The sequence below is a fragment of the Mytilus trossulus genome, chromosome 6, assembly GCF_036588685.1.
Source record: "Mytilus trossulus isolate FHL-02 chromosome 6, PNRI_Mtr1.1.1.hap1, whole genome shotgun sequence".
In the NCBI taxonomy this organism is placed as follows: Eukaryota; Metazoa; Mollusca; class Bivalvia; order Mytilida; family Mytilidae; genus Mytilus; species Mytilus trossulus.
Genome location: NC_086378.1, coordinates 32,032,419 through 32,093,367, shown reverse-complemented (window position 1 = coordinate 32,093,367; position 60,949 = coordinate 32,032,419). Strand labels below are relative to the sequence as shown.

General features: G+C 32.8%; 5 protein-coding genes and 1 pseudogene across 5 annotated transcripts; 2 read left to right on the top strand and 4 right to left on the bottom strand.

The window, feature by feature from the left end:
• Positions 1 to 3,839: 3,839 nt before the first annotated feature.
• LOC134721126 (deoxyribodipyrimidine photo-lyase-like) lies at positions 3,840 to 21,928 on the bottom strand. Its single transcript, XM_063583884.1, has 6 exons — positions 20,636 to 21,928; positions 18,713 to 18,797; positions 9,480 to 9,706; positions 6,728 to 6,922; positions 5,160 to 5,397; positions 3,840 to 4,318 (listed from the first exon to the last, which is right to left on the bottom strand). The coding sequence occupies exons 1-6, from the start codon at positions 21,848 to 21,850 to the stop codon at positions 3,951 to 3,953; spliced, it is 2,328 nt and encodes a 775-aa protein (XP_063439954.1). The 5' UTR covers positions 21,851 to 21,928; the 3' UTR covers positions 3,840 to 3,950.
• Positions 21,929 to 24,131: 2,203 nt separating this feature from the next.
• On the bottom strand, positions 24,132 to 27,539 carry LOC134722494 (uncharacterized). The gene has a single exon (XM_063586114.1). The coding sequence runs from the start codon at positions 27,537 to 27,539 to the stop codon at positions 24,132 to 24,134; it is 3,408 nt and encodes a 1,135-aa protein (XP_063442184.1).
• A 339-nt stretch (positions 27,540 to 27,878) lies between these two features.
• On the bottom strand, positions 27,879 to 29,985 carry LOC134722493 (uncharacterized). Its single transcript, XM_063586113.1, has 2 exons — positions 29,973 to 29,985; positions 27,879 to 29,044 (listed from the first exon to the last, which is right to left on the bottom strand). Exons 1-2 carry the CDS (start codon positions 29,983 to 29,985, stop codon positions 27,879 to 27,881), a joined length of 1,179 nt encoding a protein of 392 aa, XP_063442183.1.
• A 3,345-nt stretch (positions 29,986 to 33,330) lies between these two features.
• Positions 33,331 to 46,417, top strand: LOC134721125 (homocysteine-responsive endoplasmic reticulum-resident ubiquitin-like domain member 2 protein). The gene is made up of 8 exons (XM_063583883.1): positions 33,331 to 33,730; positions 35,413 to 35,490; positions 36,749 to 36,808; positions 37,922 to 38,034; positions 38,604 to 38,732; positions 39,796 to 40,107; positions 40,859 to 40,961; positions 42,896 to 46,417. Exons 1-8 carry the CDS (start codon positions 33,590 to 33,592, stop codon positions 43,043 to 43,045), a joined length of 1,086 nt encoding a protein of 361 aa, XP_063439953.1. The 5' UTR covers positions 33,331 to 33,589; the 3' UTR covers positions 43,046 to 46,417.
• Positions 46,418 to 50,462: 4,045 nt separating this feature from the next.
• LOC134721124 (testis-specific serine/threonine-protein kinase 4-like) lies at positions 50,463 to 54,190 on the bottom strand. Its single transcript, XM_063583882.1, has 2 exons — positions 53,347 to 54,190; positions 50,463 to 50,794 (listed from the first exon to the last, which is right to left on the bottom strand). The coding sequence occupies exons 1-2, from the start codon at positions 54,043 to 54,045 to the stop codon at positions 50,513 to 50,515; spliced, it is 981 nt and encodes a 326-aa protein (XP_063439952.1). The 5' UTR covers positions 54,046 to 54,190; the 3' UTR covers positions 50,463 to 50,512.
• A 2,935-nt stretch (positions 54,191 to 57,125) lies between these two features.
• LOC134723325 (uncharacterized) overlaps positions 57,126 to 60,949 on the top strand; it is an 8,506-nt pseudogene continuing 4,682 nt past the window's right edge.

Below are 60,949 nucleotides of genomic sequence, written 5' to 3'. Positions count from 1 at the left end.
AGATTACAAAAATTTCCGAAAATTTGTTAAAAATTTACTATATAGGACAAATACTTAAGGGGTCAATTGACTATTTTGGTTTATGTCCACTTATTTGAAGATCTTACTTTGTTGACCATTATTGATGTTTACAGTTTATCTCTATTTATAATAATATTCAAGATTATACCCAAAAACTGCAAAATTTCAGTCTAAAAATTACTAATTCAGGGACAGCAACCCAACAACTGATTCTTAGATTTGTCTGAAAAATTCAGGGCAGAAAAAAAACAGACTCAGACAAAAAGCCATACCCCTCCTCGTTTGTAGTTAAATATTTTTTAACCAGTAATTCTATAGTTATCAACATCATAAGGCAGCTGTGACATTCCATATGTGCAGTTAGGTCACGGTCTCTAACATTTACTACGCATCTTTTGTTAAGGCATAACATATATCTGGGTCAGTGTGAACCAAATGTTACTGAATTGTAGTTATTTGAATCAGATGGAAAATACAGGTGTCGGATCATTATCATTCAACTGTCATTTCTGGAAACGTATCTTTAAACGGACAAAACAGAACAGTCAGCGAAATAAAATTAAAACCATAATGACTAAAAATTCTTATACCTTAGAAATGAATTACACATTGACCTCCTAGACTTTTGATTTCTAACATATTAAATGGAGTTTATTCCAGAGAGTGAATGATCTTTGGTAAACAAAAATGTAAATCACACATTTGTATAATAGCATTCATGGTTAATATATCCTTCAATCAATATTACAATTTGGGAAGTAGGGTGAAGTGGGAATCAGAATCCTCCTCCAATTTGGCTCAAATAATTTTCGCATAATCAGCTTATTGCAGATGATTTGAGACCACATCTTTATTTGGTGAGGACATCAGTGTGGACTACTACACAACAGTGGCTGATCCAGAATTTTTCAGAAGTGGTCCCAATGACTGGCCAAAGAAGGGGCCCGCTCCAGTCACACTTCAGTGATTCCCTATATAAGCAACCAAAATGTTTCCCAAAAAGGGGGGCCCGGGACCCCTGCCCCCCTCTAAATCTGCCTCTGCACAATGTGATATCTTGTAACCTCCATATATAATTCTATAAGACGAGTTCATCATATCTAAAATAAACAGAAAACGTTTTTTAGAAAGAAAGAAATTGTGCTTACAGACATGAGGGTCTAGATAGTGGGTCTGACATTTCTGTATTCTTTAAATGTTAAGGCAATATTCTCTTTTCTTTTTGCTAACTTTTGCCCTTTTCTTTATAGTTTAGCACCTCTTCATTATATATGTAAACTCATTTTTTTTTTGGACCACTTTTCTCAATTCTTTCCTTTGCCTATTAATATCTATTCTGTAAACTCCCATCCGCACCCTCACATATAGATGCAAAGTATAATGTGCTTTCAAACTAGAGGCTCTAAAGAGCCTGTGTCGCTCACCTTGGTATATGTGAATTAAACAAAGGAAGCAGACAGTTCATGACAAAATTGTGTTTAGGTGATTGTGATGTGTTTGTTCATCTTGCTTTACTGAACATTCTTGCTGCTTACAATTATCTCTATCTACAATGAACTTGTCCGTGTAGTTTCAGTGGAAAATGTTAGTAAAAGTTTACAAATTTTATGAAAATTGTTAAAATTTGATTTTATAGGACAATAACTTCTTACAATTGACCATTTTGGTCATTTTGACTTATTTTTGAGTCTTAAATTGCTGTACAATATTGCTGTTTACAGTTTATCTCTATCTATAATAATATTCAAGATAATAACCCAAAACAGCAAAATTTCCTTAAAATTACCAATTTAAGGGCAGCAACCTAACAACGAGTTGTCCGATTCATCTAAAAATTTCAGGGCAAAAAGATCTTGACCAGATGAAAAATTTTACCCCTGATTTGCTCTAAATGCTTTGGAATTTGAGTTATAAGCCAAAAACTGCATTTGACCCCTATGTTCTATTTTTAGCCGTAGCAGCCATCTTGGTTGGTTTGCCTGTTCACAAAACACAATTTTTCAACTAGATAGCCTAATAATGATTCTGGCTATATTTGGTAAAATTTGGCACAGTAGTTTCAGAGGAAAAGATTTTTGTAAAAGTTAACTAAGATTTTACGAAAAATGGTTAAAAATTGACTATAAAGGGCAATAACTCCTAAAGGAGTCAACTGACCATTTTGGTCATGTAGACTTATTTGTAAATCTTACTTTGCTGAACATTATTGCTGTTTACAGTTTATCTTCATCTATAATAATATTCAAGATAATAACCAAAAACAGTAAAATTTCCTTAAAATTACCAATTTAGGGGCAGCAACCCAACAATGGGTTGTCTGATTCATCTGAAAATTTCAGGGCAGATAGATCTTGACCTGATAAACACTTTTACCCCATGTCAGATTTGCTTTATATGCTTTGGTTTTTGAGTTATAAGCCAAAAACTGCATTTTAACCCTATGTTCTATTTCTAGCCATGGCGGCCATTTTGGTTGGTTGGATTGGTCAAAAAACACAATTTTTAAACTAGATACATCAATGATGATTGTGGCCAAGTTTGGTTTAATTTGGCCCAGTAGTTTCAGAGAAGAAGATTTTTGTAAAAGTTAACGCCGGACGACAGACGACGGACGCCAAGTGATGAGAATAGCTCACTTGGCCCTTCGGGCCTGGTGAGCTAAATAAACATGTAAATCATTGTGAGATGCAAGTGTGTGTGCTTGTTTAAATATTCTTACAGTGTATACTAATGCAATCTGAATATATTCTAATTCCCACTACTTCTTCATCCAAACACCCTCGACAAATTATAAATTAATATCATATAAAACAAGACAGTTTTTAGAACTGACGCTTTAATAAATATTATAGAATAACATACATACATAATTTGATAAAAAATTATTTTAACTCTTCGGGTTTTTTTTTGCATAGATCTTTTTCAATTTTCATTTCATAAATAATGTAAAGATATGAGGTAGATATTGAGAATGAAAATTCAAATTGACCTAAAATTAATTTGACTCGTTTAATTTTCATAAAATTTTGAAAAATATGTATACAAAAATATAACAATTTCAAAAACTTTAACCACACATTTTATCTGAAAAACTTCATTTGAAATACAGTAGTTTGACAAACACTATTTATTTTATCATTGATAAGAAGCTTTATATTTCCTTACAAAGAGAACTTTATTAAACATTTGGGTGATTTTTACAGAGTTATCTCCCTGTAGTTTTATATTCCACCTAAAAATAAACCACTCGCATTTGGGTTTCAATGATGAGTGTGAAGTCAGATCTTACAGAAGGACTCAATAAAATAATTTAAAAAGTTTATTTCGATGATGTTTTTTTCAAGAATACAAAAAAATATATGTACGTTTCTTTTAAATCCAAAATAGTTTTACAATAAACGCCCTAAGTGACAGCTATTTTATTTCTTGAAAACTGTGACATATTTTAGAAAACGTAAATTTTTCAAAACTAAAACTTAAAAGAATAACTGAAAACCTTGCACTTATATTAGATATATGAAGCTTGTATACAAACTGTGAGAATTTTACCTAACTTGCTTCTCCATGATTCATTACTAAAAGCTGTGCTTAAATTTACTAATAGTTTACTCAAAACGAAAATATCTAAAAGGAAGAGCAATTCTTTGCAAAAATTTACCATTTTTAAATTTTATTCATTTTTTTAAATATCAACTACATGTACAATAGTTGTATCATTTCTGTAATGGTCAAATACTCCAATTGAAAACAAATAAATCAAATACTACTAAATTTTGAAAATCCACCAGAAAGAGAAAGAAATTAAATCCATACCTATATTTTGGGGGGGAGAACAAAATCTAATTGTGCAAATTAGCTTAATGAGTATAGGTTTAAAACTAAGCTTTACTTATGACATAACTCAATAGTAAGAGGTATTACATATGTTGTTAAAAATTTCCTTGTTTTAAAGCTTTCTGATGTCTTTCTTGTCTCTGAACACATTCATTCATTGTACTGGCCAGAAAGTCTCTCTCATTAGCAAATGCTATAGCTTCATCCCTTTTTCTGCTTCGATAACCTCGTAAAACAGCTGTGTGTGGATTATCCTTAGACTCTGGATTAGTTGTCTTATATTTAAATTCCATTCTTGTAATAACAGGTATAAGAAGTCGTCCATTGTCTACAGGTACAAGGTCATTTCCTGACCGACGATCGACAAAATCAGGAAACTTCTTACGGACTTCTACCACATCCTGCAATGACTGTTCTCTGGCCACTTCTAAATCGATTATGATACGATTAGGATACTGATTGCCTGAAAGATACAAAAGAAACTAATGAAATGGACATTTAATTTCTTTTTCAGAATTTTAGGGGGGAGTGTATTTCACCTATATACCTGGTGCTGTCGATTTATAAAATGCAAAAATAACTTTATATAGATTTACACATCTTTATGAACAAGCATTGAATGTGATGGTGTTATTTTTTCTTTTAACTGTCATCTTGGATTTTGTTTTGAAAAAAATACCATTACCTACCTGAGGGTTACCTGTGTTTTGTGTCAATTTTCAATGAAGGTTTGCTGTCTCAATTCAGCTGATATTAAATTTAATTTTCATAAACTTTGGATTTATATTTATTTATAATTATATATGGGGTACCCATTTAACCATCAATATTAATATTCAATGAAATGCATATTTTCTATAACTTAAACAAGTATGCAGAATTTTTCAAATTTCACGAAAAATATTATCATCACATGAATCAACAGTTACTAATTAACTGCTTAAAACCTAGTCCAAATTATTATGAAGTCTAGCTGTAAGGCCTCAATGCAAATAAGTATAATAGCCTTTCAAGACGTCAAACTCATTTGGACTACTTCAAACCTATTATTGATAATTCATTCCTTTTAAAATTGAAATTGCTTTCATGATTTTTACAATTTCTGCAACATATAACATTGGTTTTTGTTAAAATCTTTTAAGAATTCATAGTTCACTTGTATCAACGAAATGTATGTACTCCACGAATAATAAAGAATCCACTATACTAAACAAACAATATACAATGTTGTCTTCTCTTTGGTCGGTTTGTTGTCTCTTTGACACATTCCCTATTTCCATTCTCATTTTTAAACAAAAACATACCAAGTTCTACTTTACATCTCTTCATAATGGATGGTGGACATTTCCATGGCTGATGTATAAATTCTTTTGGAACACTGGCTAATTCTGGACACCACTGACGTACATATGTTCCATCTGGGTCACAGGTCATGGCAGCATCTATTGGGTGCATGACAAAATTCCACTGATCAAGGCCACTCATGCCACCATTCTGCCACATCATAGCATTAATAGCCACATCTGCATCTAGAAGTGTGTCCTAAAATTAAATTAAATTGGTTTGATGAAATAATATATACTGATTTGCATGCATGAAGAAAAAGACAGATAGATGAGAAAAAAGGGAAAGAAAAGAAAGAATAGACGAATGAATGAAAAAAATAAGAAAGAAAGAAAGAAAGTGAGATAAAAACGTTGCAATCAGATAATGGTTATAATAAAATATGAGATAATGATTTTAATGCATGACACACATTGATTTTAAATAAAAAAAGAAAAAAGAAAAGAGAATCAAAGAAAAAAAATGAGGAAGTAAAAAAAATTTTAAACAAATATCAGATAATGATTTTAATACATGATATTCATATTTTCTAAATGAAAAATAAATAGAAATAGAAATTGAGAAAAAAAAGAACCAGAAGAAAAAAAAGTAAGAAGAATGAAAAAAAAAGAAGATAAAAGAAAAATGTTTATTACAATACAGTGTAACATGAATCATGTACATTAATATCAATTTAACATGATAAAACATATTGAATAGACAGCTCTATTGGCTAATGAATAAATAAACATAAATTACCATTCATACAGATATGTTGCACTTATGGTTGCAGATGTAATTAATTACTATAGAATCACTTTGTAAATATTTACATTTTCTTACATTAAATTTTTCAATAAAAACATCTCATAAATTAGAAAGATAGCTTAGTTGTCAAGTTGGTAGAGGAATGATATAGGATGAATGCTTCATGAAAATCTCCTTACATTTTTTATAATTTGATAAAGATGTAGTTGAAACATAAAAAATCTAGAATTGATTCTAAAAATAATATTGATAGGTTATGAAGCACCTTTTCAAGATATTTAAGGGGCTAAATATTTTACCCTGTATTGTAGGATTAAATAAGTTTCATAACATTTGGTTGGTTAACTAAGGTAAACTAAAATAAAGGGCTGCGCTTTAGCGCATGATACACCCGTTGCTCTTTTAACTTGTCTTTTATGCTTAAAATGAATTTATATGATCAACTAGAAATAGTGTGAGCCCTGTCAAATACCCCCCCCCCCTAATAATAAATAAAAAAATACGAAAGGGAGCTTATGTCAATAGATATAAACAATACACTTAAGTTTCATGAAAATTGGTCAAAGTGTGTTTGAGTTATTGTCCAAAGTGTGGACGACAGACGGACGGATGGACAGACGGAATGACGGACAACGGTATACCATAATACGTCCTGTCTAAAAGACGGGTGTATAATTAGAGAACAGAAACCTATTTTGGGACGTATGTATGATCCAATGAACATTCGTAGACAGTAAAACCAAATGCCCCCTCCGCTACTAAATGAAATACAGATACACACCTGAAACCATCTGTACCCCTCGATCCAATGAAGATGGAGATAAGAGATGAGGAATGAAGCTACCACATGTCTCATATAGTTGTTCATCCATCCGGTCAACCATAACTGCCTCATAGCAGCATCCACCAATGGAAATCCTGTGTTCCCTCTCTGCCAGGCTTTTAAGTGGGCTTTGTTCTTACTCCATCTCTGATGCTGAAAAATAATTAAAATTGGTCACATATTAATAATTTAAAAATTTGAAGTGTAACATCAGATTAAAGAATAATTTTCCTAATCTACAGAAAATAATTTTTCTTTTTAGAGAAACTGGGGAAAAAATTAATAGAAGAGAATAATGGGGTACTAAAATATACAGAATTAAAAAAAATAGGGCAAAAAAAATAAAAACCAGATGCTCCGCAGGGCGTAGCTTTATACGACCGCAGAGGTTGAACCCTGAACGGTTGGGGCAAGTATGGACACAACATTCAAGCTGGATTCCGCTCTAAATTTGGATTGTGATTAAATAGTTGACACAGCATAGGTTTCTGACACAGAATGAATGTATTCAAATGAACTTAAAATTTTTGTTTTCTCTTAGAGCAATTCACTATGCTGTTGAATATTAATCCTCTCAAAAAAATGTTTGAAGAAATTTTCTTTTTATTTATGAAATTTCAAATGAGAAAAATTGAACCCAATTTTTTAATCACATCCCCCTTTCCCTTATTCCAAAACTAATTTCAATTAAAATATTCTAATGGAGTTTGCAACAATTACTACTCATTTAAATACATCATAAAATATTAAGATGTAAAAAAACTGCTTGTTATCACTGAATGGTAAAGATTATTTAAATTTATCAGTTGGTAGTAAAAAGTGAATATACATTGTATATTGTATATAACAAAGATTTAAGTTGATTCTGGACAAAGAAAGATAACTCCAATTAAAAAAAATCTTGCAGATATTTCTTGCTTACTATACTGGACAAAGAAAGATAACTCTTAATTAAAAAAAAATTTGCTATTTCACAATATTGTGAAATTAGATATTTCTTGCCATTGCACAATACTGTGCAATTGAAAAGACTTGCTATTGCACAATACTTAATATAATAATTTTAGATCCTGATTTGGACCAACTTGAAAACTGGGCCCATAATCAAAAATCTAAGTACATGTTTAGATTCAGCATATCATTGAGGCCCAAGAATTTAATTTTTGTTAAAAATCAAACTAAGTTTAATTTTGGACCCTTTGCACTTTAATTTAGACCAATTTTAAAACTGGACCAAAAATTAAGAATCTACATACACAGTTAGATTTGGCATATCAAAGAACCCCAATTATTCAATTTTTGATGAAATCAAACAATGTTTAATTTTGGACCTCGATTTGGGCCAACTTGAAAACTGGGCCAATAATCAAAAATCTAAGTACATTTTTAGATTCAGCATATCAAAGAACCCAAAGGTTTCAATTTTTGTTAAAATCAAACTAAGTTTAATTTTGGACCCTTTGGACCTTAATGTAGACCAATTTGAAAACGGGACCAAAAATTAAGAATCTACATACACAGTTAGATTCGGCATATTAAAGAACCCCAATTATTCAATTTTGATGAAATCAAACAAAATTTAATTTTGGACCCTTTGGGCCCCTTTTTCCTTAACTGTTTGGACCAAAACTCCAAAAATCAATACCAACCTTCCTTTAATAGTCATAAACCTTGTGTTAAAATTTCATAGATTTCTATTTACTTATACTAACGCTATGGTGCGAAAACCAAGAAAAATGCTTATTTGGGTCCCTTTTTGGCCCCTAATTCCTAAACTGTTGGGACGGAAACTCCCAAAATCAATACCAACCTTCCTTTTGTGGTCATAAACATTGTGTTTAAATTTCATTGATTTCTATTTACTTTAACTAAAGTTTTTGTGCGAAAACCAAGAATAATGCTTATTTGGGCCCTTTTTTGGCCCCTAATTCCTAAACTGTTGAAACCAAAACTCCCAAAATCAATCCCAACCTTTCTTTTGTGGTCATAAACCTTGTGTCAAAATTTCATAGATTTCTATTAACTTAAACTAAAGTTATAGTGCGAAAACCAAGAAAATGCTTATTTGGGCCCTTTTTGGCCCCTTATTCCTAAAATGTTGGGACCAAAACTCCCAAAATCAATACCAGCCTTCCTTTTATGGTCATAAACCTTGTGTTAAAATTTCATAGATTTCTATTCACTTTTACTAAAGTTAGAGTGCGAAAACTAAAAGTATTCGGACGACGACGACGCCAACGTGATAGCAATATACGACGAAAATTTTTTCAAAATTTGCGGTCGTATAAAAAACGGGGAAAATTCCACATAATAAACTGTTGCATAGATATGTCTTGTGTTTTCAACTGGTGTGGGTAAAATATGAGGGCTGAGCATTCATACAACACATTATTACAAATATTCTGAAAGTTCAAAATCAAGCTTTCTAAGGGAGCAACTATTTATCTTCAAAGAAGGGGTATGGCTTTTTGTTTGAGTCTGATTCTGATTTTTTTCATGCAAATGTAGAACATAATTTTTTTTACTTTTCGACACTATTTTACACTATATAGGGGAAAATTTTGATTCAGAATATAGGTTTTTTGTCATCTGCTGAACTACAAAAAATTTTAGGGATCAGAATATTTTTTTCAATGACCCCCCTCCCCTTTTAAAAAAAATTTTAATGGTCGTTTCTTAATGAATACTGCCGAATAGATAGCTATATTACCCTATACTGAGGTCTTGTAGGTTGACTAGGTAGATCAGGCCACAATGACAATAACCAGTATGATAAATCTCTCCATGCCAGCTTCCTCAGGAACTTTGGTGATTTCATGTGTTTGGCCTCTGTTAGTATCGCCCTCGGACTGATTTGTCCAAAATGTAGATATGGAGATATTCGACAAGTGTTTACATGATCAGCTCGACATGATTCTTTTTCATACTTTTTAATACCTGAAATAAGAATATATAAAGATATGTATGAGTTTTAACTTCTTCTCAAAATTTTTTAGAATAACATGCCTTGAAAAGTAAGAAAATAATTTGCTTAGTCCAATGGCATAATTATCTTGCATTAGACCACTGAAACTTTTAAAATGTATGAGGGTATTATTGGGTTTAGAGAAAAGAGGATAGTAGGCAAAAATTAGTGAAAAATGGGTAAAAAGAAAACAGAATTAAGAAAAATGCAGGTTCTAGAAAAAAAATGGAAAATAATTTGGTACTCAAATCATGAAAGAAATACTGAGAAACCAATCAATTTTAAGATTTAAAGAATAGAGAAAAATTTGGTACCAAAAATGTATAATTACCTTAAGAAATCTAGAATACAGAAATGAAAGACCTCCCATTCAGACCCCTGTATTAGGCCTCCTGTATGTGCACTATACAGTCTAATTATTTCAAGGTAATTTCCCCTTATAGGTATATGATTTGGGAATACATTTTCATGATTTTGTGTATTGCTCTTTAAAAATGAAAAAAACTTTCCCATCAAAGAAATTTTAGTTTCCATCACTAGTGATAGTTTATATACTGATATAGTCTCAAATAAACAATAATATGCTCCATATATAATTATTTTATTAATACAATATACTTATCATAATAAAAAATAATATAAGCACAAAATATATGTGTAGACAATTAATTAAAGTGATTTCCAATCAATAGACCACTTTCGAGTTCATCCGTCACCGGCAAAAACTCGTCAATTATACGCGCCTTTATCATCGTCATTTGTGCGTTTAGGGGCGTCGTCACTTCCTTCCAATGTTGAGCGAGTGGTTGGAAAACTATAATTCTATATTGTACGAATTATTCGGCAAATTGAATTCTCAAAATTGACAATCAACACTGCTGTCATTAGGGAAATGTCAGTAAGTACCTACAGAGCAACCATTATTTCTAGTTTATCCTGCACAAAGACGATCACTAAGACGCTTGATGAACGTAAATAGTGCAGGGATACAGGCGAGCCCCTCTATCTGGTAAATGACGTCATAAAGGCGTGTATAATTGACGAGTTTTTGCCGGTGACGGATGAACTCGAAAGTGGTCTATTCACTAACAAAGGCTGAGAATGGTGTTATTTCATACTTTACTAATTTGAAAATATCTGCTGGATTTGTTATATTTCTTTGTAATGTTGAATTTCAAGATTGCATATCTATTTAACCATATAATTCAGCATTTTTAACGTGAATTTGTGAATATCTTAAAACAAAAGATATCATTTTAATGCAATCTGAATGGAAGGAGAAAAATATGAATAAAAGTTTTAACTCTCAAGCCATTGTAGAAGGAATTCTATTTTAAGTTTAATACTTTTGACAGAATTATAAATATATTTTACTTGTCGAAAGAACAAATATATTGATGTGTAAATTAAATATGCAAGAAATTTGGTGCACCACATGTTATAAACAATTAATTAATTCAAATTTGTTGAGGCAACATTTGTCTTTGTATATATTTAAAATTAAATCAATTCAATTATTTTTTACAGTGTTAAAATATTTGTACGAACCATTTACATGCAACTACACTGGAATCTGATTTCATTCAGTAAAATTGTAAATTTAACAATTTATTCAAACTGGATTTTAATTTTTTTATGAAAATTTAGTTACTGTGGCTGGAACTTATAAATCTTTAGATGGCGATATTTATCTGAGTCTTCAATAACAAGTTTTCTAATGAGACTTTCCTGGACCTAAAGAGATCAAGATGGACAGATTCATTAATGTGGGAAAGTGACCGCTGCATATTAAAACTGACCTTTGTATTGGCTATTAAACGGCGGTGGCCATCTTGAAAAAATGATTTTTTTTAATGGCCAGCAGTTGTTTCTTTGAAAGTATATAATAATGATGCTTTGTGGTAATTTTCATGCTTGTATCATCATTTGCACAATTCCCTCGATTTTGCAAGGTAATATCTTCCACTATTATACATATGGGATTTTAATAAGAGTTACAACAACAACAACCTGGACCTATTGCTAGATATCCAAAGTGTTGATGATGTGTGGAAGTTTTTCTCTGTAATAATGGTGGAAAATATGTGAAAATACAGTTGTACATTTCTATAAAAAGGAATATACTATATTACTGATCATATGGATAAATAGAGCTTTTTAAAGTCTGCAATAATCAAGAAATGGGAAACATCCCAGAGTTTGGGGATAAAACATTGCATCCCTCATATTCAAGAAAGGGAACCAACTCTGATTTCTGGAAATTATAAACAAATATTTTGTATATATAACAACACACAATCCATTTATGAATAGTCAATATGGCTTCCATCTGGGTATAAGATGGGTAAATCAGACAATGCCTAATGAAGTTTGGATGAAATTAAGTCAGAATTAATTGATGGTGCTTTTCAAGTTTACTAATTTAACCTTGATTTCATTTAGAAATTTGATACATGTGTTTCTTCAACAATATTTGTTGACTGAGTGAAACTTGGAATTTATGATAATATTTAGAGGTGGGTTTTATCTGGAAATAAGCAGTATTCACATAAACCATACAACTTCATAATTTAGTCAGTGGGGTATCACATGGCTGTATAATAGGACCCGCTTTTTTCAACTGTTGTCAATGATCTCCCTTATAATCTAAAGGCTTTTATGAGAAAAAATATTACAAGACTGTTATATATATTTCATCAATCAAGTACAAAGAAATTAGTAAGAAATTTTTACAAGTCATGTGAGAGGTTAATTTCATAATGGGAATTCAATTTTCATGCTGTTTTTCAAAGTGTATTTGGTTTTAAAACCTTAAAAAAATTATATAAACATATATCCAAAGAACAGCAACTTAACATGCTATGGTCCTTGACTTCTTGGATATAAGCCATTAAAAATTACCAGTATACATTATGTAAAAAAAAAAAAAAAAAATCAAAACTGGAATTTTGGCTGGACAAAAGTTTAGGAAGCTTAAACATAGTATGGATGATATCAATTGGATGTTTCTTAAAAAAGGATGAAAGCTGTCTGTGTCATCACCAAAAATTCAGGATATTATATAAGACCAATTAAATCAATCACAAACACTGGACACTGGACAAAAAGATAGTTGATTATAAATATACTGTCATATTCAAAATTATATTTGAAGGCATGGTCTTTTGGGTGCTTTTAAGTCAGCATTAATTAATATTGTTGATTCAGAAATTATTGCTAGTTTTTTTTATCAAGGCGAATAATGTAATTGCATCAGTATCAATAATAAGAACTGGCATTATACATATTCACTTTTTCCTGAAATCACAATAATTAATCCCACATTTTTAACATTTTTTCATAAAATCTAAAAATCACAATAATAAACCCACACAACAATTTCTGAATTTACAGTACATGTATGTTACATGTATAAAAAGGTTTAGAAAAATATTATAAATATAAATTGCCCACACGTATAAATGAGTTTTCTAGAAGTACTTTGCAAGGACATTAGTATTCATCACTAGTATTTTTCAACGATGAATTTCATAAAATAAACCACATTTTAAAACAAATATTATGGGTTCACTTCTGGTCAAGTTTATATAATCTGTTTACCTTTACATGTAGAAACTGTCAAAACTCAAATTAAATTTAAACATCTTAAGAAAAATTAAAGGAAATGTGGTATGGTTGCCATTGACAGAACTATCCACCAAAGTTGAAAGGAACTTGATGTAAGCAATTATAGGCAAAGGTACAGCCTTCAATCAATAATGAGAAAAACCTTCACTGTAAATAGGTTATAAAAAAAAAAAAACATGAAAAATGTGAAACAATTCAATTAAAAAACTAATGGGTTCCAGAACTCAGTCACATGTGTGTTTGTTTAAAAAAAAATTAGAAATAATGTGCAATAAAATTTGATTATATTGCTATAAAGCAGTTTCATTTTTAGACAATGTTTAACCCAAGTATTTTCTTTAAATCAGAGCTATTCATTTCAATCAAGTTTTAATCGTAGATAAGTATGGATCATATGTATTTTACACCAAGTATGACAGCTGAAAAAAAATATAACTGCATGTACTAAAAACTTATATGACCATATAAGCAAATAAAATTCTGCTTCTTTCAACTTAAACACCTGGCTTGTATAAATCTAACTTTAAATGCCATCATAATTTTTTGTTTGTAAATGAGCTATAAAATAAATTATAATAGTGGTGCACAAAATTGTCAGTGACAAATATTCTTGCACTTTTTTCATGCACTGTAGTGTTAAATAATATTTTAAGAGAGTATGAATAAGATACTGTGATACTTTAAATTCAAGGATTCTGCCAAAGCCAATGACTAATGTTGAATCTGTGGGTTGGAAAACCCCCCTTTTATTTGTTGACCTTTGATTAAGAATGGGGACATATGGTTGGAAAGCCCCTTTTTATCCTGGGTTGGAACCCCCCTTTTTATTTGACAACCAATGCTTTTGAATGGGGACATATGGTTGGAAAGCCCCTTTTTATCCTGTGTAATGGAACCCCTTTTTAAAATGACTGGATCCACCCCTGGGTTAATTGTTTATGATCTCAGGTGACTTTACCTTATCTGAAGAAAGACATTTGGATATTAAAAAGTAAAGATGTGGCATGATTGCCTATGAGACAACTCTCAATTAAAGACAAAATGACATAGAAAAGCATTTAAGTGTAATGTCATTGCAAAATTTGATTAAAAAAAAAAAACTTTGATCAATTAAGACAAATTAAATGTACATGGCAAAGATTCAATAAATATTTTAGTATAATGTTTATTGATATTTCAACAATGTCTAATTTAACTTTATTAATTATCATATTACATCATATTCTTGAATAAATACATAAACCGAAAAATCTTTACTTTAGGCCAAGAAAAATTAATTGGTAGATCTTAAACAAATATAAAAAATTATGGCAGTTTGAATTTTTTTTTTCAATTTTGCACTTTTAATAAATTGTATGATAAAACTATAAGCAAATACATGTAGTGAAATCAAAGGTAAATCTAAAAAGGGGAATTCAATGAAATCTTACAAATTCAAACCTTATACTAGACCATCTAATGGAACACAACTGTCATATTCCTGACTTGGTACTGAAATTTACATTTTTTTGTTTTATAGATAGTTAACCCTCCCACTTGTTTGGTAGTTGTTCATAGTTTTGTAATTAACAGTGGTGGATCCAGAATTTTCATATGAGCCGGGGGCCACTTACTTCCTAAGAGGGGGTCCAACTAAAAGGGTGATGCAGAGCTCTCTGTCCCCCTTTATTCCACCCCTGATTAAAAGTGATAGTGTAATTCTTTACCTTACATTATTACATTTTAATTATTACATTTTAATGTCGATATGGTTTTTTCTTAAAGAAATATCTATAAAACAGAGGTTTATCTTCCTATTTTTATGTAGCTTTATATTAAGCCATGAAGCCTACATGTATGTATATGATATATACTATTCTCCTTCAAATAAAAAATATGAATATTCTAGTCTAAATTAGTTTGGGAAATCACATAAATCTTATAACTAATTTTAGGGAATCAACATAGAAATACATGTTGATTCCCTAAAAAAACTTAGTTGGGCAAAATTAGCAGCAAACTATTTAACTTGAGAATATCCATAATGACATATAAAGGGACATAACTCAAAATTAGCATCAAACTATTAAACTTGAGAATATTATACATAATGATATATAAAGGGACATAACTCAAATATTTTTATAAAATAAAACAAATGTAAAAATAATCAAAAATTAGTCAAATAAAATTACTGGTAATACATATGATAAATGGTAGCTTAGTCTCAATGTTTGTGATTAATCTTCTCTTACTGACTTGTCTAAATTTATAGGTAAAAACTTTGTTGCGACGTACTCATCATGCTTATTATCATTGAAAGGAAACCTATTTTTTTTCTAAAACCATATCACTGATATGCATGTGATACATGAACTTCCTTCTTATGTTGTATTGTTGCACCACTGTCCCAGGTTAGGGGAGGTTTAGGATCTTGTTAACATGTTTAAGCCTGCCACATTTTGTATGTAAAATCATGAGTCTTTAATTTAATGGTACCTAAATATATTACAATAATTTCAAAGTAACAAAATAGTACTGAATATTAAAAGTAGATTTCCAGTACTACATATTTTTGGTACTGAAATAGTAACTATGCAAAAGTAGCTGTGTATATTCTATCATGATGCAGTTTGATTTAGATTTTTGGAGAAATTTTGCTCGAATTGTTGTAGATGTCGTCTTACATTATACTAGATTTTTCTCAAAAAGTAAGATCGCAAAAATACTGAACTTAGAGGAAAATCAATTTGGAAAGTCCATAATCACATGGCAAAATCAAATAACAAAACGCATCAAAAACGAATTGACAAGAACTGTCATACTAGTATTCCTGACTTGGTATAGGCATTTTCAAATGTAGAAAATGGTAGATTAAACCTGGTTCTATAGCGCTAACCCTCTCACTTTAATGACAGTCTCATCAAGCTATTGAAATGATTATGACAAACCTTGACAGTAATGTTTGAAATCACCAGTATTACAAAGAAAAAAATCACATTCAGTTAATTCAACAAAAAAGTCTTCTTTAGATGTAATATGATGAGAACCACCAAGTCCAAATCAGAGTCATACGTCCCAATTGGTTGCGTACGAAAGAGGGTTGAAAAAAATATTCCCTTGAATTCACTGTTGTAGGATATTAATCATTTATTTCATTTCAGTAAAAGGTTCTAGAGTCATAAATATATTTTGGGTGTTTCAAAGCACCATTATTTTTTTTATTCAGTGTTTTCATGCCCCACCTAAAATAGTTGTAGGGGCATTATGTTTTTTGTTTTGTGCATCCATATGTTCGTTTTTCCTTCCGCCCATCGCTTCATTATTCTGTTCATCTGTCCTGGTTCAGGTTAAAGGTTTTGGTCAAGGAAGTTTTTGATGAAGTTGAAGTCCAACCAACTAGAAAGTTAGTACACATATTCCCTATGATATGATCTTTCTAATTTTCTTGCCAGATTAGATTTTTGACCCCAATTTCACGGTCCACTGAACATATTGAATGATAGTGCAGGCGGGGCATCTGTGTACTATGGACATGTTCTTGTGATAGAATATTTTGGAATTTTAGTTAAAGCTTGTACACAGGAAAAATAAGGGTGAAAATTTGATTAGATAAATTCAAGTGATGGTTATTTTGTTATATGAGATGAAACATTATCACCCTGTACATGCTGTATCATCGTACAGCAGATATAAGTACCAACCAAGCGGGCATGAGCGATTTTGACCTTAAACGGTAAAGAAAATCTTTGTTTTATTCACATAATATTAATGTGTACTTCAATCTAAATATAATTGTTGTTTTAAGAAATGATTTGGTCGTAAGTTGATGATAAGAGATGTCTCGTTGTTTTCCCAAAACAGGAACGATTACTAAAAAAAACATGTGCAAATACTTGTCAAAGAAGTTGGCCCTTGTCTCATCTGATATAATTCTATATTCATGCAACTCTTTATCTGATAGAAGGCCAGTGTGTGTGTGTAAAAAGTATAGCTGTTTCAAAAATTGGCATTGACATCTTACATATATATGTTATTTTCCAATATTTTCTTCCGAAAAAAACAACGTTGTGTACAGTGTTCAGCTGACCACATAAACCCTTCTGTACAGTGCATAGTTAGATTGTTGTACACCGTACACAAAAACTTTATTTTCATACTCATTTATTAGCCAAAAAGTTTCAAGCAATGAGTAGGTTACAGGTAGGTTTATGATATAGGTAACTTTTACTTTTGCCCTGTATAAGCTTTCTTTCAGTTAAACATGAAAATGTCCCGACAACTGTATCGAAATTGAAAGTTGGTGTTGACATTCACAACTATTTGCACATCTACAAGTTAATTGTTCTTATACATTTATAAGAATATAAAAGTTGTTTAATAAATAAGAAAAAATCAATGCAAAAATTATTTGAGAGCTGGAATTTCAAATGTTGAGAAATGTACATTGTATATTGATAAAGCAAAACAAAGATTTTCATTACTGTGTCAGGTCAAAATCGATTATGCCCCTTGGTTAGTACCTACATCTGCTGTACTGATGATACATGGTGATTACGTGGAAAATTTTAAGTATTGACATTCTATTAGAAAGTGTGAATTCTTTTATTTTCGATAGTACCAATTATATGGATTGATGATAAACTAAACTTTAGTGGATATTTTATTTTGTAGTTTTGCCAAAATCTGCATTTGTATACAAGTCTTTCGAAAATTTGTATTTCATTTAACACTTAAATCATGGTTCCCCAACATTTTTACATGTACAAATGATGTATTATCAGGGCCTTTTAAAGCTGACTATGCATAATGGGCTTTTCTTTGTTGAAGGCCGTACGGTGACCTATAGTTGTTACTGTCTGTGTTTCTTTTGTCTTTGGTGGATAGTTGTCTCATTGGCAATCATACCACATGTGAGAGAGCCGTGGTGTAGTGGTTAGTGCATCGGACTACTAACACAAAGGGTACTGGTTCGATTCCCGTTTGGGATGAAAATTTCAGGAACTCAATTTTCGGCTCTCCCTTGACACCATTTGCGAGTATGGTCTTGAGGAAACGATGATAGTCCGTCGGACGGGGACGATAAATGGCTGACCCGTGTTAAGAGAGAGCCATATCTCTTGCACGTTAAAGACACCCTTGTAGATTTCGAAAAAGAGTAGGCTAATGCCGCTACAAGGCAGTACTCGCACCCACAAAGTGGAAAGGGATTAATATAAGTTGTAAAAACTTGTTTCCCAATCCACTATAAACAAATATGTTTAAACTAAACTATACCACATCTTCTTTTTTATATATCCACAATTGGTTTAAAACAAATCATAATAAATCCACAGTATGTACATGTAAATAATAAGAGTATGTGTACAAACCTTCAGTGAGAAAGGATCCAAGAGCATCCCATGCACCATCTTCGCTAAAATTCCAGGACTTTACAATAGGAGCAGCCCAATCAATCTATAATCATAAATCATCAAATTACAACATGTTCTGTATGCAGGTGTTAATAACAGAACTAAAATTTGGCGCAATAGTTGACATGTACATGTTTACATGTAAATGCATGTCTTAGCAAGAATACATAAAGCTAATAAATGTATATGTCTTTACAATGTTTAGGTTCATGTATATTTTGTACATGTTTACACTTCTAAATGTTTCATAGGTTAAGAAGTGCAAGGTAAAAAATATACCCTATGGTCATGATGTTGTTAGGGATTTGCTTAGTCAATGTTTGGGACTAAAAAGGGGCAGTATCTTTATTGTGTCATTATAACAATTTTACTATTTTCAAAAGATCTATTATTCATGTTATATAGCTACCACAAGCATACAATGTAGCAATAATTAGACTGGCACAAAACTTTCCTTACAAAATACATGTAAATTACAGAAGTCAGGTAGTTGAAAACTCATTAGCATGATGAAAATAAAAACCCAATCCTTGGGCATTGATGATACATAGATATTGGCAGATCTATGTGGTGTGAGTGCCAATGTGACAATTCTCCATCCAAATAACAATTTAAAATAAAAAAACAAACATTATAGGTCAAAGTTCGGCCTTCAACACAGAGCCTTGGCTCACACCGAACAACAAGCTATAAAGGGCCCAAAAAATTACTAGGCGTGTAAAATCATTCAAACAGGAAAACCAACAGTCTTATCTATATCAAAAACAAGAAATGAGAAACACATATAAATTACATAAACAAACAACAACTACTGAGTCTACTGTACATCAGATTCCTGACTTAGAACAGGTGCAAATGTTTGTCTCAATTATTTGTCTTGAAATCATTGACAATGATAAGGACTATACAGTCCATTGAACATCATGAAAGATTTAACATTTGTGTTTAAGGGCTCTCTGAAGCCCCCCTCCTGTCAATATTGTCTTGCTGTGTTGAAGACCCATTAGTGGCCTTGTGCTGTTTTCTGCTATTTGACTTTGGTCAGGTTGTCGCTTTGACACATTCACCATTTTCATACTCAATTCATTTTTGCAATTTAAAGCTTTAAAATTCAGATGTCAGGAAGCCAAATACATGTACATACATGGATTAAAGTCTGCAGAATTAGCAATTCATATGAGATAAAGTGACACACTGTCTCCTAAATTCTAAAATAACATAAGACTTTTTTGAAAATGAAAGTACCTATTGATAGAATAAGATGAATATATGTATACTGGACTTCACATGTCTCATTTTAAAAGACAAGTCTTGATCAGGTAGCCTTAAGAATTAAAGTGGTTTAACCGTTTTTTTTTCTGTTTTTGGAGTACATGTATTTAACATACAATTTTAAAGAAGAATTGTCCCATTTGGTGCATATTTACAACTTATTTTATTTTCAAGTTAATTATATATATATGAGATTCATTCTCAACAGTGAACTCGCACACTGTTTTTGAAGGAATTTATCCAGATTGAATCCTTCTTAAATACTTGAAGTTTTAGTCAAATTAAGTTACTGCATCAGCATGCACCTTATTTATATCAACCAAACAAATCAAGCCTGAGGGACAATATAAGTCTGACTTAAAGAATGGTATGGCAAACCCAAATACCCTTGATATCCTTTTAAAATATTGAAAGAAAACCTGAAATTGACAAGGGATACACACTATACAATAACATGTTTTCAAAACTCAAATTAATTTTGAATTTTCTTCTAGAATGTGACATGCAAGTACATGTATATTGTTGCTGAGACTACTATAACACATAGTTATAGTATTCTCAGATTGTTGTGACAACTGAATTATCGGAGTAAATTAGAATATATCTTACCACACTACCATTTTTTCTTCTTGGCATATTTGCTAATTCAAGTTCATCAAGGTTTTGAGAGTTTGGTAAAGACAAACATTTCGGTAAGATTCCTGGAGTTTCTATTGGATGACCTATTGGTTCAACTGCAGATTGACGAGAGCATTCCATGAAATGAGTAACTGACCCTATGCCCCTCATCCCTAGAGATTCTGTGTTTATAGATGATGGTTCATGCAGCAAATAAGAATGAAACCTATTGCATTGTACTCCTGACTTGGTTAATTTGTTACATAAAGCATCATCTCTTTCATTCAAAAAGGGTTCATAAACATCATTAATAAACAAAGTATTTGCACCAGTTTGTTGAATGATTTGCTTCATAATATTGTGACTGTCTTCAGTCTTTGTATTATAATACAAAATCCCATTGCCAAACTTCTCAACAAAGGACTGGTTAAGAAACTTGAGGGCGTAATGAAGCCATAGTTTAGTAGCCCCACCTGTAGCGACAACATCTAAAGGATCTTCTTCATGGTCAGACCATATGAAAACTAATAGCACTGGAGCATTGGATGAGGCAGCAGCTACTAAAGCGGGATTATCATACATCCGCAAGTCTCTTCTTAACCAATAAATAACAGGAGGATTACTTATTTGTCTTGGTAGTGCATTTCCTTTCTTCTTTTTCTTTTTATGTTTATGATTTGCAACCTGAAGTCCAGGGATGCTAGTTTTTGTGTGTTCATCATTTTTCTCAATGCTTCCATTAAAGGAATCTGGTATTGATTTATTGTTTTTTGTTTTTTTAGTCATGTTATGCAAAGCTGAACCAGAAGGTTCATTGCTGGAATCATAGAGTGGTGGTGTATTGGTCTTTTTAGGATTAGAGTCTGACAGAGACAATGATTTAGCTAGCTCCATGTCAAGTTCAAAGCCAAAGTCGCTTGTAAGGAACCCATTTTCAACACTGCAACCAACTGCTTCATTAGACTTCGAATGTAAAGCTTCTGTTTCAGAGAAGTAATTCTTGAAGACGGTAACCAGACCGTTATGTAAAATCGGCTTTGTAATTTTCAGGTTCTCAATAAAGTTTATGAAATGGTTTCGTGTTTTGTCGTAGCCTTCAATTGACATGATCATGCAAAAGCATTCGTCTGCTTCACAACTCCCATTTGAATATTGATTCAAAATCTCTTGAGATTCTCTCCCTAATGAAAACCAAACAGAACTCATGGTTCATTCATCAGTTATCATCTGCAATGTTTACGTTATGCAATTCTGTTCGGAACTGATGATCTCGGAAATTCTCTTGTTTCTTCATTACTGATATCAGATTCGGTGCGTTAGAAAATTGTTTTTAGGTTGACACAGATAAAGTTGTATCTGAAATATGTACACATACTAGTGTACTAGTCTTCTTCCTCTTTAGGTACAGCAAATCATTTTGAAGATTACTTTCTGAGGCTGAAATGCAGTGATCAGCCATAATTTCAATTATATGTTAAGGTATTCTTGAAAAAAATAGATTATATCGACACGAATTTGTTCTCAAATCAAAGGAACTTCGCAAAAAAATCAAAAAAATGATATTATGTTCATTCTGTATAAATCGTAGGCGCACGCTATTAATTTATCGTCAGGCGTCAAACGGTAGATTTCGGCTACCGTTAGCGTCAAATTGATTAAAATTTAACCGTGATTCTTCAAAATATCCTTTCCGTGATTCGTCAGAGATCTCAAATAATCATCGTTACCGTTATTTTTGGAAACAAATTACCGTGATTCGTCAAAATCATCTAATTGTTTTATTGTCTAAAGGGAAGTACATATTTTATCGTGATGCCCCCAAAAAGTACCGTTTAAATAACGTCATTTGGCAAGAAATTTTACCGTGATTCATCATGAAGGTACCCCCATTACCACCCTCATATAATACACGAGCTGCCAATTCAAGCATTTACAAAGGGGTGGGTCTTTTCACCACCGAACACCATCGCACACCACCGAACACCGCCGAATACCCCAAACACCAACAACAACTAAGAAAAACTGTGATATTATACAATTAAACGATAGAATAAATAAAATTATGTATATTTTAATCAATTTTTAGAATTTTATGGGCATCATATTTATGTTAAAATCGATAATCAATATTAGAAAAACGTCTCCGGATTCATCAAATTTGTATCAAAAAGTATGGCCAATTAAACTGACAGCCTGGCCGAAACGACTTAACAAAGTATGGCCGAAACTACTTTACAAAATATGACCGAACTAAGGGACGACATAAAAAAATCAATAAGGATAAATAAACTTAATTCAAATTCTTTGGGGGTGGGGTCAAAATTGCTGCATGTTTTGTTTAATTGACATCGATTTTATATATCCTTATTGGTCAATCAATTTTTCCCAAATTAAGTTAAGAGGGTGGAAAGGGGGGGGGGGGGAGGGGGTCAGTGAAAAAACTATATGAATTAAGTTTTTTATTCTACATTGATCTTTTGATGTCGTCCCTAACAGTATGGCCGAAACGCAGGTTTTTTATTCTACATTGAACTTTTGATGTCGTCCCTATTAACAGTATGCCCGAAACGACTTTACAACGTATCGCCGAACTGACAGCATGACCGAAACAACTTTACAAAGTATGACCGAGCTGACAGTATGACCGAAACAAATTAACAAAGTATAGCCGAACTTCCAGTATCGGGCCGAAGCGACTTTACAAAGTATGACCGAACTATAACAGTATGGCCGAAACGACTTTACAAAGTATGACCCGGCGAACTAACAGTATGGCCGAAACGACTTTCCAACTGTACGGCCTAACTGACAGTATGTCGAAACGACTTTATAAAGTTATGACCGCGACAGTATGGCCGAAACGACTTTACAGAGTATGGCCGAACTGACCGTATGGCCGAAACGACTTTACATAGTATAACCGAAATAATAGTATAGCCGAAACGACGTTACAAAACTATGGCCGAAATTGACTGTAACTTTCGAGACGTTTCGGTAATAGTCGATTCAGCCCGGACACTTTTTGTATATTGTTCTAAATAGATATGCATATACATATTTAATTAAAACTGTTTTGAAACTGCGGCAGTGAGTCCGAAACGTCTTGCATAGGTTGCACATGTAGTATTATGTAGTCTTAATCTGATGTACCACTACAGTGTTTTTTCTATTTCTATCCCCAAAAAAAATCCACATATGCCATATAAAGACTTGAGTCAAAGATCGCTGTGCTCTTTAGTTTTCCGAAAATCGAAATTAATTTACCAATTCATGTTTAGTTATTTTCAAGAGCACGCGTATGACAACATAGCACTGACTTTTACCTTAATACATCCTGTTGGAAAGATGCGTGGTTCCGTCTTCAGGTGAATCCTCCTTCCTCGGCTGTTTCGGCGCTGTCCACTACAACCTCCAGAGGTGCGCCGACTGGGGTGATCAAGTCCCAGCCCGAAACCACGTCTTGGCTATCCATCCCTGCCACTACACTTTACTGCTTCCACTGTTCTGACCTTTTCCTCCATAACCACATCGATGCTGTCTCTGCCTCTTTACACAAGTTCCCTATCAGTTTACTTCTTTCCCCTCCAACAATACCAAGTGCTCTCAATGCTCGCCACATAGACTGTCCAACAAACCCTCTGCTTCCCACTTCCACTGGAAATAACCAAACCCGCCATCCATTGTCTCTACATTCTGCAAGTAGATCTTGGTACTTCAGTCTCTTTCTCTCGTAGGCATCTTCTATTCTTTCTTCCCATGGTACAGTTAGTTCCAGCAGGATTGCCTGTTTTGTTGAGGCGGACCAAATGACGATGTCAGGTCTCTGGTTTGTTACTGCAATCTGTGGAGGGAATTGTAACTTCTGTTTAAGATCTACCAACATTTGCCAATCAGTTGCTGTTACCAATAAACCACTTCCTTCCACCTTCTTCTTCTGACCTTTCTCTCCTTCCTTAACAAAATTGACAAAAGTAAGTCCTTCCTTGTTTTTCCTTGGCTTCCTGATGTTTCTCTCTAAGGTGTCTGCTAGTGTCCCTAATACCTTGTCGTGTCGCCATGTATACCTCCCGTCTTTCAAAGCACTCAAGCATGATGATAAGATGTGCTCCAAGTTTGCTGGCTTACCACAAAGAACACACTTTGGGTCATCTATCAATCCCCATGTTGCTAGATTTGTTGGGCTTGGCAATACATCATATACTGACTTCAGCTTAAATTGCAACCTATGTGGCTCCATCTTCCAGATCTCATTCCATCCTAACTTCTGCTGTCTTGCTCCCTCCCAGTTTAACCAGCTTCCCTGCTTCTTCATACTCACTGCCTTTACCATTCTACTTTCTTCTTCCATTGATCGTACCTCTTTCTGTACCAGATGTCTTTTTTCTTCCACTGTTGCTGTTCTCCATTTTGCTGTAGGTGTAACATCCAGCCCCTGTCTTCCAACTGCAACTCTGCCCACTATCTCACTGTGTTTTAATCGTGACTCAGCATCTTCTATCGTCTTCTTTGTTGACCACTTCCTGCCAGTTCTTATTTCTACTTTTGCTGATCGTACTTTCTCATCCCTGCTGTTTTTTAACGTCAGATGTTGTCTAACCTTGGTCACCTTGAATTCCTCAGTGATTGACTTGAGTGGTAGCTGTAACTTGGTTCCTAAACTGTATAGGCCCACACTGCTGAAACTGCGTGGTACTCCAAGCCATCTACGTAAGTAACTGTTTGATATTCTTTCCATTCCCTCTACCGTTGTCATTGGTACATCATACACAAGAAGTGGCCACAGCAGCCAAGGCAATATCCCATGCTGGTAAATCCATGCCTTGTACTTTCCTGGTAGTCCACTCTTATCTACTGCCTTTAACCAGTCGTCCAACTGCTTATATGTATCTTCCACATTCAACTTATCTGACAAGGTGTTGTTGAACCATTTTCCGAGACACTTAACTGGCTTCTCTGAGACTGTTGGTATTATTTCGTCTCCTATTTTAAACCTTTCCTCTTTGACTTTACCATTCTTCACTACCAAACTTCTGGATTTGCTAGGCTTCACTTTCATTCTTGCCCAGGTGATCATCTTATCAAGCTCTTGTAGTGTCCACCTGGCTTCGATAATTGTCTTTGTGCTTATTGTCATATCATCCATGAATGCTCTCCCTGGTGGTTGCCGTACTCCTGACTTCATCCATGGACCTCTGCTCTTCTTCTCTACTGACTTGACAATCATATTCATTGCTGCGGAGAAAAGGATGACAGATATCGTGCATCCTGTCACTATTCCCACTTCTAAACGTTGCCATGATGTTGTAAAATCCCCAACGGTAAATCTCAGCTGCAGATGGTTGAAGTACTCTCTTATCAGCTCTCTTACACCGTCAGGTACATGGTATCTCTCCAGCATCAACTCAACTAACTTGTGTGGTACTGTCCCATATGCATTCGCTAAATCCAGCCAGACAACTGCGAGCTCTCCCTTTGAATCTTTCGCTTCTCGGATTATCTGTGATAATACGCTTGTATGTTCAATGCAGCCTGATACACCTGGTACCCCACCTTTCTGTACTGCAATGTCAATGTACTCGTTGCTCAGCATGTAGTTTGTCATCCTTTTAGCAAGAATAGCAAGAAATATCTTTCCTTCTACATTTAACAGTGAGATGGTTCTAAACTGTTTTAATGTCTCTGACTTCTCTTCCTTTGGTATAAAGCACCCTTCTGCATTGTGCCAACTCTCTGCTAGTCGACCTCTTCTCCAGATGACTCTTATTAACTTCCATAGACGTCTTGTAATTCTCTGACAGTTCTTGTATACCTTATATGGTACTCCATTTGGACCTGGTGCTGATGCTGCCCTTCCTTTCTTGATAACATCTACTACCTCTTTCAACTTTGGTGGTGATTCATCAAAAACCTGCTCTGGATCCTCCGGGCGTATAAGTTGTTCTATATCTGGGAGTTCATCTTCCCTTTTTGGATCACTGTGCATTTCTCTTAAATATTCTTCTACTTCCTCTTTACTAGCTTTTAGTTGTCCTGATCCTTTCTTCCCCAACAATCTTGATGTAAATTGGAAAGGATCTGATGTAAATTGAGCTCTTGCTTTCTCTCTCTTTTTCCTCCTTTTCCTAGTTCTCTCTGCTCTCCTTGTTATCTTGAGTTTCTTCCTGATGGTGTCCCTCAGCTCAGATAATGCTGGTTTTTCATCCTCTGATGCCTGATTATATCTTTTCTTAAGTTGCCTTAGGTCTTTCCTCATCTTTGCTATTTTGGATTCTCTTCTGTTCTTTTGACCCTCTCGCCTCACCACCTCTTTCTCATCTGCACCAAATCTGTCCATACCTATGTTGTAAATAAATGATGTCATTAATTCTATCTTCCTGTCTATGTTACCTGCCAATGTTGTGTTCAAAATTGCATCCACATCCTCATCAAACTGTTGCCATTCACTTTTACTTTTATTGTTGGGCCATTTTACTTTCTTTCTTCTTATGTTCTCACTTGTGTCTGGTGTTCTTTTTGGCTCTTGTGGCTGTCTGTTGTTGTCTAAGCCCTCCTTTTCCTGTTGATTCCCCTCTACCATGCTGTCCTCCTCATTGTACAACACATGGAGGCTGTGGTCGCTGTGGTTTGTATCCTGAACCACCTCCTCCTCCGTCTCACCAGGTTGCCCTGTGCGTTGTGATATGCTCTGATTTGGCTTGCATTTCATCTTTCCCATATGTATCTTCAGACCTCGTTGGTTCTTGCAAACTTTCCCACAGATGCATACATTTCCGTTGTTCAAATTCGTAGTCGTTGTTCGTTCCTGTGTTGTTTCCGGTGTTACCAATCCTGTAGGTTGCTCATCCTCCCCCGCTCTCGCACAACCTTGGGGGTGTCTTATTATATATTGTTCCATAGCTAGATGTAAGTGGGTTCTTCCTCACAGAAGATGTGCTTCGGCCTGCCAAGCCTCTGCACCCCTTGATCCCAGTCTCTCCTGAAAGTCTCCTGTCTCTCCAGGTTGTCACTGTTCTGTTCTCAGTTGTCATCCAGACTTTCCTGGCTGTCACTGGTTGCCCAGGTTAAATTACCTTAATACATCCTGTTGGAAAGATGCGTGGTTCCGTCTTCAGGTGAATCCTCCTTCCTCGGCTGTTTCGGCGCTGTCCACTACAACCTCCAGAGGTGCGCCGACTGGGGTGATCAAGTCCCAGCCCGAAACCACGTCTTGGCTATCCATCCCTGCCACTACACTTTACTGCTTCCACTGTTCTGACCTTTTCCTCCATAACCACATCGATGCTGTCTCTGCCTCTTTACACAAGTTCCCTATCAGTTTACTTCTTTCCCCTCCAACAATACCAAGTGCTCTCAATGCTCGCCACATAGACTGTCCAACAAACCCTCTGCTTCCCACTTCCACTGGAAATAACCAAACCCGCCATCCATTGTCTCTACATTCTGCAAGTAGATCTTGGTACTTCAGTCTCTTTCTCTCGTAGGCATCTTCTATTCTTTCTTCCCATGGTACAGTTAGTTCCAGCAGGATTGCCTGTTTTGTTGAGGCGGACCAAATGACGATGTCAGGTCTCTGGTTTGTTACTGCAATCTGTGGAGGGAATTGTAACTTCTGTTTAAGATCTACCAACATTTGCCAATCAGTTGCTGTTACCAATAAACCACTTCCTTCCACCTTCTTCTTCTGACCTTTCTCTCCTTCCTTAACAAAATTGACAAAAGTAAGTCCTTCCTTGTTTTTCCTTGGCTTCCTGATGTTTCTCTCTAAGGTGTCTGCTAGTGTCCCTAATACCTTGTCGTGTCGCCATGTATACCTCCCGTCTTTCAAAGCACTCAAGCATGATGATAAGATGTGCTCCAAGTTTGCTGGCTTACCACAAAGAACACACTTTGGGTCATCTATCAATCCCCATGTTGCTAGATTTGTTGGGCTTGGCAATACATCATATACTGACTTCAGCTTAAATTGCAACCTATGTGGCTCCATCTTCCAGATCTCATTCCATCCTAACTTCTGCTGTCTTGCTCCCTCCCAGTTTAACCAGCTTCCCTGCTTCTTCATACTCACTGCCTTTACCATTCTACTTTCTTCTTCCATTGATCGTACCTCTTTCTGTACCAGATGTCTTTTTTCTTCCACTGTTGCTGTTCTCCATTTTGCTGTAGGTGTAACATCCAGCCCCTGTCTTCCAACTGCAACTCTGCCCACTATCTCACTGTGTTTTAATCGTGACTCAGCATCTTCTATCGTCTTCTTTGTTGACCACTTCCTGCCAGTTCTTATTTCTACTTTTGCTGATCGTACTTTCTCATTCCTGCTGTTTTTTAACGTCAGATGTTGTCTAACCTTGGTCACCTTGAATTCCCCAGTAATTGACTTGAGTGGTAGCTGTAACTTGGTTCCTAAAAATTTGGACAAATATATTGAAGATTTTACTTCTTGTTCCCTGATTTCATTTATAGGATCCTTGACTTCATTTTAAACCATTTCAACATTTGTGTATTGTTTTCATCTTTTTGAACATGTATTTTAAAATGACTGGAATTTATAGAGCTTTGGGAAAGCAGTTTATAACTTGAATTACTGAGCCGTAACTTATTCAGCCGATTTATAAGTAAAGGCTACAGGATATTTCCTTGGATGCACTCTTGCATCATATTTTTCCATCTCTCGATATAATTAATATAATTTCTTGTTCTCAATGCTCTTTATTAGGCCTTTTCAACTTTTTTTTATTCGACGGTCATTCATGACTCGTTTGTTGAAGAAACGCGCGTCCGGTGCAAATCTAAAAGGACCGTTGAAGGTACGATAAGGCCTGTTTTTAGCCCCCTATATTGTCTCATTTTTCAAAATCTGTTTTGGAAAGCTACTTATTATGTTAAAACATTCCCTGATGTTTGAAGTTTGTTAGGATGAACTTTAAAACCATTATTTTCGCAACTGGGTGAGGTTAGGGGTTAACTTTCTGTTTTTATTTAAATATTGTAATAAATATTCATTTTGCAGGTGCCTGCTCCAACGTGACCCAGGATTTTTTTATTTCAAGGTCAATGGTTTTTGCTGTCTAAATCGCAATAATTTTTTTCCGGGTTACGTAGACGCACGCTATTAATTTTTAAGAAGCAATGGTCAAAAATCGTTATTTTCCCTTCTTTTGGCGATTTTGATGCCCGTTCACCCCTAACCTTACCCATTTTCTGATATTAATTGTTTTGAAGTTCATCCAAACAAACTTCAAACCTGAGGGAATGTTTTAACGTGATAAGTAGCTTTCCAAAGCAAAATTTAGAAATAAAGGGGGCGGGGCAAAAACGGGCCTTATCTTACCTTGTCCTTTCATTCCTGATAGCTATGATGAGTTTATTATTAAAGTAGGAACGATTTGCATGACTCCCACGATTACGTTGACTTTCACCAAAATGTTGATGATTTCATTCTGCCAAAAAAAAAAAAAACGTAAACTTTAATTTAAGGCAAGGGCAATATAACTCCTATTTTTAATAGGAACCAAGTGACATTTTCGGTCAAGTTGACTTTTTTGGTTGATCTTACCAGAGACATATATATGTCTCTGATCTTACTTATTTTTTTTTAGGTCTTACTTCGCTGAAAATGTGTGCTGTTTAAAACTTGTGTCTTTCTTTCGTAGGTTTTGAGGAAAACAAAGATACTTAAATAGTTCTCAAGATAACAAACAAACTTTCCCTTACTGGGATATTTTCAAAAATATTTTTATTAGGGAAAAACTCTTTTAAAATTGGGTTGTCCAAGGATTTGTATAGTAACATCTTACTATACAAAGTATGAAAATGTCAGTACATATAAAAAGCTATATGTGTAAATAGCAAGCTATGCGTTTACACTGCTTTATTTCACTTCATAACTACAATAAATACATGTCTGGTGAAACAAGGTCCGAATGCAAATCTGTTAAAGGGGAGATTGGTTAAACTGGGAGCAGTATAAAATACTTATTTTTTTTTAGGTCTTACTTCGCTGAAAATGTGTGCTGTTTCTTTTTACTCCTGCCGCTCTAAGTATAGAAGAGCTTGTAAAAAGGCAGAAAGATCATACAAAAATAAAATATGTTCTGAGATAAGTGCAAATGTTAATAAAGATCCTAAAACATTTTGGAATCTTTTACAAAAACTAAGTAAATCTTGTAATAATGAAGATTCTGTACAGTTTGCACAAGATGAATTTATCAGCTATTTTAAAAAACTAAACAAAACGGACGAGAGTTTTAACCCATTCCAAGAAAAAATTCTCAAAAATTTTGAAACATTATTTGATGATTTTCAAAAAAACAACAGGGCTATTGACTTTCAAGAACAAATTACAACAAGTGAGATTGTAAAGGCAATTAAGTCCCTTAAAAATGGGAAAAGCACAGCTACTGATCTTATTTCAAATGAAATGTTGAAAAATGGAATATCAGTCTTAACAAAACCATTACAAAAGCTATTTAACTTAATTTTGAATAATGGAAGTTTTCCAAAAGTTTGGAATGAATCATTTTTAGTACTCCTACATAAAAAAGGGAAGTAAAAGTGACCCTGGTAATTACAGAGGGATATCCATTACTTCAAACCTGGGAAAATTGTTTAATAAAATAATCCTCTCTCGATTACTTGCTCATATAAATGTAAACAAATTAATAAGTAATAACCAGATTGGCTTTAAAGACGATAGTCGAACTGCAGACCACATTTTTTCCTTAAAATCTATTGTCAGCAATTATAAAGCCAAAAACAAAAAAATATTCGCTGCTTTCATTGATCTCAGAAAAGCGTTCGATACAATTTGGAGAATAGGATTATTTCATAAACTACTAGAAAGTAATGTACCAAAACATATTTTTAATATAATATTTTCAATGTACTCCAATACAACAAGTAGAATTAAATTTTCTAATGGTCTTAGCCCATCGTTTGAATCAAACTGTGGTGTTAAACAAGGAGATGTATTGAGTCCTCTTCTCTTTATTTTTTTTTATAAACGACATACTTTTAAGACTTGGAAAATATCAATGCAGATCCAGTTGTAGTTGGTGATGTTTCATTAAATGCACTTTTGTATGCAGATGATATTGTATTATTATCTGATAGCAAAGAGGGTTTGCAAAATTGTCTCAATACATTAAGTAATTATTGTTCTTCTTGGAAATTGCAAGTCAATACAGAGAAATCAAAAGTAATGGTTTTTAATTCAAACGGAAAGTCTTTTCTGAACGAATTTTATTATAATGGCAAATCCTTAGAGACAGTTAATACTTATTGTTACTTGGGTATAAATATTAGATATAATGGCAGTTTTAATGTCGCCATCACTTCGCTTATGGAAAAAGCTAGGAAAGCGTATTTTAAAATAAAGAAAACAATAGGATTAGATAACCCTTGTAAACTTCTGGAAAAACTTTTTGATTCCTTAGTAGCCCCTATTCTCCTTTATTGTAGTGAAATCTGGGGGATTATTTCGACATTTAAAGACAGTGATGCCTACGAAAAGTTGCATATAAAATTTATTAAAGAAATCTTGGGAGTACACTGTAAGGCCTCGAATGATGCATGTCGTTCCGAACTTGCAAGACTGCCATTGAAAAATAGGATAATGTTATCAAGCATTAAATTCTGGGATCATTTAATCACTTCAGAAGGAAGTTTAGTTCACCAAATATATAATGCTACAAAAAAAAGCAACCCATGGGTTAAAAAGTTAAATATTATTATTCAAAACTTAGGTTTATCTTATTTGTCAAATGATAACCTTACTATTAAACCCCTGTTTGGTTTCATAAAACAAAGACTAACTGATCAGGGTTTTCAGGAACAACATGCAAATATTTCAGCATCTCCTAAATTAATATTTTTCCAGAGTGTCTACAAAATTAATGAACGGGCAGGTTATGTTGATGCTTTAAAAAATAGATCAGATCGATCATCATTATGTAAATTAAGAGTTAGTGCTCATAACCTTGCCATTGAAAGAGGAAGATATTTAAAAATGCCCAGAGATCAAAGAATTTGTGAAATCTGTAAAAGTGGCGAAATTGAAAATGAACAGCACATGTTGCTACACTGTAGCGGTTACTCCAGTATTAGAGAGTCTTTTGTATTAAAAATGTTTAATATTACAGGAAAAAGTGTAACCACATTGTGTGATAAAAATATAATAAATCTCATACTTAATAATACATCCTATAAGGCACTAAAATTATCTTCCTCTTTCATCACAAATTGTTTTAATGCAAGAAGTAATCTATTGTAATAGATTTTCATTATACCTTTAATCGTTTATTCACATATATATAATTGTTTGTATTTTACTACCATGCATAGCAAATTGTTTATCCATTCGGTCATTACCATTTATTGTAAATGCGTTTGTGCCAATAAAATATTGTCTATTGTCTATTGTCTATTAAAGTCACAGGCACTTGTCTCAGAAAAAAAAATTACCTATATACCTTAAAATTAATATACTGAATATTAAAGTACTAATAATAACCGATTAATTTATTCGAACGCACCAAATATTTTAAAAGGATTATTGTTTTCTAATAATTCTGTTTATGCAAATATTTACCGAAAGAAATTGATCTAAAATATGATTTAATAAAAATATGACAATTTTCTGTATTACCAATTAAAATGCGCCAACCACATTTTATGCATTGTGACGTCACATGATAAGGATCCTGACTACTTCCTGTTGACAAAAGAGGATTTCGATTATCTAAAACGTATTTCTCCTAAATACACGTTAGCATTAAGGTTACATCATACACATTCATAACAAACCAACGCTTACTACGAAATTATTGTCATGTCAATGAACTATAGAAGTTGAAAGATATTTGTTTCGATTATACTGACATTTTTGTCCAAAGGAATTTTATACAAATCTATATTTTGTTATTATTTTGTGGAATTCATTGATTGACAATGGACTTTGCCGAACTTCCAGTGACTCTGGTCATCAAAGCACCTAACCAACGAGTTGGTGACCACACAGTTGAATGCATGCTTGGTTGGACAGTTAAAAAACTTAAAGCACATTTGGAAGAAGTTTATCCAAGCAAACCAGTAAGTACGGTTCTGTCAGTAAGTCAATAAATGAGGAGGGATAGGAGGGTATCAGGTCCGTTTGCGCCCAATATACTTTCGCACCCTACACGTTCGCACCTCGCACGTTCGCACCCATGGTCCGTTCGCACTCTACACGTTCGCGCCCAATTTTAATTCAAATTCCAGTTGAATAATTGGAAAATCATGATTTTTGTTTTAATTGCTTTGATGTAAATACTGAATGTATTTATAGCTTGGTATGAGTAAAAGATTAAATATTTTAAATGAAAAACACAAAAGATAATAGTTTTTAACAGCTTGGTCCCTTTGATCTGAAACAATTAAATAATAAAATATAGCAATACACTATAATATAAACCAAAACATGATAAAATTCATTCAACGCACAATAAAAACGTAGTCAGAATCTCACTTCATTTTGAAACAAGTCAATGAAACAAAGTTATAGGTAATACACTAAACAAAACTCAACACAAAATAAAACGTTGACAGAATCCCACTTTAATAAGAAAGGAATAATTTATTTCCTTTAACAATACACTCTCAAAAACATGATTAAGATTTATTCAACACATAAAAAATGCTGTCTCGATTTATTTTGAGACAATGAATTCAATTATACTTTTAAGAATACTACTTGCCAAGACTTGATTACAAAGTTATTAAACACAAACCCAATTAAAATTGGGCGCGAACATGTAGGGTGGGAACGGACTTTGGGTGCGAACATGTGGGGTGCGAAAGTGAAAGGGGGCGAACATGAGTGGGTGCAAACGTGAATGGGCGCGAACGGACCCGGATTCGGATAGGAGGGGTCCTGATCCCGAAATCCCGGGCTTAAAAACATGAAATCCTGAGGTCCTGATATTCGAAATTAAGCATTCCTGGATCCTGAAAATGTCAATCCCGTAATCCCAAGCTTAAAAACATCCGATCCCAGAGTCCCGATAAAGGTCCGATCCCAGAGTCCCGATAAAGGTCCTATCCCCCCTCATAAATGTTCTATTTAATCAAAACATTCAAGTATGCAACATTGTCCCAAATACATGCATTTATAAATATCTACCTTGTAAAAGTATGCATTACGATGTTGACCTTCATAATATCTGTTTTAATAAATGTGATGCATATATGGAATTTGCATGAATTTGCATCATTTGAGCAGTAGATACATGTACATTTGTACATTGTACATGACAATACATTGGCAGTTTTATCTTTTCATTTGCTCAGTCAGTGAGAGCACCAGAGATCCTAGATTTCAAGTCCTGGAGCAGACAGTTTTTATGTACATTTGTACATGTTCTTATACAGTTTAAAATTAAGAGTCGTGCAGTGTCGGATCCAGATTTTTTCATAAGGGCTGTCAGACTGACCTAAAGGGGTCATGCTTTAGTAATTTTCAATATAATCAACAACAAAAAAATCCCATGTAAGTACCAGGCACCCTGGAATCGCGTATGCCATGCTAGTGCTAATTAAGCTTTATAATAGTCAAGTTTTAAGCAGTGAGATCTGGTTTTTGATTCTCTGAGTTATCTACATATTTGCCAATGATCATGATGATTGGGCAAATCTAATTGATTTTTAAAGTATCTTTGGAAAACATCTCAAACCTGTATCTATTTATACCTATATGCTAATCATGATTTGATCTAATAAGATAATTTTTTTTCCAGAAAGAAACTCACCAGAAACTTATCTACTCTGGAAAGTTATTACAAGACCATTTGTTGCTGAAAGATGTAATCAGACAGGTAATTTTAAAAGTCCTCCAATACACTGATGAGCTTGTAAAAAAGTCGTTTGCACATATACATACCATGCATACAGTGTACATGTAAATACACATTTTGTATTTTTACAAAAACTTTGAGACACATTTCATAAAATTTTTGGATGTGTTTTCTAAGCACATGGTCCGAGAACACAATTAATTCGTAGTGCATTTCTTTTAGAACATAAATGAAAATTAAAAAAATCCCACCTGCGCTTTCTCAATGAAACTTTTACAGTGTGTTGTACTACTTTTGGGACAAATTATATCAAAATTATAGAAAACTTCATCGTCTCTAACTCAAAATATGGACAATTTTATCTTTAGGGCGTCTTGAAATCTTTTGACAGGTTCCGAAGTGCTATTTTTCAACCTTTTTCACCTGGACCAAATCACTACTTTCCTTTAAAATTCTGGACCCTAATTTTTTCACAGTGTAATTTCACCCCCCTACTTACAATTTGAGGCATTAAACATGGTCGAAATAAATTTGGAAGGGGTATAAAAAGTAATGGCAAGTAACCCACTGTTAACACTAGGGACTATATTCGTGGACAACGAAAATCAAGGGACGACAATTGTGGTCTCGGACCACATGCCCTTTGAATCAATCTGGTTGACTGACTGAGTTCCAGTGGGAATGTACATGTAGTTTCTAACTTGTGGAAATTGTGATGAGCTGTATGTATTTTCATGTCATAATGGCAATGGTACCTGTCATCTATTACTTTACAACAAATCTTCCTGCTGAATATGCGGTATGGGCTTTTGCTCATTGTTGAAGGCCTTATGTGACCTATAGTTGTTAATGTCTGTGTCATTTTGGTCTCTTGTAGACAGTCTGAAACTACTTGGCAAATTGCAAACAAATTAGCCACAATCACCTTAAAGTATTTTAATAGCTTAACTATAAGAATAAGAAGATGTGGTATGAATGCCAATGAGACAACTCTCCCCAAGATACCAAATGACACTGTTATTTACAACTCTAGATCACTAGGGATCAACAATGAAAAAATGTTTCTAACAAATCTGTCTGCCAACCTACATGTTTTTGATCATCGAAGACTGATACAACATGTACAATGTGTTAATACTATACTATATAGCAGATGATGCACCATACATTTGTTGTACCTGTAGAAATCACCTGTATTATGGCAACTCTTTAGAAATATGCTACATGCACCTTGTAACTTTTATTTACTTTATTTATCATGTTTATATTTGTGTTGTAGGATAACACACAGACACACCACACAGTTCATCTTGTGTGCAATCATGAATCTCAAGAAAGGGTATGTAACCTTCATAAATCTCTGTAGATCATGTAGATAGGTTGTCTTTTCTAAGCTTTGGTCTTTTTTGCACTAAGGGTGACCAAAGTGTAATTATTTAGTAAAAACATGTAGATAAAGTAAAAACTATAATCCTTAAAAGAACATTCAAAATTGAGAATGTAAATGGGGAATATGTCAAAGAGACAACAACCCGACTATAGAGCAGACAACAGCTGAAGGCCATCAATGGGTCCTCAATGCAACGAAAAAGTCCTGTACCCAGAGGAGTCCTTTTAGCTGACCCCTAAACAAATAAGTTACTATTTCATCTATCTAGTTCATTTATATACATGTACATGTAATATTAAATGAAACCTGTAAAATGAAATCCAAATTATAATGAATTTATTTATATAATATCATTAATTAATTAAAATACATAGATATATAGGAAGATGTGGTTCGAGTGCCAATGAGCCAACTCTCCATCCAAATAACAATTTATAAAAGTAAACCATTATAGGTCAATGTATGGCCTTTAACACGGTGCCTTGGCTCACACTGAACAACAAACTATAAAGGGCCCTGGAATTACTAGAGTAAAACCATTCAAATGGGAAAACCAACGGTCTAATCTATATAAAAAAATGAGAAACATGTATGAATTACATAAACAAGGACAGGTGCAAACATGTGCAGCGGGATTAAACGTTTTAATGGTACCAAACCTTCTCCCATGTATGCATATTTATTTGCTACTTTGGTTACATGCAATACTCTCATGTCACCTTTACAATATGTGTTATGTTATGGTACTTGTGTATACATGTACATGAAATAGAAAATGAACATGACCACAGCTGAAAGCGACCAACAAGTCTTTAACACAGCGAGAAAATCCTGCACCTGGATGCAGGCTTCAGTTTGCTCCTAACCAAAATTTGTACTAGTTCTGTAAAAATATATAAATGCAAATGGGTGAGTATTCAATAATAAAAAATTAACATAGTAACATGTATCAAGTTGTAATACCAAAACCACAATATAAGGACCAAGACGGTCATGAAATGTATATGGACTATGGAGCAATATAACAAAATCAACCATTCCAATGTTTATCTTTTTTTTCAGATTACCCCCCAGTCTGTGTCGACAGCATCACCAACAGTAAACACCATGCCAAATACAGATGGATTACGGTACAGAAATAATACACCAAGCGTTCAACAAAACAACTATTATGGGTAAGTACTTATTGTTATGTTGTTTCACTTTTTAACGAGCAGTAATTAGGATTGACCTTTCTCGTTTTAACAGAATTGCAAATCACAAGGGAGTAAAATAAAAGCTTTTGTATGTACATTCATAGCCACCATTGAAACTCGACATCTGTTAAGAAATCACTACTTTAAATGAATATTTTTTTAGGAATACAGGTAGATATGGTAGATGTGAAGTATAGATGTCAATAAGACAGCAATTTAACAAACAAGCATTTATTTTAAGAAATTTTAGATAACTCATGTTGTGAATATATTGAAGAGAGAATGGAGAAGATCTGAAGGAAAAATATGAATTGGTAAAAGCTCAAAGTACTTTAAAAAGTTTAGAGTCAACCAGCAGTTCAGTTATCTGGCGGAACTGATTTAAATCTTCTCGAAAAAAAACCAAAGCAATCTTAAATCTACAACAAGAATTAGCTTTATGCTATTTTCCAAACTTCTGAACTATAATTATACATCCGACAGATGTTTTATTGTCACTGAATATTATAAAATAATTGACTGATAATCAAACCTGAATCTATTTATAGAGCTGTACCCAGCACAAGTCAACCCCAGCCTCAGCCCCAGATGATGTCACAGGCTGGTATGACACAGGAACAGTACATGATGATGATGCAGACGTACTATAACCAGATGGCAGCACAGTACATGCAATAGTAAGTACACAAGCAATTAGGGGGGGGGGTATTTTCTTATAAAAGCAAATGTTTTCAAGTTATACGATTGGTGAAATTTGGGTTGATAACCAAAAGAACAAATGATGGTGGTTTGTTGTAAAATTTTAAAATAAAAGTTCAAGCAGATTTTGATCTAGGAATGTACATAAAAACTACAGCTCGGGTGAATTTTTTTGCTTTGTCCAACTGTCCACGGTGGGATTGGGCACCCGGTGGGCAAAATTGCTAGCTTGTCCCCTCTGTCCACCCATAGGAGTGGGCATGCGATTTCTTTGTTTAATCAAAAGACTTACAAGTACAATCAATTGAAAAAAGCAGATAAGCATTTGTAATCAATATTTTTACAAAAAAAAAGAGATTATTGCTAGAGTGGGCATGGGTGGGCTGTCCACAGACAGAAAAAGAAAAATGCACTCAGGCTGTTGTGTATATCCAATTTGCATGTATATTTAAAAAAAAGAAGTAAAATTTAAAATAACTTAAACACCAAACTCTAGAGGAAAACTCAAATCAGAAAGTCCCAAATCAAATGACTCTGCAAACACATCAAACTAATAGATATCAACTGTCATATTTTGTTCAACTTTGTTCAGACATTTTATGTAAAAAATAGAGGATTAGATTTCCATTGGTACAATTATCCATAAAAAATATGGACTTGATTGAAATAATCAATGATCTGACAACTCCAAAAAAATGACTTCAAAGAAAATATTACACATTTGCAGATCAAGTCATATAATTCAACCGTAACTGTAAACCAAGACCCATACTTAAATGCAAGCTGTAAAAAAACAAATGGTAAATAAAATCCATTCACAGAAATCAGTTTATTATGGTGGTACCACTTTTGGTTTCAAATTAAAAAATATTGCTTTGACCCTTTGACAAAAGTATAAAAGATTAAATCATTGAGTTGGTTATTACAGAGTTATCTCCCTGTAGTGAAAAGTACCATCTTATTGAATGCAATACCATACTCATACAATAATTTTATTTTTGGAAAAAATACATTTTTCTTTTTTCCTTTTCATGATTTTAGCTATCAGACTGGGGCATTTCCCGATATGGCCAACATTCAGATAGCTGCCCAAGATATCACACCACAAAACCCCCATGAACAAGTTCAACCAAACAATGGTCAAAATCAACAAGATGACAACCAAAATGTTATCCTTGATGCTCGTGGACGTGTAGTGGAAAATGTAGATAATGATGATGAGTTCGGACAACACGATTGGTTGGATTATATTTACACATTCAGTCGATTTATGGTTCTCATCAGTATCGTGTATTTCTACTCTAACTTCACCAGATTTGCTGTAGTTGCATTGTTTTTCTTCATTGTATATTTGTAAGTAATAAACTATTGAGGTTTTATTTCATTCAAATATTTTGAAAATATATGATACATGTGATATTCTTATATTTGTACATTTCATTTTGGAAAAATGCAAAATATTTTATTGCAAAATATTAAAATCAAGTAATGGTGCAAGTTTGATAAAATTGTGACTAAATAAAACAGTGATAATTTTTATGAAATCTTAAAGAAATTTGTTAAATTATAATTTTAGACTTACACTTGTTAGAATGTTTAAATAAAATTAATAATGGAAATGGGGAAATGCCAAAGAGACAACAACACCAAAGAGCAGATAACAGTCGAAGGCCACTAAAGGGTCTTTAATGCAGCCAGAAAATCCTTCATCTGTAGGTGGGCCTTAGCTGGCCCTAGAAATAAAATGTGAAAGTGGAAGTATACACAGCATACATGTACTAAACTCCAAAACCCATTAAAAACCATACATCTTTAACAAAGGCTAGAGGCTCCTGACTTGGGACAGTCACAAAAATGTGGAAGGGGAGTTACATGTTTTGTGAGATCTCAACGTTAACCCTCCCCTATACCTCTAGCCAATGTAGAATAAAGAAACGCACAGTAAAACTAAGTACAAAAGAAATCCGAGTATTATGGTTGGAAAAAGAGTACAAAAGAAATATGAGTATTATGGAAAAAGGTTAAAAGGCATCTATCTTGTTATTAAAAAAACAATAATTTTGAAAGAGTAATTTTCATTCAAATGCATTTTCTATTTTATCAGGTATCAGACAGGATTTTTCAGAGTAAGGAGAAGGCAGCCAGTACGTCAACCACAAGAACCAGCACAACAGCAACCTGAGAATGTACAACCTGATGTACAACAGGTATTATTCACTACAAGATTTGCACAATATTTTAAAACCCCCTTTTTATCGTATATTAATAGCATGGGTACCATTAGATAGAAATAACTCAAATTGCAACTTGTTTGGTCAACTGCCTCTGACAATTAATTTGAATTGTTATGAAATGGTGAATAAAGTTTTACACATTAGTAATCTGGTCTTATTACAGCATTTATTCAAATATGTTTTTTTTTGTCTAATTCTATTATCCTGATTATAAATAAGTTTTCATACTTTTTCATAAGAATTGTAGTTTGACAAATACACATCATTCATGTTAAATTAATGGTCAAAATATTTAATTGAAACTAAAATTCATTTTGAGGTTCCATTGATCTTTCCTTCAATATGAATTTAAAATTTGATACATAAAATTTATAACTTTGTTATGTTGTATTTCACATTAATGTTTAAATTTTAAGTTTATTATGCCATGGCATTAGCAGAGGGGGCATTAAGTTTCACCCTTTCCTTACCTATTTCCCAAAGTTGGTTTGCATTCTCTAATTTAAGAATGCCTTGACCTTATGTTATAAAACTGATAAGCAATGCTTATTTCTACAAAATCAGAACTGCCAACTATCCCGATTTTCGCGGTATCATCCCGATTTTTACCCCTGAACCCGAATCCCGATATCGGGATCGTAAAATTAGTCAAAATCCCGATTTTCAACAAATATACCCGAAATAAATATTGTTTACCGATTTTGAAGTTTTTCTGATCAATTTTTAAAAATCAATCATTTTACCTGGGGACATATTATGACAAGTTAATGACCCTACGCTAATCAATAATCACAACAGGTGTCATAATTAGTGGTTGTATGTAATCAGATTACCTAATGGGTCGTAACAGTCCTCAAAATTAATTTGTATACACAAATTTGGTCAAACAGCCTTTCAATTTTAATCAATTTATCATACAAGCACAATTTGCAACATTTGCCGTAGTTCCACAGCAAAATCATAATTAATTGAAAGATGAGAACTGTAAAGAACTCTCAAGAAAACATCGTTTATCTCGAAATTTGTTTAATTTTCGAAATACATCGTGTGTCTGTTGATTTAAAATCGACGTCATTTTGTATACACTTCTACTGTGTTACTGTATAAGCCTCCGCCGGTAAGAGCACCTCTAGATACAAAGAAAGATAACTCAAATTTTATCCATTTTCTCATTGATATATTGACAAGACCTGCAAGAGTAAGACTAAATCAAAATCTGTCTTCATCCTTCTTACTTTAGGACATGTAGTTTTAGGTGTTTTGAGTCAAGGTTCATGGATGAGAAGGTCTTTGGAGGGGGAAAAGGGGGGGTCTCTACTTTGAATCCTTTATTTTTAATGCCATTTTCTCTATTCCTCAGTTATTTTGTCAATTTTATAATTTAATAGTACAAGAATCATGCAAATAAAAGAAATCAAGGCATATAAGCTCATCATTAGTATACCAAAAGAAAAAAGAAGAGAACTTAGACTATTTTAGGAGTAAAAAACAATGCTCACAGAAAAGTCGCTAAAATTGTAACCCTTAAAAATCTTGTCGCGCGCTAAATCCCCCATGGAGATTTTCAAAAGTTGGCAGGTCTGCAAAATACAGATCAATTTTGAATTTTGGTGGCGACATTTTAACCGTTCTAAAGTAATGCGCCTTTACAAATGGAAAGATTGCTGAATATTTCGTTTTTGTTCTCCAACTTTAGTGTGCCTCAACCAAATGCTATGAAACTTATACAAATTGCTTAATACAACAAAATACAGATCAAGTACAAATTTGGATAGCTTGAATTTTAGCGTTCTTAGTTATGTCCCTTTATAATTTTATATGATATGCAAATTGGGGCATCATCTGTGTCGCATGAAAACATACCCCATTTATTCATTGTATAATGACCAAATGAATATATTTTCCAGAATGATAATACTGAACATCCAGAACCTACAGAGGAAAGTACCCCACAAGAACCACCCAAACCTAGTGTGATATCTATTGCATGGTCTTTCTTCTCAACCTTCTTTACATCCTTGATCCCATCACCGCCACCAGCTGTGAATGCCAACTGAACGGTACAACACAATTATCGAGAACAAACACAGACAATTCCGGAAAAATGGATATTTTGTGTGGGAATCTTGTGTATAAACAAACTACATTTTCTGATTCTGAACAGTTGAACTGGTCATGTGTAGCAGAGATTTTCAAGAAAAACAGCAGAAATATACAGATGGGCTTATATAATGTATATTTTAGTAATATTCAGAAACAATAATTTGTAGTACGACTTCGAAAGAAAGTGGTAACAAATAAAGACTATTCTTCATTTTGAAGATTTTTTTTTTATATAATAATTAGATTTTCATGATTGTAAAAGAATATTTTTGAAATTAGATTAGAATGATTAGCTCATTGCACATTTTCTATTGCAGTTTAATTATAATGTGTTATAAATATGATCAGCTGTACAATGTACACTTAAAAGAACTTTTATCTGTCTTATAAAAAAACCTATGAAATCCAAGGGACTGGAGCATGTATTATAATCAGAGTATTTCTTCTTTGAAATCCATTTTTTGAAACAATGATATTTTTTTCACCTCATTTATGATCAGCCAAGCTGTATAAAATATAAGTATTACTTGCTGTGTTTATGGGTTGTATTTTGATAATAATATTTAGTTATACACACATTTTTTTATCATTCATAAAAAAGTAACAAACAATTACTTATGTGTGTTGAAAGCAGCTCTTCTTTGATTTGTAATCAGTTCTATATCTTCAAAAAAATTATTAGAATTCGAAAGATATTTTCAAAATTTAAAATTGTGAAATTTACTTTTAGAATTTATCGCTTTTCCTGCATGAAATTGGACCTGTATTGATGTAAAGGTTTTTCTACTTTGGGTTGTTTGATTAAATCATAAATAGAACTCAGTGAAGGCACGTTAGTATATAACCATATATAGAGTCAATTTAATAATTGAACTTACATTTTAACTTCAATATACACTTGAGTAATTGACACCCTAACATGGGGGAGATTTGTAAGCGACTTCCTTGGGTCCTATTTATGGTTTTATAGAACACCGTTATACGAAAAGGGCATTGTGTTACAAATTTTTATAAAATTAATTGTGATAATCTGCATATTGATCATGCTAATTTACCCATGTTTTTTTCATATATATTTTATTACAATTATTTCGTTAATATTTTTTTGTTATGATTTTTTTTCTGTTAATAACCTAATTTGAGATTAATTATTTTTTAGATACTAATTCTGTGATTTGGCTGTATATGTCTCTGTACCATTGTACTTTGGTTTATGAGAATAAAGATATATATATGTGATTTGGCTGTTGAAACTTTTTTTACTTCATTTTTAGGAAACAGTATTTTTATATTCTATGGGAAATAAAAGTTTTAGATTTATTTTTTTTTATTCTGAAATTTTTCTTCTTTATATTGACAATGGTAAATAACAAAAAATTGTAAAAATATTATTTAATTTCTGAAATTTTCCATATTTATTAAATTTTTATCAAACTAAAATATGACTTCATGATATTATTTTGTTACTTACATATTGCATTCAATTGTCATTATGAAAATTAGAAGTTACATTTAAGTTCAATCATCATTTTTATCATTTAGTTATAATTTTAGATAGAATATCAATAGATTCACAATGAAAAATAAAAAGTTACTTTAACGTATACATGTATCAAACATGTAAATGTTGATTGTATATCATCCTAAATTTCATGTAAGAGTGATCGTGATAATTATTTGACCTCATTTGCAAATATTTGTTTTGAAAGAATGTTTAGTAATGGCCCTTCTATATTAATTGCCAGTCTTTGAAAGTTAGAATATATTAGTTAATTTAGACAAAACACATAAATTTGGTAACTTAATTTACACTGAAAAATAAAATTAAGAAAATGTTCAAATATTAGCCAAAAACAGTGATATCAAGACATCTGCATAAGTCAATGAGTATAGCATTCATATATCTGCAACTATTTTCCCCAAACATCTTATGATACAAAATGTTTGTAAGTAATATTCATAAATGTAGGGGATGTCTATATGAATATTCATCATTTCTTCATGCTTTAATGTTATGTATTTTGTTATTTTTTTGTTATATCTGTTGCTTGTTGATATATTTGTTATGTACATATGTATAAAAGAATATAACTGCCAAAAAAAAAATGGATAGTAATGAAATCCAATATTTGTATGCTCAGTATGCGAAAATTTGATAATAAGCTTAAATTTGGCACAGTGCTATGCAAATTACATAATTTAAATATAGTGCATATTTGCATATTTTAGATACTTTGTACTTTTTCATTAAGTTACTGTAATTATGTTATAAAATTAATTAATTTAAACAAAAATACAATGCAAATAAAGTTTATGTTTTTGAAAACTTCATGGTTATCAAAAGCTTTCAGAAAAGGTAATTATAAATACATAGTTTGAAGAAAAAAGTTTAAATTATGTATAATTTTATTCATGATTTTTGAAAACTACAGTTATTCTTATTCGACACAGAACTAAGAATAATGATATTTTTTTGTATGTATATTTTAGAGATAAAACTAATTTATTGAAAAGAATTAATCTGAGCATTTGAAAGTGATATGTAGATAAATGTATATAAGATGTAAATAAACATTTATAGATTAATATATATGTAAATACAGTTGAATCTTGTCAGAAACTTTTTCTAGTACTAAATAAAGAAGAAACTTAAGTCTTAATTTTCATTTTAAAATTTTTATCAAGATATCATTCCTATATTTGAGAACCAAAAAAGGATAAAATGCCCTTTTAAAGATACACAGTACACACTTTATGATATCATACTTTCTAGTGTGAAATTACCTCATAGTTCAGAATATTTATTGTGATATATCACCATTAAGGTTTTATCTAATCTAAACCCGTCTGTATACCATAAAATAGTGGAAGTTTTGTTATAGCTACATGTATACTAATTTAGGAATTTTTGCATTTTGCAAATTCAGAGAAAATTACGATGGTTTGATAAATGTATCTGAAAGCATGAAATGTAACATTTCTGATTTAGTCATTACAATAATATCCTCCATTTGATAAGTTAACCTTCAAATTTCCACCATATATTTTTGCAGAAATATATTCTAAAATTGAGAGAATCGATTCATTAAATTAATTTTGAAACAAAGCTAAGATGACTTATCTTTGGAGCTCTTTATAACAAGATTCAACTGCATGTAAACTCATATAAGAGAAAAAAAATGGTGCTTTAGTTTAATATGGTTGAGTGGTTTTTGTCTATCATTCATTTACCATCATTTCTGTGATTCCTTAAGAATTCCTAGATTTAGATATTATTTAGAACTTTCCGAACCATGTGGGAAATAAAACATTTTTAAAATATCAAAGTTTTGTTTTTATTTATTTATAAGAAACATTCAATGAGCTAGCCATATATCTGATGTCTAAAAGCATGCAAAACATTAGTTCCTAAAAATAGATTTATCTTTACATGTGTGTGTAGGTAAAATTTACCAGATGATTAGATGATACTTTCCCTTGTTATATAAATGCACTGTTGGGTTGCTGTCTCTCAAACTTCTACTCCACTTAGTACAATCTTGCTCACATGTTTATCATAGAGACATTGTTATGATATATTGCAGATGTCCTCTTTTGAAGTCTGGTAAATATTGAAAGCATCTATCCAGTTTCAGACTAAAGTTTTTGGTCGAGGTAGTTTTTGATAAAGTTGAAGTCCAATCAACCTGAAACTTAGTATATATGTTCCTTATGATATGATCTTTCTAATTTTAATGTCAAATTAGAGTTCTGACCCCAATTTCACCGTCCACTGAACATAGAAAATGATAGTGCAAGTGGGGCATCTGTGTACTGGGGACACATTCTTGTTTATTATAAAAAGATGATTTAAGCTTCCCAATTGTGAACTTTTCATTTCTATGAAGCAACATTACAGCGGTGCCTGCATGTGGAGTTTATATCTCCAAGTTGATACTGTATTTAAGAACTTACATTATGATTACCTTGATAAATGGTTGCTGCCAACAAAGAAGCTATTAAACCAAGGGTTCCAAGTGGGCATGTTGAATTTTATTGATGCCAATGAATTGGTTCACCATAATTGGATATCTGTTTCACAGATGATGGTGGATATGTTTCAATTGTCGTAACCACAATTTAGTCTTCTTTTCCTTCAATATGACATCATCAAATGTGTACTTACATTGTACAATACCATCATGACAAGTGCCATATGACCAGCAGGATGGGTTGACACTTCTGGTGCACCGTAGGTTTTTGAGGGGTTTGTATTGCTTTTGTCTTTAGCTTTTTGTGTTGTGGTTTGTAGATTCTTGTTTGTCATTAGGTTATTATTGCACGACCCCATAATATTTGTAGTGTCAACTTTGTCCTCATATTTGTAATTCAGTTTCCAGACAACAACTTGAGTTTTGGTGCATGTATCTCTTTGAAACTGAAATAAAATTCCATATCACCGGAGGACAGTTTGGATTAATTTTAGGGATTATTGTACTAGCTGTTTCGTAAATTAGGGGCCAAAACCAAACATTTGCATTTAGCCTTCAACTTCTATTGCAGAAAGCTTGACAGGGATAGTGATGCAGCGGTGGTAGTGGCTTTCACAAACTTCTTAAAAGCTTTATATTTCAGAAGGAAGACAAAGATTCCTCATACTGTATATATAGATGCCTTATGTTATGAAGTTTCCGTCTGTGATATGTCAAGTGTCCTTGACCTCATTTTCATGTCATGATTCAGTGACTACTTGAAAAAAGTTAAGATTTTTAGTACTCTTTATTTTTATACGACCGACCTTGGTTGCATATTGGTATTATGCTGGCGTCAGCGTCATCCGTAGTCGTCGTCGTCATCCCAAGACATTTGGTTTTCCCACTCTAACTTTAGTATAAGTAAATAGAAATCTATGAAATTTTAACACAAGGTTTATGAGCATAAAAGTGTAGATATTGATTTTGGGAGTATTGGTCCCAACAGTTTAGGAATTAGGGGCCAAAAAGGGCCCAAATAAGCATTTACTTTGTTTTCTCACTATAACTTTAGTTTAAGTAAATAGAAATCTATGAAATTTTGACTCAAGCTTTGTGACCACAAGAGGAAGGTTGGGATTGATTTTAGGAGTTTTGTTCCCAACAGTTTAGGAAAAAGGGGCCAACAATTGGCCTAAATAAGCATTATTCTGGGTTTTCGCACAATAACTTTCGTATAAGTAAATAGAAACCATGGTTTATGAACACATAAGGAAGGTTGGAATTGATTTTGGGAGTTGAGGTCCCAACAGATTAGGAATAAGGGGCCAAAAAGAAGTCCAAATAAGCATTTTTCTTGGTTTTTCGCACCATAACTTTAGTATAAGTAAATAGAAATCTATGAAATTTGAACACACGGTTTATGACCATAAAAGTAAGATTGGGATTGATTTTGGTAATTTTGGTCCCAACCGTGTAGGAGTGAGGGGTCCAAAGGGTCCAATATTAAACTTTGTTTGATTTCATCAAAAATTGAATAATTGGGGTTCATTGATATGCCTAATATTACTGTGTATTAAGATTCTTAATTTTTGGTCCCATTTTCAATTTGGTCTACATTAAAGTTCAAAGGGTCCAAATTAAACTTAGTTTGATTTTAACAAAAATTGAACCCTTGGGGTTCTTTGATATGCTGAATCTAAAAATGTACTAAGATTTTTGATTGTTGGCCCAGTTTTCAAGTTGGTCCAAATCAGGGTCCAAAATTAAACTTTGTTTGATTTAAAAAAAAAATGAATCCTTGGGGTTCTTTGAAATGCTGAATCTAAATATGTATTTAGATTTTTTATTACAGACCCAGTTTTCAAACTGGTCCAAATTGGGGTCCAAAATTAATCTTTGTTTGATTTCAACAAAAAATGTATATATGGGTTTCTTTGATATATATGCTTAATCTAACCATGTATTTAGATTTTTTAAGTTTGGGCCCGGTTATCAAATTGGTCCACATTGAGATCTAAAGGTTCCAAAATTGAACTTTATTTGATTTCATTAAATATTGAATTATTGGGGTTCTTTGATATGCTGAATCTAACCATGTATTTAGATTTTGGATATTGGACCATAATAGATAATGTCCAATTTAAAAAATTTTAGTTTTTAAGTTTAAGTTCTTAGCCCACATTTATTATGTGTCAGAAACCTGTGTTGTGTCAACTATTTAATCACAATCCCAATTCAGAGCTGTACCAAGCTTGAATGTTGTGTCCATACTTGCCCTAATGTTCAGGGTTCGAACTCTGTGGTCGTATAAAGCTGCGCCCTGTGGAGCATCTGGTTCTCTTATGGTATGAAATAAGATAACGATATGTGCGTACCTTACCAGGTCATTATGTCCGTCAGACAGTTTTCACTTGACCTTGACCTCATATCATGGCGAAGTTTTCGTGGTCAAGTCCATAAATCTGATACTATAAGCCATGATCTAATATATGTGATGTATGGGATGAATATAAGGTGTATACTAGTATGTACGTCTGGCAATTATCATCTGACCATGACCTATTTTTTATTGTTTACCGGTCAATCTTAAGTTTTCCTGGTTTAGTATGCTTCTGAGATACTTTATGCAATATGTCAACCATATTAAAATCATGTAAGGATTGTACGGTGTACATGTCTGGCTGGCAGTGTTAATCTAACCTTGTATTCATTTTCATGGTACATTGATCATTGATATGTTTTCTTGGTTAAGTTTGTTTCTTAGATGTGTAATAGGTCGACCATATTTCCTTTATATTTGGTGTAAGGAATGATTGTATGGTGTTAATGTATTTCTATTTTTGGTTTATCTGACCTTGACCTCATTTTTTTTATCATGTCGTGTGCACTCTTGTTCTTGTTTCAGTACACTATTTTGTATTTAGTGTATGGATCCCTATGAAATTTTACCACATTATTTCATCACCCAAAAATAAAATAGAAGTTTAAGATTGATTTTGGGGGTAATTGGCCATTGGCCCTGTCACATTCTACATGTGTTTTCTCCAAGTCAGGAGCTTGCAATCAGTGGGCGTCGTTGGCTGCTATACATCATATTTGCTCTTCGGTTTTGTTTTAAAAATACATCAGTTTGTTATTTTTCTCGTTTGAATTGTTCTACTTTTGTAATATTGGGGTCTGTTATAGCTTGCTAGGAGACTCGGATGTACTTATGTCAAAGCGGTCATTCGTTCACCTAAAGTTGATAAATTCTTCAGGTCATTTTGGTGTCATTTACATACCACATGTACTTTTATGAAGAAAAAAAAAAAGAGTCAACAATAAATGTTTCATAAATATTTTCCTACTTTGCTTGTAAAGTTGGCAGTATTTCCATTTTTTTTTGCTGTATAAAAATAAAAATAAGTTAATTGCATAATATTGTTTTACATTTTTTATTTTACATATATTACAACTTTTTTATTCGACCTATCCAGATGCAACAATTGCCCCTGGAGAATCGGATCTAATGGGTGGTAAAGCTATTTTGGATTCATCTTTGTCGGCAGAATATGGCGCAAATTTCTTAAACCATTTGTCATAACGAAAGTTTGCTATTGGCATTCGATCAGTGACTTTTACGAATATTTTCAAGATAATTATTCTGCATTCTTGTGATACAACTGGTTTTCCTGGAAATATAACTTTTTGCTGTGTCTGTTTTAGAAGTTTCTTGTGGTTGGAATCATCGAACGGCAATCTTCCATAAACCTGTAAATAAAAATAGAGTTTATTCGTATTAATTTATAAAACCCGACCAAAAAGTAAAAATCACAGCCGAAGGCTACCAATGGGTCTTTAACAAAGCGAGAAAATCCTGAACTTTGACAAAGGTGGACTTCAGCTGTCCCCTTTACATAATTGTGAAAAAAAGTGAAAATGGATGTCATAGTGAACTCCGAAACATATAACTGGACTAAAAAATAAAATATAGAACACACACAAGACTAACAAAGATCAGAGGCTTCGTATTAATTTATAAAACACAAACACACACACAAACAAGATGACGACTAAACTTTAGACTCTTGATTAAATATAGAATGGAAATGGAGAATGTCACTGAGACAACAACATGAACAAAGAGTAAAAATAACAGCCGAAGGCATGCCTAGAAAAGATAAGTATACCGTGGAAACTAGGTTTGGAATTTATGTGAGGTTATTTGTGTTTTTGTACGCTGTTGAATGAATGACAATAGCGGAATTGTCAAATGAGTTGCAGAAATCTTGGATTAAATTCCACAAATATTGTTGTACTTTGGGCATAAATTTTGAATAGAAAAAAGTTTGAATTATTTGCACAATGTACATAACTACAAATCCTTCTATGAAGCAAAAACTTATTTCACAGAAACGCTACAGTAAAGCTGCCTTAAAGTTTGCATGTGTACTAATTTGTGTTTAATTTTAGTTGTGCTAAAATTTTAGTTGTGATTCAGTTTTGGCATGTTTAAATATGTATTTAAGTAGTGCTCTGCATGTATTTCAATATGCCTGTTCTGTTATATATCTTGTCTGCATGTTGTGTGTTTTAATGTTGTGTTTATGTTATTTTATATTCGGTAAAAAGCTCTTCAGAGGTTACGTTTGTATTGTACGGAAGCGTATTAGGGACATAGAAAAAATAAAATTGGCAGTTAACTTTTTTTTTAAACTCAAAATTTCGACCTATTTTAAACTCAAAATTTCGACTTCTTTTACACTCAAAATTTCGACCTTTTTTAAACTTTAAAATTGCGACTTTTCCTCAGTATTTATACGTTTGCGATTACCACATTCACAGTCATTTATATCAGCAAGGCGGAGAGCCATATATATCATAAACTTCATAAGCATATTTTAATAAACTTAACCATTTAAAAGAGGTTATTTTAGATTGAAAATCTTGTTCTTGCCGAAGAATAAATAAAAAATGTTTCACGTTCAAATACATATTTCAAGTCTGGACTTCTGATATGTGTATCAAGACAACCCAGCTATTCCGACACACCTATATTACGACATACTTTTATTCAACAGTCTAATATATAAAGACAAGGGTTAATAGTTGTGTTATAAGAATGCAAACTTCCAAAACTAGAAAACTGAGCAGCTCATTGTTCGTCCTGAATATGCATGGCATTTTTGGCTACTTGATTTACCATTTTTTAAACAAGACAAAGTCAGTGACTTGCTATTGGGATACCAAACAGGCCTTTGAAACTGTGATGCTAAATGTCCTTAGATCTGACGATCCTATGACAGTGTCGTGGAAACTAAAACATGGAATAGGGTAGGGGGGATTTTGACAACATGCATGCTCTTTACGAATGATTTCTTCACAATATTAAATGCTAATCCATATCTTAATTTAAGAACAAAACCAATTTCTGAATATAAATTGCCAAAATGTGTGGATGACGCTTTAATAATTTGCGTCCATGTCTACTCCTTCTAAAATTGTAATAACTGTGTTTGAATACTAACATCAAAGTTTTAAAAGTACTTAGAAAGAGTCAAAAATTCGAGATTTCAACAGTCGAAATTTTGAGTTAACAAAACGTCGAAATTTTGAGTTTAAAATAAGTCGAAATTTCTAGTTTTAAAAAAGTCGAAATTTTGAGTTAAAAATAAGTTGAAATTTCGAGTTTTAAATAAGTCGAAATTTCGAGTTTTAAATTAGTCGAAATTTTGAGTTTAAAATAAGTTGAAATTTCGAGTTTTAAATAAGTCGAAATTTCGAGTTTTAAATAAGTCGAAATTTTGAGTTTTAAATAAGTCGAAATTTCGAGTTTTAAAAAGTCGAAATTTCGAGTTTAAAGCGGAAATTTCAACTTTTTTTAAGTCGAAATTCCGAGTTTCAAAAAAGTCAAAATTTCGACTTTTCAAAAAGTCGAAATTTAAAGATTTTAGAAAGTCAAAATTTCAAGTTTAAGTCAAAATATCGAGATTTGAAAAGTCAAAATTTCAAGTTAAAGTCAAAATTTCGAGATTTGAAAAGTCAAAATTTCGACTTTGAAAAAAGAAGTTCACTGACAATTTTTTTTTCTTATGTCCCTAATACGCTTCCGTAGTATTGTTATATGTGAACCGAATCAAAATAACAGTTTCGTATTCGTATTCGTTAGTTTCAAGTTTGTTTAAAGAGGTAAAAAGGTGTATGATTTTTAGAATAATCGGTCTATAGGGAATACAAGTGTGCAGCTGATAATACGGATTGAAGATCGCAACTCCGGGAAAGATGGCTTCATTTTAAAACCAATACTTTTCTAACTTGCTTACCATTGTAAATAGGACGACGCCCATACTCCAAACATCAGCAATCATGGGGTCATAAGGGGATCCTTTCAAAATTTCTGGAGGTGCGTACGCATAGCTTCCGCAATATGTTTCACTAGGTTTGATTTCTCCTAATTTTCCTTTTACAAGTCTCTTCGAAAATCCAAAATCTGTTACCTTCAAGTTTTCATATTTATCAAGCAACAAATTCTCACATTTCAGATCCCGATGAACAATTCCTTTACTATGCATATAACCGATACCTTGTGACATTTGATAAAACCATTTTCCAGCAGTATCTTCTTCTATTGCTTTACGTGAACGTATAACATCTAACAAATCAACATGGCCACATTCCATCACTAAGAAAAATCTCGTCGTCGTTTCTATCACTTGGAAAAATTGAATTAAATATGGATGCTTCAAAACTTTGATCACGTCGATTTCTCGCGGTAAAAATTTAACTAAATAATCTTCCGGTGCCTTCCTTTTTGAAATTATTTTGACCGCTACTTCGTGTTTTCTGTTGACATCATAAGCTGCACGAACACATGCATAAGATCCTTGACCTAGAAATTTTCCTACTACAAATCCTTGTGACTCCAAAACTGCAAAACGCTTATGAAGAACTCTGCTTTTTGCAGAGGAAACTGAAATAGTTTCTGCTGGTGTTTTCACTCTATTGTCTTCTCCATTACTCATCTTTTCTAAATTTCACTATTAATAAAGTCCATGTTGATGTTTCTGCGACCAAGAGCATTTTTCATTGTAGAGCTTTTGCATTCGTGCAAAGAAGGCATCTTGTAGTTACAGACATTTGCAAACGTCACAAGCGGTACTAAGGACGTCTTATGCGTATATATCACAAACGTCGCGGCCATCTTTAACGTCATTATCAAAACTACATAATACAGCAATATCGACGATGATCGATAAGCTATTGGAATTATTTTTTAACAATTTTCAATTAGAAAGAATTAAAACATTTTATGAACAATTCTAGACCTGCACAAAACATCTTTTTACGGACAAAAGCTCGACTGAAAAAAGCAAAAATATTGACAACAATGATATATATCACAAAACGGTGCATGCAAATACATTTATCGACTTGTGGCGATGAGCTACAATAATTATCGACAGCAGCGTTATGTATTATTTGGCTGTGGCGTATTCTTGTCGTTATTTTTCTTTCTTTAAGAGGTACCGTAGGTTGTTTATCCTGGGTATTGTAACGATATAATGAATAACTCTCCGATTCGTTAACTCGATAAGTTCTCTTGTATTACGATTTAAAATATCAAGTTTTATTTTTTTTAACCTATACATCTAACTCTAGTTATTACCCTTTGGACATCAACAATACTAAACACCAACATGGCTTGGTTTATATACATACAAATGTTATATGAGTGACCTTTTAGAAATAGAAATATCTTATTATGTTGTCTCTCTTAAGCTATGTCCTATAACTTTTTTTCATGAATTTGTTTTTATTTTAATTTTAAAAATGCACATTTAATTCAGGGCCGTAACTACATTGAGGCAAATGAGGCAAACGCCTCATGTTGAAAATTTAAAAAAAACCTGAAACAAGATTGTCTTCATATCAATCTGAATTGTTTTCACGGAAAAAGTCTTACAAGAAGCAAGTTCTCTTCCCTCGCCCCTGCATGTTTTTCGTGATCCTTGTTTCTATTTTTCTTTTAGTTTTCAGAGTTGATGGTCTTATGTTTGTACTTCTGCGTCCCGGGTTTGTCTTTTGTTCATTTATTGTCCTACTTTATAACTATAGTCTGCAGAGTGTTGATTTTCATTTGTAAAGTGTGGTTTTGCAATGTTGCTGCATGTCCACCGATGTCCAGACATTGTACGAGAATTTTTTTTTAAAGAATATACGATGCTACTGGACATAGAAAAAAATTGTCTCGTTTCTGCATGGAGAATTGAACTTGATATCAAAGAATACTAAACTGGCTCTTTGTTGGTAAAACTAGATAGCTGACATGGTTTCAATTAAAGTATGACCACCAATTTCCCGGTATCAAATCATCATGTATTGCCATATGACATTTTACATTTACTTGCATGAAGTCGTGTTCAGACCCTTAAACAGAAAATAAAAGAATATGAAGTAAACGTGCACAGGACCTTATCTCACACAAAGTCAATGCATAGAAAAAATACAAATGATCAATGGCCAAAGTTTTTTTCCTGTTCTTCGTCTTGATAGTTGATGGAGGGCCTTAAACAATAAAATATCATTAATACCGTTAAACAAGGTCAAGATGGTCCTTAGTGTCGACTTAAGCAGACTGAGTACTAGTACTTAAAGTATAATACTGCACTGTCACTATATTTAAATCTAGTCATAAAAAAATCACCGAAGTCTGAATTAAGCACAATACAAGACAAGAACAGACAGACATAATGATTATGAGAATTTCGGTTTTTGCTTTAATTTATCCTACATATCGGTCTACTTTTAATGTTGTCCCCGTAAAACCTAAAAATCTTAAATTACTGCAATGAATCTATGTTTTTGCTTTGAGACTAGAATATTGTCGAAAGAAATAGCTAAAAATTAATTGCGTTTCATTGTAAGAAAGAGTCCAGGAAACGCTCAGAATGCACGATTTTGCGTTATTTTTCTCAGAGCTTCTGGGGGCCTTGAGCGGTCCCCAGACCCCTCGCCAAATTTTTTTCGCCTCGCTACGCTCGGCGAATATATTTTGCCTTATTATTAAAAGAGGATAGTTACGGCCCTGTTTATACCCGAGGGGTTAAAGCCATATAGTCTGACATCTGATCTTATTTAAAAAAATCTCAAATAGTTTAATAAGATATCTTATAAAGCATATATATATATTAGATGTTGAATATATATGAATGCGACATGTCATAGAAATATCCAATGCCCAATAAATAAAAAAAATAAGTGGGTCGACCAGAATGAGTCCCGGGATATTTAGATTGTAACTGGTAAAAGAGGGTTCGGTTCTTTGGATGCCAGACAAACAAAAACTATCAACGATTTGCTCGTAATTTGCAGCAAACAAAGCAATCTTTCTGTAGGGGCTGAAGGGTCATAGCAGTCCATTCCATTATTAAAAATATCCATTTCATTATTCAAAATTAGCTATTTCCTCATTTTAACGCGTATTGTAGCATTTAGGTCCTCCGTAAACACTCTTATGGTCATTGCGAATCAGGATATAGCTATAGTGTCACAGTCAATTTTTTTTATATTTATTTCACTATTCACCGCTTCGAGTTGAATAATGAAACATAAACTATTTCATTATTCATTATTCATTTTTAAATAGTGAACTATTTCATTATTCATTATTCAATAATGAATAATGAACTATGAATAGTGGACGTCCTTCAGCGCGGTGATTCAAGTCAATGATAGTGTCATTAATACATGATATGTTGATTTCTTTTCTATATATCATCAGTTTCACCATAGATGAATAAATGGTTAATAATTCTATAAATTCAAAAATTCTGTAGTCCCCCCCCCCCCCCCCTCCACCCCAAAAAAAAAAAAAGAACCGCGGACAAAAACAAAACGATTCCTGTCATAACGGATGCGAAATAACTAAAAACGGCTAAGTTTTGAATTTATTTTATTCTTAAAAGTTTCGTTACAAGTTATATGACGGAGAAATTATAACATACTTATTTGGGTATTTTATTTTTTCATTGAAACTGATTCAATATTCAGATAACCTATATTTATTAATTATGTTATCACTTTGTCTAGAATGGCCGTGCACAGATAACGATTAGCCTTGATTATCAAATAAACAACGTCTAGAACAACAGCATACAATTTGACACCATGCAATACTATGTATTTTGTTTGCTCCTTTTCCATTGCGCTGTATGTTCGGGTGAGTATTTGAATAATAAATTTATCATTTATTCATAAGCAAATGGAGATAACACATATTTAGAGCATTGCAATCGTGTTTTGCTCTGTTGGAAATCAAATTGCTTTGAGTTAAGATACCTGAATCAAAATAATCGTTTTACTCTGGCAAATTTGGCATTAAACATGTCGAACAGAGATGTTGGGCCAATTTCTCCTGCATTTGTCGTCAAAGAGTTTATTATTGAAATTCTATCAAAACTAATCTTCAAAGTTTGGTCAACATTTGTATAAATATCCTTAAAAATTATCCAAAGATGTTAAGTCCTATAGAAACCAAAGTACATGTATGTATGTCAATTTGTGTGTGAAAGATATTACACAGATATAATTCTATGTAAGTTGGGTTTGGAATGTTCTTCTTTTTAAATATTCGTCTTACATTTATTTTCAGAAACACATTTTTTTTATGAAATGTCTAGAAAGTACACAGTAAAAGCTTAGGTACTGCAAAAGTTAAGTAAAGAAAAAATTCCTGCCTGATTTAATCTAATATATATACTGTCTATACTAGTAGATATACATATGATATAGGAGATATCGGGTCATACAGTATAACTCATTATAAAAAAAGCTTTCAAATTTGGTAAGATTCACAGAAGACCGCTTTACAGAAAAAAGATAACAAAGTTGGGTTTTCTTTACACTATTGTATACAGGTATTGAAGCCCCCCCCCCCTTTTTTTAAAACTCATCATCAAATGTATGTACGAAGCTATTTGTTTTGTGGATACTTTACTTTAAATATATTTTTGTAAACACACGAAAAATAACAAAGAATATGCCACAAGTTGTAAGCCCCTCCCCTTTTGTAAGCTGATAGGGTCTTCTCCTATGCAAAATAAACAAGTTTAAACGATCGATATGTTTCAAAGTAAACAAAACGCAGAAATATATGAAATTTGACAAGAAAAGGCTAGTACCATATGGATCATGGTGATATGGTGTTTTCAAAACTGAACAGTTTTTATTTATTATTTGTGTTTTTTTTAATAAACATGCCTATGAAGCAATTGATATATACATAGTTTCTTTTATTTTGAATTACAATTACAAAATCACAGTTATTGAATAGGCTTACAATTTATTCGTTCAGTGTATGTTCACTTGTATTAATATGCCTTTTGATTGAGTTTAATTATTTCAATTGATATTTTATAGTGTACCTTTCTATGTTTCGATGTTTACACTATTGTTTCAGATAAGGGTGAATGTTGGTTCCTTTTAAAACGTTTAAATCCGCTGCATTTGTTTGAACATGTCCCAAGTCAGGAATTTGATGTTCAGTGGTTGCCGTTTGCTGATGTGGTTCATAAGAGTTTTTCGTTTCTCGTGTGTTATATAGATTACACCGTTGGTTTTCCCGTTTGCATGGTTTTACACTATTCATTTTGGGGGCCCTTTATAGCTTGCTGTTCGGTGTGAGACAAAGCTCCGTGTTGAAGACCGTACTTTGACCTAAAATGGTTTACTTTTACAAATTGTGACTTGGATAGAGTTGTCTCATTGGCGCTCATACCACATCTTTTTATATCTATTAAAAAAAATATTGATATTTGCCTAAATGTTGTATTTTATAGGGAACGATACCTACGTAGATAATGGTAACCCGTATACAGATCGTCCATTAAAAGTTGGCGGACTGACACTAAGTAAAACCGGACAAAAAAGTCCTTTACACACAAAAGGTAATTTTACAGCTTGGATCGGAAAGAAGTATCGATCAACACGAAACAGTATAATAAACATTACCACAAAGTCAGTAGATTCAAAAGAAAGGATGTAAAAGACAATTCTCAAACTTGTTAGCTTTATAAGTATTAAATTATACCCGTAAAAAGCCGTGTGATCAATTATAATAATTCTACTTTTAATGAGATTTGTAAAATATTTCATTGTTTCGTTTCTTAAATGCATTCGTCTATTGTGTGTTTGGTAGTGTATTGTTCTGAGTTGTTAGTTTGTTACTTAAGATGGATTTACAAATTCTCAGTTAAAATATTGCGATTAATTGTCTTTTTAGTTTATTTCCCATTAGAACCCGGATTTTACCCGGCTGTATTGTTTATTGGTGGTTTTGACACTTATATCCTAGCTGAGTTTTATGAAACTGTACTGTCAAGGATAGCCTCCCATGGTTTCTTTATTTTTGGAATTGACTACGCATTTCCAGTGGAAAAACAAAATTTGATAAATGCTGGCGATTTAAAACAGGATATTTCGAAGTACTTTGAACAACATACATGGGTGAGTAATTTAATTCGGATTGCATGCAGAAAATGTATGTTAAGATATACATTTGTATCCTTACTTACATGTATTACAAAAAAAAAAAAAAAAAAAAAAAAAAAAAAATTGAAGAAGACACTGACATTCTAATCTGGTCCAAATCCTTTTTTTTTGACAAATTCAAACTCATTCGCTAAGATATATATATATATATATATATATATATAAATGCGCTGAAAAGAGAAAAAAAACAAACTGGTACAGACACTTCACTTTCTTTGTCATTGAAATGTTTCACCCTCAATCATAACCAATTTTTACTCAACACATATCGTGCGTATACCATGTCGGGCTACATAGACTATGTGTATGTACGTCTGTTGTTTTCGGAGTCATTGGCTGTTTTGTTAATGCGGTTTTTATACTGTCAAATATGATTAATAATTCTGTTATCATTTTATGTATTTATATTTCCTTTTCAGTTGTGTTTCAAACATAATGAAATGTTCTTCATACTACATTTGTATCTGCTTTTTAGCTTTAACACTACATGACAAACAAAACGTTAGGAACAGTTGCATGGAACACTACAGCTTTGATGTGTCATTCCGCTGGATGTGACACAACATTGAAAATGATCCGGGAAAAACCTACTATGTTTACGGTAGGTATGATATCTCTTATTTATCGGTCATTCACATGCATGTTTATTATATTTATCACATGGAGTAAGTAAACAACAATATCAACATTTATCATCATAATTTACTATTGTGTAAGTTCATATGTACGGAGTATTTGATATCATTACAGATACAGTCGTGTTTAGCTCACCTGGCCCAAAGTCATCTTTATTTTCTAGCTGCAGTCCATAAGTAACTGCTTTAGAACCGTAAACGGTTTATGACAATTAACAGTTATCAGAGGTTCAAGAAGACACTTTAACATTTGAATAACCTCCACTCACACCAACCAACAGTAAGGATATACACTAAAGGAAGACAAAGGTGACGAAAAGTTCTAGGACGCAAAATACAAATTATATATTACAAAAGAGAGTCGAAAGATACAAAACTCATTAGTCGAAAATAAATTTAAAACGCCATGGCAAGAAAAGAAAAAAAGACTATAAGACATACAAGAGCATACAAAATACCACATAGCAAAAATATGATTGAGCATCACGAACCCCAACAAAACCGGGAGTGATATCCGGTGATCCGGAAAGGTAAGCAGATCATGCTTCACATGTTGCACCCGTCGTACAAATGATAAAAAAAACCTGTTTATTATGCTTTCAATCATACTAGGTTTATATCAGTTTTCATTTTTTGTAGTCAACAATATTTCTAGAACCAGTTAGTTTTGATGTAAAAGATAAAGTAGATATACGCATGCCTGCGTTTATGTACGGAACAGAGCTGTCCACGGTGGGGCATC

Excerpts from the sequence above, each read along its gene's own strand:
- LOC134721124 (XM_063583882.1), bottom strand. The coding sequence starts at position 54,045 with ATGAGTAATGGAGAAGACAATAGAGTGAAAACACCAGCAGAAACTATT. Across the intron at positions 50,795-53,346 it reads GCGTCGTCCTATTTACAATG|GTTTATGGAAGATTGCCGTT; the intron begins GTAAGCAAGTTA and ends TTTTATTTACAG.
- LOC134721125 (XM_063583883.1), top strand. The coding sequence starts at position 33,590 with ATGGACTTTGCCGAACTTCCAGTGACTCTGGTCATCAAAGCACCTAAC. Across the intron at positions 36,809-37,921 it reads ATCATGAATCTCAAGAAAGG|ATTACCCCCCAGTCTGTGTC; the intron begins GTATGTAACCTT and ends CTTTTTTTTCAG. Across the intron at positions 40,962-42,895 it reads TACAACCTGATGTACAACAG|AATGATAATACTGAACATCC; the intron begins GTATTATTCACT and ends TATATTTTCCAG.
- LOC134721126 (XM_063583884.1), bottom strand. The coding sequence starts at position 21,850 with ATGAGTTCTGTTTGGTTTTCATTAGGGAGAGAATCTCAAGAGATTTTG. Across the intron at positions 5,398-6,727 it reads AGGGGTACAGATGGTTTCAG|GACACACTTCTAGATGCAGA; the intron begins GTGTGTATCTGT and ends ATTTAATTTTAG. Across the intron at positions 4,319-5,159 it reads GAGATGTAAAGTAGAACTTG|GCAATCAGTATCCTAATCGT; the intron begins GTATGTTTTTGT and ends TGTATCTTTCAG.
- LOC134722494 (XM_063586114.1), bottom strand. The coding sequence starts at position 27,539 with ATGGAACAATATATAATAAGACACCCCCAAGGTTGTGCGAGAGCGGGG.